Source organism: Carassius gibelio, chromosome B6, assembly GCF_023724105.1.
Source record: "Carassius gibelio isolate Cgi1373 ecotype wild population from Czech Republic chromosome B6, carGib1.2-hapl.c, whole genome shotgun sequence".
NCBI lineage: Eukaryota > Metazoa > Chordata > Actinopteri > Cypriniformes > Cyprinidae > Carassius > Carassius gibelio.
The window spans coordinates 17967748-18039836 of NC_068401.1; the positions used below are offsets into that span (position 1 = coordinate 17967748).

At 36.0% G+C, this 72089-nt stretch overlaps 4 protein-coding genes and 1 pseudogene across 8 annotated transcripts in view; 2 read left to right on the top strand and 3 right to left on the bottom strand.

Moving 5' to 3' along the window:
* Positions 1-5426: 5426 nt before the first annotated feature.
* LOC127959215 (transcription elongation factor, mitochondrial) lies at positions 5427-7668 on the top strand. Its single transcript, XM_052558248.1, has 4 exons — positions 5427-5597; positions 5894-6363; positions 6450-6599; positions 7108-7668. Exons 1-4 carry the CDS (start codon positions 5555-5557, stop codon positions 7531-7533), a joined length of 1089 nt encoding a protein of 362 aa, XP_052414208.1. The 5' UTR covers positions 5427-5554; the 3' UTR covers positions 7534-7668.
* Positions 7669-8702: 1034 nt separating this feature from the next.
* Positions 8703-18253, bottom strand: atad5b (ATPase family AAA domain containing 5b). 3 transcript variants are annotated; one of them, XM_052558241.1, is made up of 14 exons: positions 17109-18253; positions 16290-16440; positions 15496-15889; positions 14480-14568; positions 14198-14343; positions 13927-14080; positions 13569-13742; positions 13332-13471; positions 12386-12479; positions 12250-12314; positions 11875-12060; positions 9311-9969; positions 9058-9210; positions 8703-8938 (listed from the first exon to the last, which is right to left on the bottom strand). In XM_052558241.1, exons 1-14 carry the CDS (start codon positions 17871-17873, stop codon positions 8866-8868), a joined length of 3243 nt encoding a protein of 1080 aa, XP_052414201.1. In that variant the 5' UTR covers positions 17874-18253; the 3' UTR covers positions 8703-8865. The 3 variants fall into 3 exon arrangements, with proteins under 3 accessions (XP_052414201.1, XP_052414200.1, XP_052414199.1); XM_052558240.1 differs by having other exon boundaries at positions 9311-10101; positions 15496-15886; positions 17109-18251; XM_052558239.1 differs by having other exon boundaries at positions 9311-10101; positions 17109-18250.
* Positions 18254-21615: 3362 nt separating this feature from the next.
* On the bottom strand, positions 21616-33637 carry LOC127960042 (polycomb protein suz12-B). Its single transcript, XM_052559582.1, has 17 exons — positions 33485-33637; positions 32922-33054; positions 32522-32568; positions 32356-32420; positions 31867-31935; positions 31179-31228; positions 31011-31096; positions 30598-30829; positions 29879-29987; positions 29664-29769; positions 29376-29541; positions 27821-27909; positions 24839-24982; positions 24341-24498; positions 23303-23501; positions 23072-23151; positions 21616-22945 (listed from the first exon to the last, which is right to left on the bottom strand). The coding sequence occupies exons 1-17, from the start codon at positions 33548-33550 to the stop codon at positions 22645-22647; spliced, it is 2100 nt and encodes a 699-aa protein (XP_052415542.1). The 5' UTR covers positions 33551-33637; the 3' UTR covers positions 21616-22644.
* A 1306-nt stretch (positions 33638-34943) lies between these two features.
* LOC127959059 (U3 small nucleolar RNA-associated protein 6 homolog) lies at positions 34944-39866 on the top strand (annotated as a pseudogene).
* A 28174-nt stretch (positions 39867-68040) lies between these two features.
* Positions 68041-72089, bottom strand: part of LOC127959825 (rab11 family-interacting protein 4B) — a 19574-nt gene continuing 15525 nt past the window's right edge. For 2 of the 3 annotated variants that reach the window (XM_052559210.1, XM_052559209.1), the window contains exons 11-14: positions 71896-72054; positions 71439-71516; positions 70536-70679; positions 68041-69975 (exon numbers count right to left, since the gene is read on the bottom strand). In XM_052559210.1, the coding sequence (XP_052415170.1) occupies positions 69859-69975; positions 70536-70679; positions 71439-71516; positions 71896-72054 (498 nt within the window). In that variant the 3' untranslated portion in view covers positions 68041-69858. The remainder of the gene's footprint in view (positions 69976-70535; positions 70680-71438; positions 71517-71895; positions 72055-72089) is intronic. The other variant, XM_052559211.1, reaches the window with a different exon arrangement.

The following is a 72089-nucleotide window of genomic DNA, read 5'->3' on the forward strand; positions in this document are numbered from 1 at the left end:
GCCGCATAAAAACATTACCCTCAGCACTGTGTCTGTTGTGCTGCTGCGCGCACTGGGAGTGGGATGTGCATCCTCAAACAGATTCTAAATTCTCTGGAGCCTCATCTACAAACTCCTGCTGAGAAAGATTATGTTTTTAACAATCAACTTCTTCCCATGAGTAAATAGCATTGACTATATTTGTAAATACATTTCTCAGAATTCTTCAGAATTACTAACATTTTATCAAGATCCATGAATTAATAGTAAATACATATACTGATGGGGCGATTTGATGAAAACACTTTGGTTCCCAAACCTCTCATCTAGACATCTTGCCAGAACTTTATTGGGTCTCATTCACTTCCCATGTGTACACAATTATGCTTTGAAATAATGTGTATTGTATAAAGTGCTATATTAATAAAGGTGACTTGACATATAATTTATAATGAATCTTCAAAATGTTTGCAATAATGTTTAACAGTTCGGGGTTTATACGATAATAGAAAGTCTCCTGTGCTCAGCAAGGCCACATTTATCTGATGAAAAACACAGCAAAACAGTAATATTGTGAAATTATTATTACAATTCACAGTAAATGTTTTTATTATTATTATTATTATTATTAATATTATTGTTCATTAAATATTAAAACAATTCATTCATGTTATTTTTTAATCTTTTTTAATCATTACTCCAGTCCTCAGTGTCATGATCTTTCAAAAATCATTCTAACATGCTGATTTGGTGCTGAGTTATTTTTCAAAATTTTATCAATGATAAAAAACAATAGTGCTGTTTCATATTTTTTAACAGAAATTATTTTAAATCTTTTGACACATTAGGCGTCATTGCTGAATAGAAATAAGCTGCAGATATATTAGAAAGAAATGCATTCATATTTTCATAAATTGGATAAATTAGTGACCCTACAATAAGCATAAAAACCAATCATTTTTAATTGTTGCCCATATAAATGTCACATTCTTTGTTTAGCAGATCAAAGGACAATTGAGGTGCTTGCTGCATGTCAATCATTTAGCAATGTCACAATGCATAAGCCAGAATCAGAGAGTGCTTTAGACAGACTTTTACATTTTTAAAACTGTTTGGGAGGTCCAACAACAACAGTTAAAAAAGACTGCAAAAGAAGTGAGATATATGTAAACATCAGTAAAGCTTTCAATAGAGGAAGGTTAGAGCAGCAAAGTGCATTCGAACAGGTTCAGATCATACTTTGTCGGTTGTAGATATGGGATTTCCTATGTAATGTAGTGTTTTCTTACACAGGGAATTGTACTCATACATACAAACACAAATTTGTGTGGGTCTTGCTCAGAGTCAGAGGAAAGTGAAAGATCTTTAGGAAATGGATGGAAAGAAGTAAGGAGTAATCGGGGAGAAAAATGGAAGAAAAGGAGAGATGAAAAGAGTGGGGAAAGTATAAAGTGCATCATATGGTTTGGAGATCAGATCGGTGTAAGCAAAATTAATCCATTAAAACTGACAAAGATCATAAATAGAGATATAGGAAACATTGATTTTGCTAAAGTTCTCTATGATGGGAATCTGCTAATTGGATGTAATAAAGAAGAGCAAGCAAATAAAACTCTCAAAATTGTCAGTACAAACAGAGTAGGAGATAAAAGTAAAAGTAGTGGCCAAAAAGGGATCATTTTTGGTGTTCCTCTTAATATAGGTATGGACAAGTTTAAAGGTAACTTAAAGGGAGGGAAGATAATAAATGCGAAAAGAATTAAATCAGGTGCATATGGAAACAGAAGAGACACTGAAACAGTAGTAATAGAATTTCAAGAGGATGAAATTCCAAAAAGAGTAATGATGGGTGTGATGAGCTACATTGTAAGAGAATATATACCGGGACCAGTGAGATGTTTTAATTGCCAAAGATTTGTACATGTTGCTACAAGATGTAGAGAACAGTGTACATGTGCTCGGTGTGGAGAAAACCATGAATATGGCAAGTGTGAGGAAGGTGTACAACCAAAATTTTGCAACTGTGGAGAGGCACATAGTGCAGCATTCAGGGGATGTAAAGTATTGAAAATGGAAATGGAGATTCAGAAAAGATGGGTGGAGAAGAAGCTAACATATGCAGAGGCAGCAAAACAGGTTAAAGGGTGTGATGACTGGGTGAAGCTGGAAACAAGTGCGAGTAAAAACAAAGTTTTAATGAGAGACGATAACCAAACAAACTGGAACACAAACAACGCTGGGAAGAAGATACAGTCTGAGATGGTGGAAGGAGGCAATGAATCCAGATGGCAATGTTGAATTGGCAGCATGAGAGGGTGGCACAGGGTGGTACAGTACCCCCCCCCCCCCCCCCCCCCCCCCCCCAAGAAAACCTCCTGGAGGATCCAATATGTACCTAGCAGGTACCCAACTTCTCTCCTCCGGACCGTAACCCTCCCAGTCCACCAGGTACTGGAATCCTCGTCCCCTCCATCTCGAGTCCAGAATACGATTAACTGAATATGTCGGTTCCCCATCTACGAGACGCGGGGGAACCGGAGTAGGCAGATTAATACGTGCATAAAACAGGGGTTTAATCTTGGACACATGAAAGGCGGGATGTATCATCCTGTACGCTGGAGGTAGTTTGAGGCGGACCTTTCACCGGACTAATTATCTTGGTGATAGTAAACGGGCCAATAAATTTGGGAGCTAACTTGTTAGATACGGATCGCAGAGGAATGTTATTGGTAGAAAGCCACACATTCTGACCCACGACGTAAACGGGAGGCTTTGACCGGTGGCTATCGGCCTTGGCCCTCACCCGGAGCAGAGTCTCGCAGGCTCTGGTCCAGGTGCGGTGGCACCTCTGGACAAACGCGTGAGCGCAGGGGACCGCGACTTCAGATTCCAGACTAGGAAAAACTGGTGGCTGGTAACCTAAGCTGCACTGAAATGGAGAGAGGCCCGTGGCTAACCCTGGTAATGAATTTTGAGCGTACTCCACCATAGAGAGTTGTTGGCTCCAGGAAGAAGGATTCTTGGAGACCAAACATCGCAACGTCCTCTCTAAATCTTAGTTGGCTTGCTCAGATTGCCCGTCACTCTGGGGATGATAACCCAAAGACAGGCTAACCGACGCTCCTAGCAGCTTACAAAATTCTTTCCAAAATTTGTATATAAATTGAGATCCCCTTTCAGAAACCACGTCTACCGGGAGGCCATGAAGCCGAAAGATGTGATCTACAACAACTTTCTCAGGTAAAATACACTCGGGAGTCACCTGGCGGGCGGAGGGATCAAAAAGACGTGATAAAGAGTCAGGTTTGACATTTTTGGAACCCGGGCGGTACGATAAAAAAAATGCCCACCGAGCCTGCCTGGAATTGAGTCTTTTGGCAGTTCTAATGTACTCTAAATTCTTATGATCGGTCCAAACAATGAAATGTACCCCTGAGCCTTCCAACCAGTGACGCCACTCCTCTAAAGATAATTTGACGGCCAACAATTCTCTGTTACCAATGTCATAATTGCGGAGATACACGATGGGAGGAAAACACGAAAAACAATACGCAAATCCATCGTCAAACTGGGCCTTGTTTGTAAAACAAGCATCTTCGAAATGCAGGGAACAAACACAAACACTTGCACCACTCCGTTGATGCTCTGTAAAAATAAACTCTATCCACTGGTCCCTTAATGCTGTTTTTTTTTTTTTTTTGGTAATCTGCGCAGGCTTGTCTTGCCCTGCCAACCAAAAATACACTTCTTTTGTGACATTTCGCGACGCTCTCGCTCTGATCAGTGAATGCCTCTGCTCTCAGTGCTTTGCTATACGGGAGCGCGCGCTCTTCCGGCAGACGTGCCCTAGGACCCATATAAGGAAATTCCACTCCATCTTACGTCACAAAGAGCCATACTCGAAAAAAACTTTCTGAAACTTGTGACAAACCGGAAGGAGTATTTTTGGAACAGAAATACTCCTTCAAACGTACAACTTAATTTTTTAAACTTTGTCCATGTTTAGCATGGGAATCCAACTCTTTAACAGTGTAAAAAACTCACCCTTCACCCCCCCTTTAAGAAAAATGTTAGAATTATATAATAGAGTACGGGAGGAAGGAAGACTTCCGAACGTTTGGAAAGAAGCAGTTATAGTACCTATAAGAAAGCCAGGAAAAGATCCATCAATACCCTCTAATTATAGACCGATAGCTCTTACATCGGACTTCTGTACAAATAATGGAAAGGATGATAACGGAAATGTTCACATATTATTTGGGAAAAAAAAGTGGTTTTAGAAAAGGAATAGGAACAATGGATTCTATCGTATGTTTAAAAAATTTAATTAGGAAAGCGCAGATAAATAAAGAGTCCGTAATAGCAATAATTTTGGATTTCGAGAAGGCTTATGATATGATGTGGAGAGAGGGATTTTTGATCAAATTAAAAATGATGAATATAGGTGGAAGAATTTACAATTTGATGAAATATTTTTTGGGGAACAGAAGCATCCAGGTGCAAATAGGGAATGAAGTGCCAAATACATAAGTTCACTATTGTTTTCCATAATGATAAATTATGTATTTAATAAAGTAGAACCAGATATAGATAGATGGAAAGAGGGAAGGAATATTTTATATATATAAATAGGAGGGATATGAATGGGGATTTAAATTCTCAGTGGAGAAAAGTAAAACAGTAATTTTCTCTAGGAAGAGGGTTCTTCCAGAAGCAAGTTTGAAGATGTATGAGAAATCATTAGAAAGGGTGAAGAAGTATTAAAATATCTGCAGAGGAAATGCAAGTAAATAACATCAAGATGAGTCCAACAGTTGTTACTCAAGAATATGAACCATTGGTTTATGTAACACCTCAAGTAGATTTATATTTGTTGGAGGTTAAAAAAACTGAAAGAGAAGCTGAATTGTCATCCGCTTTTACAATATACACCAGAATTCAATACCCTCGGCATTAACAAGTGTATATACAGATGGATAAAAAGATCCAGAAAGTCAAATAACTGGGGCTGCTTTTTTAATTTAATAAACAAAGTAAGTCATAATATAAGATGTGTAGGTAAGTCAAGAAAAGAAGAGGTTATCTTTAACAGGATATTATTAGGGCATTCAAACTTAAATAGCAGTCTTAAAATAAAATGAAAATATGTAAATGCGTTATGTGAACAATGTCATGTTGAAGAAACAATACCTCATGTATTACTTGAATGTAGTAAGTATGAATGGGTAAGAGGAAAAATTATAGTAGAAACAAGGAAAAATGGAATTCAGGATATTAATTTTAAGGTTTTAATAAAATGGGCAAGTGAAATAAGTAGCAAAATATTCTTTGATCTTATAAGAGAGACGGGGTTGTTATACAATTTAGAACTCTGTTCCACAATCCGGAGCAGAAGGTGGCGGTAATGCACCTATTTTACGTTGGTGGCAGTCGCCGTTAAAAAACAAGAAGAAGAAGGAACCAAAGTCACACAAGCCTTGTTTCCACGCGAGCCAGCCCTTTACATCGGACTTCTGAGGGCAATGCATGGGGCACTGTCATATGCAAGGAAAACACAGAGCTGTGGCGATCAAACATGTGGATCGCAAAACGCCTCCTGACCTCCATCTTCCTCAAAGGTAATACAAAATATTAATTTGTTGTAAAGATTTAAGGTATGAAATTCAATTAGAACTAGCCCTTGCAGTGTCAATATTAAGAAATAATTTTTATTAAATCTGTGTATTTATTTATTTATTATGTTTTTGTTGAATAATGTTTCTTAGCTGGGACTTAAAAGTCTAATATCTAACTGAGCTGAATAATGACACTTGTATTCTGTGGAGCTGCCTTATAGCTGAAATTTGATTTTGGTTTGACTTATAATGTGCATGCATGTTTGTTTGATTATTTTCTAACTAAATCATCATTACAGGACATTACAGTCTGTTCTGTCGCCCCCCGAGTTCCTTGCCTAAATATGAGCTCAGATTTTTGCACTGCACCTGCTGCAGAAGGAACAGAACCATGATCTGTGGACTTGACTCCTTGAATGCACCTGTTTCCTCTGAATTATGCCAAGAAAAGGACAAACCCTTGGACTCGTGTTATACCGCAGAGCAGCGTGCTGTCATCCTCCAGCGCCTCAATACAGCCACAGAGTCAGAACTGGAACAGGTCAAATTGCTACGAGGACGGAAAGCTGTTAACATTGTCAAACACAGAACCGCACATGGACCATTCAACAGTCTAGAGAGTGTCATGAATGTACCCTTACTGAAACACAAGAGTGCTGTCATAGTCTTTAACTCTATCCTTAACCCAGCAGACAAGAAAGAGAGGAAAAAGGGAAAAGTCCATCTGGCTAAATTTATAAGACCTGAAGTTGACCGAGCTCTGTTGGAGGTGAGGCAAATCTGTTTAAACCACTACATTTAATAGCTTTGAGTTTTTGTTCTGTGCTTTGTTTTATTTTTGATTTTTTTTTGCAGGATGCAAGCTCCATAGTGTCCATTGTTTGTGGTACTAATAAAATTGCATGGACACACATGGATCGTGCAAGGACTGTCTTAGACTGGCAGCAAGCAGAGTGCAAAAGTTTTATGAAAGGAATGTACATGGCATCCGATTATTTGGAAGATGTGAGTTAATCAATTAAGCATTTTATATTCACAATACCATATTTGCAATTTCTTTTAAGAAAGCAAACCAGCAACCCTTGTAGTTTGAAGAAAGATCCTTTACTTTATTACTGTGACAGATCTGAGTCAAAGTTATTATTGAAAATAAAAAGCTGTAGGGGCAGTTCTGTGCATTGGTTGTTGAATGGATTGAGGCAGATCTGAATGCAAGCTTGCAGTCGATAGCAATAAGGGGCAAATCAAATCATAAAATGATTTAGGCAAGTTTCATTGAATATCCAATTATGACATTTTGATTAAAAATGATTAGGTCAAAACTATAAAAATGAAACCCATAGATAGATGAATTGTTCACAATAAGATCTGTATATATTTCTTTATTCAGCTGAACACAATATAAGATATTTTGAAAACCTTCTGTATAGACTAGAGCATCTTATTTGATAGTGAATTTGCACTGGAATAACAAGTGATCATACTTAAGATGTATATTCTTTGTCAACCCTAGATCTCCACGGTGATTTCAAGCTTTCCTCCTGCTGACTTTTTTTTGGTGGAGAAGCCAGGCATCTCTCCCCAGAATACGTCCCTTTATCCAGTCTTGGTCCATCTCCGAACAGTAGAGGCCATGCTATTTGCTTTACTCACTCCAGTGAGGGAACCAGGAAGCCCCCCAAAAGTCCTTAACATGATGCGCACAGCTGTTGGCCGCCATTTCAACTTAATTGTGGGAGATTGTCGGACAAGTGGAGCGGAGACAGTGAGGAAGATGATGACGGAGTCTGTGATAAAACAAGATCCACGTGTTCTTTTTCCTCATGATTTGGTGTTAAAGCACAGAAACTCCTTTCAGATGAGTAGTAGGAACAGAGGGGAAGAGCTATGTGATGCTCTCCTGCAAGCTGTTGCGTTTTTTGAACTCCTGCGGGAGTGAATCATTACTGATTGGCTTTTTCTCATTTGTTGGGCATTGGAGCTCGTTCTCCCTTTCACTGAGTAAAGTTTTGTTCAATGCTTTCTCTGAAACAAAGACTATATATATTAAAATTAATTTGTTGCTTGTACCTGACACAGGATTTGATTTTTCTATTTCTCGGTGTTAAACTAGAACCTAGTCAGTGTTGAGGAGAAACTTTAAAAATGCATGCTAAATAAATTCTACAGTAACACTATATTATAGCAATGTTAAAGAGGGATAGTTGACCCCAAAATGAAAATTCTGTCGTCATTTACTCACCCTCAAATTGTTTCTGTATGAGCTCCGTTCTTTGTTAAATATTATCTTGAAGAAACCCTTAATGACTTAAGGGTGAGAAAATGAAGACAACTTTCTTTTGGGGGAACTATCCTGCCACTCTAAATTTTATTTCATGAGTTTGCCTCCCCATCCAGACCTGATGGTTAGTGGTAAACAAACTTGGCTTGTTGTCCTCATTGGAAGCTTGGCTTGAGCTCCAAGCTCAAATCCCAACATTGCAGTACTACCTAGAGAGAGAATAACAAAAATAGAGGAGGAGATGGGGAGGTGGAGGGATGCCGGAAGAATACGCTGGGAAGGCAAAGTGAGTGCTGCTAATATAGGCTAGTAATGATGATTGCCGTCCGGGACTGAATTATTATGCTCCTCCTGAACCTACTTTTGTAACTTCATGCAATATTTAACTCTTGGTCCTTGCTGCACTTCTCTACCAACCAATTACAGTGGATCCCCCCCAACTCTGCACATTTGTATATCTCCCTAATAAAACACTCTTGATTCAATGCATTAGCTTGTTAGTAGGAACTTCAAGACCTGAAATGGTTGTGCCATATGCAGGAAACATCCAAAATATGTACTGTTAGGGGTACGTCGGGACAAAATAATGTGAACATCTATTATCATAGGGGTAAATATTATTTGTGTAGGTTACAGTGAAACATTTTTATATTCTCCAAGTTCTACATAAGCATAGTTTATGTTCTGTACAAGCATCACATAAGTGAACTATCCTGTTAAGGAGAACTGACAGTTGGTTAAAAATAATTGAATATGTGGAATTGAAAGTGAATTTAATTTGCTTAATGAGAATGTCATTTAAGTGCATTTCGGGTACTTTCCACTGCTAATGAGAAAAATATATCTCTTTATTTTCCAAAAATAAATGATCTAGCATACAAATATTTCTGTGACTCTACAATCTATAAACACAAGTCACACTCATGTCACAATACAGTAAACAGTTTAGAAGTTATGGAGGATTTTCTAAAGCAGTATGTCAATCACAAATCAGGGGAAATCCAAGGCCATGAATTCCAGCAAGCTTCTGGGCAGATGAAGGCTTGAGAGGTAGTGTGAATGTCTGAATGTGAGAGACAAATAAAAATATTTTTTAAATCACATAAATTGAACAAATATCAAATTAAAGAATTACTGTATATACATTTTATATTAAGCACTAGAACTTTCCTTTCAAAATACCTTAAAGAGCACTGTTCTTTAGCTTTCTCAGCTCTGCAGATTGAACGCATAGTGGGCAGGTAGTCCATGGAAAGAACATGTTTATTACTATGACAATAGAACTTTTTGCTGGAGATCAGATTGGATACTATCTCATTGCGCTTCTGGACACCACTGTAAAAAGTCGGAATCAGACACAACAAAAAATGAGTATACATAATATACACAATGATGAAGTTAAAGCTTCGTTAATATTTTAATTTAAAATACACACCTAGGTTCACAGAATTTGCATTGACACAATCTGAGTTTTTTGTTGTCAGATGGCAGAGACGGGGCATAAATCATTTGTTCCCATTTCTCTGAAGACAACTCCTTCCTTAGTTTAGCAGCTTCCATCCAGATCCCAGAGAGTTCAGTCCGACACTGATGGAAACCCAGACCTTCCACAATGCCCAATATCTGTGATGAATTCTCATAACTTTGTCCGATCTGCTCCTCTCTTGGTAAGTCCAATAAGCCATCCTTCAATGAGGCGCCCATCCAACTATGAGGTTCCGACTTACAAAGTCCAGTTCCTCTGACAGATGGTCTTTGTAAATAAGCATCCAAAAAAGACATGTTTTCAAAAAACTTTGCAATGCACACCATGTGCTGAAAAACCAGAACAAATGATTCATCTTGTCCATGGACATCTGATTTGGAAGCCAAATGTTTTGTTTGTTTTGAAGGGGCTGAGGACTTATCAGATGCATCCGAAGAGAAAAGTTTGAGATGTGGGTTAGAAAAAGTTTTTGGTTCACAAGATGACAAATGTTTTTTTCTTCTGCATTTAGAGAGCCTGTCTGGTCTAACCTCACGTACATTTGTGGAGGTCTTTAACAAGTCTTTGATTGCCTTTTCTTCTTTCGTCTTGTGATTTATTGACTGTTTCTGATAAGAAGATTGAAAATAGAAGTGTGGAGAAAAGAGACTTTCGATGTTAGAGTACAATAGACCTGCTCCCATTTTCTCTTCCAGGATCTCCAGATACCTGCTGTTTTCCAACTCAGTCCAGGATTCACACTGGGTAATTTAAAACAGATAGCATGCATCGATTTCAGCTTATGAATCAGTGCAAGTGGTTTACTAGCTTTGTGACACTATCAGCAAAGTGTTGTCCACCTTTATGCTTATTAATGTAAAGATCCACCCACTTAAAGGGGTATAGTTCACCCAAAAAATTACTCACCCTCATATCGTCCCACATATGAATTTCTTTCATCAAATAAACAGAAAAATAATACAATAAATATTGATGCTTCAAAACTTCTGAAGCAAAGCAGTAGGTGTGTGTAAATATATATATTTTTTAACTATAAACCATGGCTTCCAGCCAATTGGTCTATATGCTTTATTTAGAGGGTAAAGTCCGCTTGATGTAAACGTAACAGTGTCGTGAAGCTCATGTGAGATGTAACACTACAGTGTGACATTATAGAGATGGATTATATTTCAAAAGAAATTTGTGAAAGAAAATCACAGATCTGAGATAGATGACATGTGAAGTGACCAACGACAGTTAAATTTGTGGGTAAATATTTTAAACTGATAATGCCATAATAATACACCAAGACTTTGGCCCAATCCCAATTCTACCCCTACCCCTTCGCTCTTCCCCTTTCCAAAAACTTTCCGAATTTTTTTTTTTTTGAAGGGCTATCTGGCCCTTCTCCTTATCCCTACCCCTCCAACCAAAAGATAATCAAGACACCCCTACCCCGTGAACGTGTGAAGATTATCTTTTGGTTGGAGGGGTAGGGGTAAGGAGAAGGGCCAGATAGCCCTTCAAAAAAAAAAGTTTCGGGACCACACTTCAAACGAAGGGGTATGAATTATCTCGGCAACATGGCTGCTATGGTGAACAAAAAGACACATAATGTAAGCTTTTTTTGGCATAAATAAAGATTTTAAAGAAAAGTAATCATTTGTTTTATGTTCCATTCAATTGTGAGTTCATATTAACGTCCATGTTACTCAAAGAAATGTTTGCAAAAAAAATCGCTAATATTTGCTTACGTCATATCATTACAGACTGCATGATAGTGCCACAGCGTATGTCTGATCAGGGCGATAAATGCCGTAGACATTGATGGGGGCTAATCCACCCAATAATTAGAAATCGCTTAACCATTTTCTCAAATATTGCTTATTCGAGAGAGAAAGACAGAGAAATGGAAGTTGCGATTGTATCCTCTTGTCGCTGGAAAATATAAGGTAGCGATTCAGTATTTAAACTGTATTTAATAAAAGTCGTGGCACAGCGTTGGTCGACAAGTTTATTTTCTCCTGGATGTGTGAGCTACACGATTTCTGATATGTATGTGTGTCAGTAAACAGCTCATTAATACAGAACAATAATTAAAGGCTCTAATGCACACCAGCATATGTGTTTATTGTAAGAGCTAAATGACGAATGACGTGTGATGGCATAGTAGTGGTGTCCCAATCCTTAGGGGAATATTTTCTTCCCCACCCCTTGACACTCTGTTTCAAGGGACAAGGGGTATAAAAGAGAATTGGGACTGGGCCTTTCAGGTGTATCATAAACTTGTCAGTTGGATACACTTCCACAGTGCAGTGTTACTATACTAGCAAATAAAAAAAAAACATATGGGCAAGATGTTGTAATCTAATATTCTATATTGCTATTAAGATTTAAGAGAGCAGCAACACGCAACATTGATCTAACACATGATCATGCAAAACAAAAACTTCTGGAGACTGACAACTGTTTGCATCTCTATAATTTCATGTGAAGAAAATTTAAAGTAGTAAATAAATATTAGTCTGACTCACTTTGAGAATGTTCTTGAGAATTTGCAGTTCTGTGCTCCCTCCACCGCTACAGGCCCAGAGCTGAAGCTGGAGAATACTCTGTCTGATATCCCCTTTATTCTGACACAGCAAAAAGGCCACGTCCTCTGGATCGGTCCTCGTGTTCTCCACCACACACAAACACTGCAGATAGCTCCTGATGGTCTCCTAAGTTTAAAATGATACATAATATTATAACTTCAAATAAATATGCAATTATTTGAAATAACAACAATGCTGTCAGATTACAGCTAATTTTAACAAATGCACACCAACTGTGGCATTAAAAGGTGAACAGTAGTTTTCGATGTATTTGGCGTACAATAATATCTGCTTTCAAATATTGGTTTTTCTCACCAGTGAAGGAGTTTGGAAATGGATTTCATCAAAATGCCCCTTAAGTCTTCCGCTAAATGATGGGTCTACGAACAAGAAACATTTTAACAAACAAATAAATGCTTGAGTGCATTTTATGCAGTAAAGCATTGCTCACCATTGGTTGTCAGGATTATTGGTCTTTTGGTTGTGCTCATGAAAGTCTTAATAGCTGCAAGAAATCCAACATCTTCAGGGAAAATGACATCAACCTGGGGGACACATTTAAAGGGTTAGTTGCCCAAAAATGAAAATTCTGTCATTAATTACTTACCCTCATGTCGTTCTAAACCTGTAAGACCTTCGTTCATCTTCGGGACACAAATTAAGATATTTTGATGCATCCTGAGAGCCCTCTGACCCTCTCATAGACAGCACCCTCCCATGGATACTACATTACCGATGTCCTTGCTATGTTTCTGGACCTTGATCATCAAGGTCCAGAAACATAGCAAGGACATCGTTAATGTAATCCATGTGACATCAGGTGTTCAACTATAATTTTACGAATCTATAAGAATACTTTTTGTGTGCACATCTTCAGGGGATAGTCAGCAAAATGGGGCTAGGGTGACGTGGAGATGAATTTTTCAATAAAGTTGTTTTGTTTCTTTTTCTTTTGCGCAGAAACGGTGTTCTCATAGCTTCGTAAAATTGCGGTTGTCACATGGATTACTTTACTTATGTCCTTGCTATGTTTCTGGACCTTGATCATGGTGGTATCCTTGTTGTCTATGGGACAACCCATAAGCCCCCAGATTCCATCAAAAATATCTTAATCTGTGTTCCAAAGATGAACGGAGGTGTTTCGGGGTTTCGAACGACATGAGTTTGAATAATTAATGACAATTTTCCTTTTTGGGTAAACCTTCCTTTTAACACTGGCAGCACATTAAAAACTTGTGTCAACAAGTAAAAAGGAGTTTAAATCAGCAAAACCAGTTATTTATACTAATAGACTATTTATTCATTAAGTCTGATGCTTTATAATCATTTAACACAGCAAATATACAAATCATGAAGTGTTATGTAATCCATTTCAGCTTCCCCATTATCATTCTTACCTCCTCAAATAGTATAAGTGACATGGGGACTGTTCGGCTCTGTCCAAGTGAAGTAGGACATGTTGATTCTTGATCACCTTGTCTTTTGTCCTTAAAACCAGACATTGATTTCTGAAGTCCATCTGGTTTCAGTTTGCCAGCTGTTGTAATTACATTTGTGATGAATAAATCAAAATAATAAATCACAATTGTTTATTTATACTATCCACTATATGCTCCACTATATAGTACACTTACCATGTATATAACGTTCAGGACCATCAGAGGTTTTACCTACAGACTTTTTGCTACTCAACTTGAAAAAGCGAGTTAGTTTTACTGGCTGTGGTTTAGTGCCTAGACGGCAAATGCTAGGAGAACGAGAACTAGAACTAGTTTTCCTTAGATGATGATTCATATTGCCTTTCTTGCCTGTGGAAAAAAGAAGATATAGTAAATGTTTTCAAAATTATTTAGATTCAATACACAAAATAAATGATATTTTTACTGATGTTTAATGTATATGAGAATCTATGAGACTCCATTTATACATTTTGTGCAAAAAAAGTGTTAACTAATTAAACAAGAATATATATAATCTAAGAAGTTCACTCACAAGGTGGATCAGATTTAATTTTGCTTAGATTAATGATTTCAGATTTGAGGGTTTTCATTTTCTGAATGTCCACCTGATGAGACTGAGTTGCTTCTGTCAGCTGGGAGAGTATGAGACGCCCACAGCGCAGAACTGAGCTATTCACCTCAAACACCTAGGAGACCAAAAAATAGAGGAAAATAAAATTAAGGCTGGTTTAACAGACAGTCAGAACTTTACTTGGTGTAATATTTGTAATAGCATCGATATAAAGAGAACATTGGACTGAGACCTTGAATCCCAACTCTTGTGCACAGGCATACACAGCAGCCGTTTTGCCCACTCCTGATGGACCAATCATGAGCACTGTGTTACACAGCTCCTGTTCATGGCCTATGGATACAGTATCACCTTCAAAATCACCACAGTCCCATGACTCTACAGGTAAAGAGATTTGTACACATTTATTAGTTTTAGAAATTAAAGAAGAAAAAAATTTATTGACATATTGCATGTAATATCATATACTGTTATTTCAATAACTGCATGTGTTCAATATGGACAATTTCATTACCATGACTATTTTCTATCTTCATCCTCCTTTCTTCTTGTCTTCTTCTCCTCTCCTCTTTGTCTGCTCTTATTTTCCATTCTTTCAACCAGCTGCCATTGGAGAAATTAACAAAATGAAAGACACTTCTCTATGCCAATATTGTCTAGTATATTAATAATTGGCCATTGTTATCATTATTTGTAAAATGCTTAACATTATTATTTTTATTTTAAGTGACAATTTTAGAAAGTTTTTCTAGAACAGTGGTTCTCAAGCTTTGACTTTAAGGCCCTTATTGTCTACAAACATTATTTTTGTGTGTGTGTGTGTGTGTGTGTGTGTTCGTATTAAATGAGTAACTAGTCATTTTTATTTATATAGCGATTTAATATAATTTTGTATATTCTATAAAAAAAAATCCAGAATTTCTGAGGCCAATAGTGGGTTTAAAAGGTCTAGAACAGCAGTTCTTAATCCTGGTCCTCGTGAACCCCCACTCTGCACTTTATCTATGTTTCTCTTACCGCTTCAGGGGTTTGTTTCATTCAACTGTAAGTGCCCTGCGAAGTGGACATCACAGGATATTCTTCCATGATTCCAGTTCAAAAGAATTGTATATGTTCCATTCAAAGTGTATACAATGTGCAGGATGTGACTTCTATGCAAATATCATGATTACGGTTAAATAACCCTTCATACTTCTGGAATAAGTTTTGTCTGTGTGGAGACGCTGCAAACCATGGTGTAGTGCAAATCTGTTTTTAAGTGAAGTAAACTTCAGCCGAATTCCTGTGTGCAGAAAGTAGAGAACAGTGAACACTACGTAGGGAACATGTCAACTGGAACACAGTTCATTCATGGAGCTCTCTTCTAAATCAGGTGTGTTAAACAAAAGAGACATTCAAAATATGCAGAGGTCGCGAGGACCAGGATTAAGAACTTGCAGGTCTAGAATAAACACGTTTATGGGTTCATTATTCCATCAATTATCAGGCTATACAACAACCATCGGGCATTAAAGCAGCGACACCTTTCACCTGTGTAGTTGCCCTACTGATGCGGAGTTGCCAATGACTTCACTAGACTGTTGAGGCTGATATTTGTCTGTCCAGAGAAGATCCTCTCTTCGTAGTTGACTAGGCCATGGGTCCTGAGGAGCAGATTCATTCTGCACTGGTTCAGTGACTACAGCACAGAATCTAGGTGGTTGTTGCCTCCGTTTTGTTCGGCTCAGTCTGTTTCTGTACTTTGCATGAGAGGGGACCAAACCATCTGAAAATTGTTCAAAGTGCAACTTATCGGCAGAAACTGAGTCTTTATTTGTCCTGTGACGTTTGTATGTCCTGCCACAGGTCTGTTCCTCCAACTCTTGTTTTCTCTTTTTCTGGTCAGAAGCTGAAGGATGCTTGGAATCATCAGTTTCATCTGCTTCTGAAAATAAATGGCAGACTAAGAAGTCCAACATGGGGGGAAAAATATACTTTCACAAAATATATTAAGTATATTATAGTAAAATCATGTCAGATCTTTTTATACCATTAGTGTAATATTGTACCAGTATGCACACCCTTTTGTATGTACTCCAAATCTTACTAAGAAAAATTTTAATCCTCTGGTCATTATTTAAGTAATTCTGATTAACCCTCAATAACAATCAGCTATTTCAATAAGATTTTTTTTGCATCGTTTGGTCACATTTTATTGGCTTGGATTTTTCATACCCAGGGTAAGTACAATATAAAGACCTACGTCTGTTACCTCCTCTTTTAAATATTTAGAGGTTAAGCTGAGAACAGTTGTTTGTTCTTAAAATATATTTTTATTTTCCTACCAAAAGCAGAAATATCCTCCTTAGGTGCAGTTCTCTTCCTCAGGAGAAGAGTGAAGAACCTGTGGACAGGAAACTGCAAATTGAGTATCTGAATCTCTTCCAGCAACTCACTGCTCATTTCATTGCCAAATTCATTTCTCCATCCAGATTTCTGAGGGGAAAAAAAGACAAAAACTTGAGCAATCAAATTATTCTACTGCACGCCATAAAATAATGATATAAATGTATCATATGTATGTTTTACATACACTGTTTAATTATTTTGATACAAATGCCAAGAAAGTGAGCCTTGCCACCTAACCCAGTGGTCCTCGACAATTTTGACCCAAAGTTGCAGTTGTCCAACACAATACTGAAATGTAATATATTAAATGAATTAACCACAATTAATCTCGGTATTTAATAAGTTGTTCCTCAACAAAACAATGGGTATTAAGGGAAAAACAAAGAAATATGATTTGATTTCCTTTTACATTTCATTAAGAGTTATTTTTTTAGCATATTCATACATGAATAATTTAAATGTAAGATTTAAATGTAAAGTAATCCTGCAGCCCATTGGAAGTTCGAAGCCCTGTTTGAGAACTGCTGACCAAACACAAAATAATGTCATCTGTCTGATTAATATGGGTAACTGACATTTACTGAAAGTCATTTAAGTCACGTTAAACTTTCGTTTTAAAACTATTTCCAAATGTAAAACTTTTTCTGACAATAATAAAAACTACATTGCTAAAACAGCTACATTGAAAATGATGAACATATACAGTAGTTGATTCTTGTCTCTTATATTAGCAAAGCAGATTTAAGCAAACCCACCATTTCTCTGAGGGGGCTGCCACAGATGCGCTCAGTAGCCGGATGAGGGATGAGAGTCAGGGCTTGACCAGTACCATGTTTAGTGCTCTGTATTTGTCCAATGTTAATTTTCACCTCTGGCAGATCCAGTAGGTCCTTGTCACTGGTGTTTATTCGTAAACAGCTGGGCAACCCCTCTTTATCAGCTCTAAAACAATCAATGTCTTTTAAGCTTTTGTCACTTGAGCCATGTTCTCTCCCTGCAGGAATGGGGACGAACTGCAAACTCATATTGCTGCTCATCATCTTTAATGTCAGTTTACTGCATTTCATATATCCCTCGTTTTGCATTTGAGAAACTTTTTGCAGCGTTTGAGAATGGTGTCCTTCTTTTCTTACGCTTTCTGTGAGAAGATCTAATGATGCAGGAGGAAGAGCTGAATTGTCTTCATTGCCAGCAACGTTAGGAGCATCTGTAAATAATTTTCCTTTACGGTTATTTAGAACATCATCACAAATTGACCAGGACTCGGTGGCCTTAGTTACATGAGTGGGAGTGTTTCCGTAGCCAGTGAAATCCTCCGGTCTTGTTTGTGTTTTCGCTCGTTTTAGCCTGTTGTGTTTTGGATGTACCTGCGTTTTGATTCTGCTGTCCGTCTCTAACGTTAGTAGGTTCTCCGAATAAAAGGTCCTTCTGTCGGAGACACTTCCGGAAGAGTTCTTGATTCTAGTGTGCTCAGATAGAAAGAATCGTGTCTCCATTTTGCCATCGATATAATGATCCATTTCTAAAATAAGCACTGCAGCAAATAGCAGTCAGCAGTGCTATCTTGAAATATCGTTGTTCCCGGTTGCATTTTCTGGCTTTTGACAAAGTCATAACTCTATATTACCTAAGAATAGAGAACACGTTTTGTGCCTTATAGCACTTTTTAATTCACTGGACCTAAATATTTGTAGTAGTATAACTGTTTAAAATCTCGCGCCTAGCACAAGGGCGCTTGCTCGCGAGTTGCATCAATCAGATTCATTCTCACGTATGACGTCCTTCTTCTTCTTCTTCTGTTGAGTTTTATGGCAGTTTACAAACAAAGTGTATTACCGCCATCTGCTGGACTGAGGTGCAGTTCATTTTGGGTTTTTAAAGAAACTGAATAAAGCAAAAAATAAAATAAAAAAATTCTAAATCCTACATGCTAACTGTGTATCTTTGATGAATGCTACTATAGAGCTATTTATGCTTCCTGACCTGGGCTCTGCCAATAATGTTTCCAAGGAGAATGCTTTCTTAGCTGTATTAACTGCCCTTTTCAGTATTTCTCTTTCCCTATTAAACCTTCTACATCTTAAAAGGACATGCTCCACATCTTCTCTCTCTCCACAAACCTCACAATTCCCAGATGGATGTTTCTTTATGATAAATAAATTGCTATTTAAACCAGTGTGTCCTATTCGTAATCTGTTAAACCAAACCTCCTCCTGTCTATTTGTGTAACTGGTCCTTTTCCTTGATATTTCTTGTTGTAATTTATATAAATGTCTACCCCTCCTCTCCCACTCAGACTGCCCCATTGCATTCATTTTTTGTTTGATTATTACCTTTATCTCTGACTTACTAAGTGGAACATTTATTTGAATTTCCTCTTCTTTTGTTGCCTCTTTTGCAAGTTTGTCAGCTTGTTCATTCCCTTCTAAACCTTTTTGTGTGGGGACCCATACAAACTGCACTATTGTTTCCTGTTGATTAATTGTAAACATGATTTGATTGATTTCATTCAGGAGGTCCTGTCTACACCCTGATTCACCATTCTGAATAGATGTTAATGATGACATAGAATCAGAGCAGATAACAGCTTTAAGGAGCCTAGCCTCTTCTAGCCATTGCAATGCAATGATAATGGCTACCATCTCCGCAGTATAGATAGATAAATGATCAGTAGTTCGCTTTTTGATATATATCTCTGATTCAGGAATATGCACCCCAATTCCAGTCTTACCCTCAGAATCCTTTGATGCGTCTGTATATATTTTTGCAGTATTGTAACACATATTCTCAATATACTGCCCTACCATATCTTTTGTTTCTATGATTACCCTGGGAGAACAAAACAACCAAGGTGGGGTTATTGCCAGAGGCAAGGTCTTGCTACAATGTATATCCTCTATCTTTAACTGATTTGCTAATCTGTTGGCATCCCACCCAAAGCTACATATCTGCGATCTCCCATATTCCCAACACTCACTTAGGACTTCCTTAGTAGGGTGTGATGCATTATGTCCTTTTAAATTGATCCAATAAGCCATACACAATTTCAGGCGCTGGAGGTTTAATGGCATTTCTTCTGTCTCTACTTGTAGCGCTGGTACAGGAGATGTTCTAAACGCCCCACTACATACTCTTAGACTTTTAGCCTGCATTCTGTCCAGTTCTTTGATTTGTGTCTTTGATGCAGATTGGTACACAATACATCCATAATCAAATACTGATCTAATCAAAGCAATATAAATTCTTTTAAGGGATGTTCCTGAAGCTCCCCATTTGTACCCTGTTAAACATTTCAATACATTATTTCCCTTTTTGCATTTTTCCAACATATTTTGGATATGTTCCTTAAATGTTAATTTTACATCAAGCCACACTCCAAGGTACCTAATAGTATTAACTTGCTTTAATTGTTGTCCATATAGCTTTAGTTCTACAGTAGGGTGATTTCTTTTCTTTGAAAAACAGATAACTTGTGTCTTCTCCACTGATAAATGAAAACCCCATTCAAATGCCCATTTTTCAACCTTGTTAATAGCTAGTTGCATCTTAGCTGTAATGTTTTCTATATTACGCCCTCTTACCCACAAAGCTCCATCATCAGCATATAATGCTCTGTTTATTCTCATATCTTCTATTGACTCAAATATGTCATTAATCATTAGGTTGAAAAACACTGGACTGCGCACACTGCCCTGAGGTGTCCCATTTTCTATAGAATATGTCTTGGAAACATTAACCCCAACTCTGACTTCAATTGTTCTGTCTTTTAAAAAAGTCCCTAATCCAATTGAACATCTTCCCACCTATGTTCATCCTATTCATCTTGATCAATAATCCCTCCTTCCATAGCATATCATATGCTTTTTCTATATCAAACAAAGTAGCCAGAACTACTTCTTTATTATTTTGTGCTTTCCTTATCAGATTCTCCAAACAAACTACAGGGTCCATTGTTGTTCGACCACTGCGGAACCTGCTCTGATGTTTAGAGAGATCTTTCTTTTCAACCTCATACATTAACCTCCTAACCACCATTCTTTCCATTAGTTTACATAAATTCGACGTCAATGAAATTGGTCTATAGCTTTTAACTTCAGTTCTGTTCTTTCCCAGTTTCCCAATAGGAACCACTACAGAGTGTTTCCAACACAAAGGTAATTTACCTTGCTCCCAGATCTTGTTATAAAGTTTTAGAATTACACATTTGGCTACATCATCTATCTCCTTAATCATTTTGTAGCATATACCATCCTTCCCTGGTGAAGTATTCTTGACCCCATTTAATGCTCTCTTAAGCTCAAATAAAGTAAACTCCTTATCAAGTACGATCTCACTATCTACCTTTTTCCCTAGTAATCCTTTATTTTCCTCCATTACTTTAACCTTCCATGATACTTCTCCATCTGTTAAGTTTTTTGAGCTATGAACCTTGACAAACCCTTTAGCAAGCATCTCAGCTTTCTCCTGATTAGTCACTGCCTCAACCTCATTATTTTTAATCACAGGTATAGAGAATTCCCTTCTCATTCCTCCCATTTTCTTAATCATGCTCCAAACATCCCCCACTTTAACTTCTGCCTCAATCGTACCACAAAATTCACGCCAATATTTCCTTTTTGCCTCTCTTACAACTTGTTTAACCTTTGCCTGTGCTCTTTTAAATTCTATTAAATTTGTATATGAATGGTTTGACTTTAAATTTCTGAAGGCTTTATTTCTGAATTTTACTGCTTCCTTGCATTCATCTGACCACCAAGGTACCATTTTCCTTTTCCTCATTCCAGAAGATTTACCAATAACCTCCTCCGCTGCCTCACACAATACATTTGTTATTTTTGAGTTTAATTCATCAACATCACAACTCCTTTCTGATATTATCTCCATCATCTTACCATTCACTTTATAACTATACAACCCCCAATTTGCCTCTCTCATTTTCCATCTTGAAAACCAGTTCTTTTAGACACAATTTTGTATGACGTCCACTCCGCTTATTGGATATGATTGTTGCGAGGGCGTGGCTTTTCTCGTTACGCCCATAAACCACTGATCCATTATATTATAAAGAAACCCATTTCAAGTTTAATGCACAGATAAAGAAAGAAAAAAAGTATTTACTATTAAATAAATCATTTCTCTAGCATTGTAAACACTTATTTCCTAAAAAAAAATTTTTAATTCATGTGAAATCACAATGACTCATGAAACGTAACTTCGAAAATGTAACCCCATAGCATTTTGGGCACAATTAATTAAAATCCATTTAAACCAAGCATTTACACATCTTTAATTTGTAAATAGGTTTCTTGTGTACACCAAAATTGTGCATTTTGCAGAGGAAACAAATCGAAGGAGAAAGGAAGCTATATCTGATATACTTTGGCATATACAACATTTGAACCTTGTAATAGCAACAAACTATTATATAACCACATACCCAGTATTAACAAAAGTTTGACATCACCTACATTGGATTTTAAACATTTCTGGATCCCCACTTTAACTGGCATAATTAGGTGAGTTAAACCACGACTCAAACATTGGCAGTTCTCCTTTCATGAGTGTGCATATCTATTGCTAATTAACAAGAGAACTGGTATAAAAAATATACACAGAGGAGATGCCATTCTAAGATGGAAGGATGTAAAACAAGGATCTGACAGACTTCAACATATATACTGACTGGTCCAATCTAAAACTGGTAAAAAATAGTATCAGTATGTAGTAATAATAATAATAATAATAATTTGCTTAGCTTTCAAATCTGACTTGAGAAACCTCATTATCAACTTGGTGTCCATGTCAACAATTCTGAGTCTACAGCCACTGCATAAGTAGAAACACAAGTGCTACCATGTGCTAAATAATCACTGAAAGCACAGTGGTTAAACAAAATCATCAAACTTACACAGAAAATGTCAACTAACCATACTCCCAATTCTACAGTAACTCACTTCATCGCATAATGGATTTTCAGAAAAACAAAAACAAAAAAAACCTAAAGATTATACTAAACATGACTGCTGGAATGATACTGGTTCTTAAGTATAACAAACTACACTGAAAACTTTGGAAAAATTGCATCAATTCAGTCAATAGCACTTGCATCAGTCTGCATTACCAGCAGCTAACTCACTCAAGTCTCAAATGGGCTCCTTGTTAATAAATGGGTATATTGGCAGATCTGAAATTGAACAATTGCTCTAAGCCACAGATACTGTTGATTGAGAACTTGAGTTCAAAAGATCTTGTTCATTATGTTCATAATTTATCTTGTAAAACCAACTGTTGTCAGTCTGACACTCCACTTTTGGTGCGTTTGCCATGTAGTGAAACACTCGAGGACACAGTGTGACCATTGCAATTGGCATCTGATGAGTCCTGCCCCTCCTCTAGTTCAGGAAGTGACTCCTCTATCTCCTTCATACGGGCCATGGCCCGGTCAATGGTTGCTGTTGTGACCAGATTGAAGTCATGCAGATTGACCAGGTGAAGCAGGAAGTTCCGACACAGTCTCCTGCGGATAATGTATGGCCCGCAGTTCTCCACAAACAGCATGCTCGCCTGACTCATCTGATTATCAGAAATGAATCTGGAGAAAGAACAGTTAGCAAGATAAGAACAGCACCAATGCTGGATGTTTTTGTAAGTCTATGATCAAGGTTCTAAAAATACAGTTAACATAAGGAAAAGAAAGATTATATGAATGCATTTTTACCCATTCTTCATAACATGAAGATTCCACAACTTCATTACTTCCTTTTCTCCTTCATTCACATCTGTGAATTCTTCAATTTGCTTCAAGCAAAATGAAACATACTAATCATGAAGCAGGAACTGAATAGTTTCAGTAAGACTCATAATACATAAAAGAGCGAAAACTGTTCAATTAAAATACAAATATCAATTATCAACTTGAAAACGTTACTTGTTTGACCAGTCAACTAACCGTGGTGGTCTTTTCTCTGAGCCACTCTGGATCCCGCTCATCCTCACTGTCCACCTCCATCTCCTGTGGACGGAGGGGCATGCAGCTGTCACTGTGGAAATACAGACGATTATGTCCGCTCACATAAGTCCGCTGCTGCTCTGGCTCTCCGTCCTCTGACTCTAAAAACTCAGACAGACTTGGCTTGATTCGCTTTGGCCTGAATGAAAGTGAAGGATTAAGAAACATCAATTAACATTTCTTGCATCTCAACCATATATAAACAGGAGAATTCTGCATTTATCATACAGCACGTATGATTTTGTCAGTAAAAAGAACACTGAGTGACTGATGCAAAATCGTACATTGATTATGCTTAATATGCCAACAATAAGTAAAGTCATGTAAATTCCTAAGCAGTGTTTTTTTTTTTTTTTTAATCAAGTAAAATTCATACCCCAGGTTTCACAGACAAGGCTTAAGCCTAGTTCCAGACTAAAATGTAAGTATGGGCTGTTGCAACCTAAAGAAGCTCACACTGACTGATCTTAATATATATCAGCGCCTTTGTTTTGTCTCAACATGCACATCAGTAATGTTTTTTCGAAGGAACATTTCTAAAAATTACTTAAGTGTCCATTTTGAACTATTGCATAATCCTGTATTAGTCTAAACCCAGTCTGTGAAACCATGCCGTAATGGTTTAAGCAAAACCCAATTTGCAGACTTCGGCACATAACCCTGCTAATTTCTACATCTTATTCAATTTGCGTATCCCTGTATATATTTTGATATCAAAAATGGGGAAAGCTCAATTTAAAAAAACGTTGAGCTGATTTTAAATAGTTGTTAGTGACGACATCACACTATTGTCTGTAAAAGGTTTAAACTCAAGACAAATTTTTTGTATGGATATATCATTTATAATAAAAATGGCAAAATGAATAATTGGAAAGTTATATTTAATGCTGAGTTCAAACATAAAACTTAAAACTAAAATTACCCTGTAGTCAACAATAATAGCATTTTTTCCAAAACACACTGAGACCTGTTTCATACCGACAAACAAGTATGTGGGTGACAGCTGTCCTCTTAACAGGGCCGTTGCGGCTAAAGGCAAAGCCAGGCTGGCTATGGATGTCTTGCGGATTGCCAACATATGAGCCATCATAGCACTCATTTATGGACACGTCTATCCGAGCACCTTTAGGATGAGGCTGGAAAACAGCATTCAAGAACAATAAGTTATAGGATAACATACTTTTTCTTAACTGTTCACAGCTTACTGCACTTCTTACACTTTATTCTCTCATTCATGCATCTTGCTCCACTCTAATGCATCAATAACTTATAATACTGCATATGGATATACTTACATACCAAGATACATAAAAATCTCTATCTATAAACACTTTATATCATTGCCATGATACATATCATCATACCACCCAGCCCTATGTATAACTATATAAGGAATTTTTATTCTAATAAACTCATTCTATTCAACTTCTGAAATTAAACAGGCAGAGATTTATGAATGTGTTCTACTGTGCTCACCACATAGTTAAAGATGAATCTACTGTGGGAGAGTTTGAGGTGTTTCAGCAGGCTGTAGAGTTTACGGCAGTTGAGCGTGCACCAGGGACAGTGCAAGTCGTCTCTGGCCTCTGTCTGCTGACGAGTATTATTGTTGTACAGAAACTGGACAAACAAAAATACCAGCATGTTGCATAAAGTTCTTACATTTTTTTACATTGCAGATGGTTAGCCAGTAAACCTACGGAGTAAATTGTGTTTTCGATGAAGTAATATTCAAGGCATTTTGAGCTAGGGATGTGCAAAAGTGATCGAGTACTCGGCTGTGACAGTGATGATCGATCATGAAATAACAGATGATTGTGGGATTTTTTTTTTCATCTGATTATTATAAAGCAGCATTTTTGGGTTGCACCCTTCACGCAGTCCAAAGTAATACTGTGTTTGATACAACACTGGTCCTGTATCAATATTGTACCGTGTGTGCAGCAGTGGACCGCGCTTAAAGGGTTAGTTCACCCAAAAATTTAAATTAGCCCATAAATTACTCACCCTCAAGTCGATGTGTAGTTGTAAGAATTTCCATATTTAAAATGTAATAATCAATGTATTCTAGTTTGCACTCACTGTTATACATAGAAGCAGTTCAACACAAGAGCTGTCAGGCACTTTTTTTTTTTCTTTTTTTTTATGGATGGGTGCCTTTTATTTCACTTCTTTTGGATCGATGCACTGCAACATCCGCTGAGTGGCATTAAACAGCATGAAAGATCAACTGGACATCCAGTGGTAACCTGGGGGTTCCACTGGATACAGTACCTGGTACTTTTTTTTACCATTACCAAATCATGATGTGTAAACTCTGCTGATGACGGATTGGCCGGACATAATTGTCATTACCTGCGTCACTGAATTTGCAACACAACAGAACCACTAGATTTAAATCAGTGCAGCCAGCGAAGGATCGAACGCAACCGTTTTGAATGAGCACACCTTTTTAACAACCAAAATGTTTCATTTGTCCACTGCGGAAGTATAGACGTTCCTCTCTTTAATAGCAGTGGAGTGGAACCAGCAAGAGCTTTATGGGGCGATGCAACTATAACTACATGTGAATAATCCCATCCATTCTAAAGTGATACTAAACTGTAGTGGAAACACAAACAGTGTCGAACCAAGTCATACCACACAGTGGAAAAGTGCCATTAGTGAGCAACTTATCTTTGTCAACCTAGCAACCACGGCTCTCTCCACTGTGGATAAACGTTCTTGCTTTCTGAAAACACCGGTAAACTTGCAGTTTAGCGATCTCCACTTCGATATTCAATTCTCCGAAAAGTGTAATTCATCAAGTGTTCATTTATGAGAGAGAGAGAGAGAGGCTGTGCATGTATGAATTACCACTGTTTTGCTGCGTTTCTCTGTTAACAGTGAAGCTGTGGCCTTAATTCCTTTTAGATACAATTATGTTACTAGCTCCTTGTTGAGAAGGATAATGTAGCTCTTGAGCGATTAAGCTATTTTATTGATAATATTCCAGGGCAGCGCTAAAAAGTTTGTGCTGCTGAATGTGTGTACGTGCGCAACGTGATCTGTTTGAGTTACTGATATGTGTGCGTGAGATTCAGGGAAGACAGCGCATTAGTTTAGAGCTCTGCTAATTTTTTTTTTTTTTTTTAAATGTAGAGAGTGTGTTTAATTTGTGGAACGATAACCTACCAGCATTGATGATTTTTATATATAACATTACAATATAAATTTATTAGAAAATGTACATTGTTCCTGTAGCTCAGTGGTAGAGCACTGCTTTAGCAGTGCAAAAGGTTGTGGGTTCAATTCCCATGGAACACATAATACTTATAAAAAAAAAAAAATGTATAGCCTGAACGCTTTGGATAAAAGTGTCTGCAAAATGCATAAATGTACATTTAAATTATTTATGGGCTTAAAAACAAGATGCAAAACAATCAGAATATTATACCTGGTGAGGAGTATCCAATGTAACATTAAATATATGCCATTAACTACGTTACGGAGGCCCTTTATAATACAGAGGTCAACTGCCTGTTCTACCTTTAGCTAGCAATGGCCCTATAGTATGCAGTTTTACCAAATTCTGCTGATGTGAAATTCAGTGCAGTTCTGTATCATGATGTGTATCGTATTGTGGCCTCTGTATCGGGATATGCATTGTATCATGGCTTTGCTGGTGATACACAACCAGCTAAGTTGGGATGGAAAGATTCACCGATTCACTTGGTGCATGGGTATAAATAGTTAATGCAATGCATCGGTTTAAAAGTGTGCATCGGATACAAGTTTGCATTTGTATCATGATGCATCGCTTCTAACATATTTACATCAGTAAAAACCTACTTAATTATATATCATTACTAGTGGATGCGCTACACTTTTATCATTTAGAAAGTGACCAATAATCTGTGACCAATATTTTATATGTATGCAAATGCAATGCCAAATAATAACAATGATATTTGAGATGGTCAGTCACTTTTAGATTTTCTTTTTTTTTTTCATACTGATGTTATATTAATGCAGCAGTGCATATTTGTTCTATATTTTCATTTACATTATCAACCCATATGAAATCCTATGAAAACAATTACATTAAAGTATTGTTGAAGAAAGGAATTTTAGTTGGTAGTTAGGAATTTTATTGGCATAAAGTCACTTCAGTTTCACCCCAGGCAGCTATTCCTTTTTAGATGCTTCTTTTAATAACACTGGAGCATCATAATCATAATCTAACAGAAGTGTTCTAATCAGGTGTTCATGTTTTTATAGTTTTTAACATAAAGAAAATATCTGAAGATTGTTATAAAAAATGTATCTCCATAACAGCCATTCCCCGCACCTTACTCGAATTACTCGTTTTTGAAACCAATCGATGATCGAAATGAGAACCTAACAAAAATGCCCATCCCTACTTTGAACGGTGCAATATGCATAAATTTACTATAATAAAGAGTTCATAATTCCTACCTGATAAAAGATGCGTAGTTTTTGTCTGGGTTCACAGGGTGACTGCTCTCTCCTGGTCTGCATGCTGGTGCTTACTGAATCCTTCGCCACTTAGAGAATAAAATGTTAAACACCTACAGGTGCTGGTCATATAATTACAATATTATCAAAAAGTTGATTTCACTAATTCCATTCAAAAAGTGAAACTTGTATATTATATTCATTCATTACACACAGACTGATTATTTAAGACCAATACAAAGAAAAATCTTTTAGAAATCTTGGCCAACTGAAAAGTACGAACATGAAAAGAATGAGCACGTACAGCATTCAATACTTGGTTGGGGCTCCTTTTGTCTGAATAACTGCTTCAATGTGGCGTGGCATGGAGTTGATCAGTCTGTGGCACTGCTCAGGTGTTATGAGAGCCCTCTGATAGTGGCCTTTAGCTCTTCTGCATTGTTGGATCTGGCATGTCGCATCTTCCTCTTCACGATACCCCATAGATTTTCTAAGGAGTTAAGGTCAGGCAAATTTGCTGGCAAATTAAGAACAGGGATACCATGGTCTTTAAACCAGGTACTGGTAGCTTTGGCACGGTGTGCAGGTGCCAAGTGCTGTTGGAAAATTAAATCTGCATCTCCATAGAGTTGGTCAACAGCAGGAAGCATGAAGTGCTCTAAAACTTCCTGGTATATGGCTGTGATGACCTTGGACCTCAGAAAACAAAGTGGACCAACACCAGCAGATGACATGGCACCCCAAACCATCACTGACTTTACACGGGATCTCAAGCAACGTGGATAGTGGTTCTTGAAGCACTGCAGCTGCAGTCCACTCTTTGTGAATCTCCCCCACATTTTTAAATGGGTTTTGTTTCACAATCCTCTTCAGGGTGCGGTTATCCCTATTGCATGTAAACTTTTTTCTGCCCCATCTTTTCCTTCCCTTTGCCTCTCTATTAATGTGCTTGGATACAGAGCTCTGTAAACAGTCAGCCTCTTTTGCAATGAACTTTTGTGCCTTGCCCTTCTTGTGCAAGGTGTCAATGGTTGTCTTTTGGACAACTGTCAAGTCAGCAGTCTTCCCCATGATTGTGTAGCCTCCAGCTGCAGTCCACAGAACTAGACTGAGAGACCATTTAAAGGTCTTTGCAGGTGTTTTGAGTTAATTAGCTGATTAGAGTGTGGCACCAGGTGTCTTCAATGTTGAACCTTTTCACAATATTCAAATTTTGTGAGATACTGAATTTGGGATTTTCCTAATTTGTCAGTTATAATCATCAAAACTAAAAGAAATAAACGTTTAAAATATATCAGTCTGTGTGTAATGAATGAATATAATATACAAGTTTCACTTTTTGAATGGAATTTGTGAAATAAATGTGAAAAAAAAAACTTTTTCATGATATTGTAATTATATGACCAGCACCTGTATATTCACCTTTAAAGGTCCATCACAAAAAATGCTTTGATTAGATAATGGAACAAGAAACCTCACAAAAAATTAAACCGACAAAGCAGCCCATTACTGATAACAAACTTAAACAAGATTAGATGCTAGTTTGCTTCCTTACCAACATGTGCAGTTCTGAGAGTGCTGGGTCTGCTCTCTGTGGTGCTGGTGTCAGAACTGCGGGTGGAGAGAGGTTTGGACATGGAAGGGTCACTCGGGTCACCTGTCCATCGAAGGGTGAACTGCAAAGTGGGTCCCTGAGAGAAGGTCTCAAATGGAGGCAACCTCTTCAAAATACAGGAATTAACAGTTTTTCATAAGATAATAGATTTGACTGCCAAGCAACACCGCACTGGTTTTGTTTAGAAATTTAAAAGCTAGTAGCTTAATTCCTCCAGACATAACCAACCTTTCCATCCAGTATGGTCTCCCATGTGGCCCTCTTCTTGCTGACTGGACAGTCTTCAATCTGTTGCATGGAAACCTCATACTCTCCATCCAGCAGCTGCAGCCGCCTGAAGGACAATCATTATACAACTTAACTGGGCAGTTTTTCATCACGTAAGGAATTTTCTGTCAGTTCTAAGTAAAATGAAGCCATTTGAAAACACTGCTAGTACTAACCTGTTTTTATCAAAAACAGTCATCTGAGCAACAAACGTTTCTGGGATCTCCCCATCACCTCTGTGGGATGAGTTTCTCTTCCTTCTGGATGGGAGTTCCTCTTTTACATCTACAAATAAAAGCACCAGGACTGTTTTGTTCCATCTAGCATTTGTGAGGCTGAGGCTACAATAACTACAGAAGGCAGTGCTCAATTAACTGTATTGACTATATTTGAAAATGTAGGGTGCTGACTTCAATTGCTCTTCACATCATCATGGACAGACGACAGAAAAGGTTCGATTTCAGTCAGTCACTGACCATCAGAATTTCTGAAAAAACATGATACTGTCATCCATCTCCTTGATATATATTAAAGGGCTTAGTTCACCCAAAAATTAAAATGCTGTCTTCGTTTTATCACCCACGTTGTTCCAACCTGCATGATGTTCTTTATTCTCTGGAACACAATAATGTAAAGAACCATTTTTTTGCTCATAAACCAAAGTCAGTGGAACCCCACTGACTTTCATTGTATGGACCAAAATATCCTTTTTTTTGTTCCACAGAAGAAAGTCACACAGGTTTGGAAAAACACCATTTTCATTTCTGAGTGAACTCTCTTTAACCTAACACACTAAAGCCTTGAAACAAATGAGGATGAAGTCTGCAGAGCCTTTAAACAGCATTCAACACTTTTCTGCAGATGTCACACACTGTGCACACACACTGCCACTCACCAATATTCTCAACGGTCTCGCAGTTGATGAAACCGTTGGGGTCTCTTTTGCCTGTATGAGACACCCTGAAGAGAAGAGAATAGGATTTGACCATGTGACTGTTACTTGGCTCAAACTCATTGCTGGACACCAGCAGGGAAGGGAAGGCACCAGACTTGGTTTGGCTGAGATCCGGGTTTAAAGGCACCTGCTTTTTCCCTGTAGGCACTTGCTTTATAGGGCAGCTGACATCCTAAGGGAGCAAAATGAGCATCATAACAAAAATAATGAGATCTTTAAAACAGCATATTTTATTTTATTCACTTATGTGTTTTATGGGATAGCTCACCCAAACATGAACATTTACTTACCCACAAGTCTCTCCAAACCCACAATAACACATTCATATAAAATAACACGAAAGAGAAGCTCACCTTACGCTTTTTGTGACAGACTTTGACAAGTAGCACCTCAAGTGAAACTGAGTTTTGATCATTTTCTGAGTTTTGACATGGCTTATCTGGTTAAAAAACAAAATTATATCAGAACACTAAAATGACGATTGAGACAAATTGGTACAATTTAGGCAAATTTAGACTTACCATTTTTGTGAAAAAATCCAGTGAATGTCAGTTGCAGATGTGAAGTCAAACTGAAATAACAAATGAAACATAACTAAAAATCACCATTTGGAACAAAACGATCCTTTCACATTTTCCTGTAACACCGATGAAAACTATTCAGCCACTCTGAAACATAGTCGGACCAATACCATCTCTATCTAGATGTTCAATAGACTACATAACTTTTGGTCAGATTTCCCCCCCCTTTTGCTGACTGGACGAGTTGACACTGGTTGTCAAAAATCAGAACCACTCTGCAAATTTTGCGCAGTTGGGAGTTGATAGATTGCAAAGAAAGGTGCATAATATATAACGAGCACAGACTTTTTAAGCTTCAGAATATGACTTGAATCAGTCAGAGGATCTCAAACATGTTAATATTTTGAGCCGATTTTATGACAGTATTGCTTTTTATTTGTTGTGTCTCTCCTAGCAACGAGGCGCATATTTCTGAATCAGTTTGTTGTTTCGGGACTCAGAAACAACTTGAAAGTCTGTTAGTTTATGATCCTCAGTATGTTTAGTGTATAAAGCCCAGTTTTTACTAAGTCTGCAAGCCTATGATGACTATTGTTAAGATTTTAAAAGTTGTGTAGTGTATTCCAACCTTTAGGCTTATATCTGTGTAAGAACACAGTATGAAAAACATCTGTAGAAAGACCAGTACCTTTGAGACTCGGGCTCCCCTTTTATTCTCTCCACATTGGACAGCAAATCATCCACTTTAAATGTTTTCCTGAAGGAGAAGGCCAATTTATTTAATAAAAATGCTGTAAGCGAAGCAAAGCAAAGCAGTAGGGCTGCAAAACGATTAATCATTCAAAATTAAATTTTATGTTTACATTCTATATGTGTGTGTACTGTGTATATTTATTATGTATGTATGAATACACATATGTATACATTTTTTTTAAATTATGTATAAATTTTTATACTTGTATTTACATTATCTAAATATTTTATATATTAATACATCATATTTATCCTTAATATATACAAGCATATGTATTTATATATACATAAAAAATATACACAGTACACACACATATAGTATGTAAACAAACTTTTTATTTTGAATGGGATTAATTGTGATTAATTATTTTACAGCCATACAAAGCAGATTTTCAGATAATTGTTAGAACATAGAGAGACCTACCTTTTGGCATTTGTTCGTGAGTTTCTATGAGACATAAAGGTGAGGGTCCTATGAAGTAATATTGGCTGTGAAAGAGCAAGAAAAAATAAAAACAAGTACAAACAGACCTGACGTTAATATAACCTAAGTGTTAAGCCTTATGATTAATCTATAAGGGTATACATACAGCTATTATGTTCCTTGTTCTTAGGAATCTGTATATTTGAGTAGGCTCTGAAGAGAAAATGCAGAAGTATTAACAAAACATACAACTGTAAAGTTTCAAAGTGAAAACAGCTTATGTTACTTTTTAACCCCTACCTGTACAATAAACTAGAGGGTTTTAAGTAACTGTCTGCAAAATTAGTGATAGTGATGAAAAACAGCATCATGTTAAAAAAAAAAAAAACAGCTACAAGACATTACAAAGCTAAATCCAAGGACTCTACATAACTGTAGTAATAGCAGACCACAAAACTTTGTCATGACAAAGAATGGTGACAGATGTGTCTTACTATATTTTCCCAAATGCCAAAAGATACATTTAATAGTTTAATATAAAAGATACATTTAATAATCTTACTCACTTTCAAATGCCTGCAGGAAGAGCTCATGGTCGGCCTGCAGCTGCTCCATCTTGGGCTTCTTTATGGAGCTCACTCCAGAGGATGGGTATACAGCACCATTGACTTTACAGTTCATCACCTGAGCCGAGTATTTCTGAGGAGCCATCATAAACTAATAACTAATGTTACCCAAAACAACACCAGGCGAAATAAATATCTGCACATTAATGACAGACAGCTGCCCTCGCTCCTTTAACCAACCCTCTACCATCACCTAAACATCAGATATTGGTGGTCACCAGTCTCTGTGACTAATACATGTTTTAATATGACTCATGAATAAATAAGACGAGCTATGAATGAGTTCTTGATGTGTGTCCTCAGTCTGGTCACTGATTCTCAACAGATGAAAATTAGCACGTTAGTTTGCGGTCCTTCACAGCGACGAAAACACATTTAAACAGCACCGGGTTATCCATCCATACAGGAAGCCTTTGACGTACCGGGTTAAATAAACGTCTTGGTTTAATAATTATATGTTATTTGTTACGAAATTGCGTTTACTTTAAATGGGAAAATCCTACCAATTGATGGATATCGGTACTGTATCGCCCGAGCCCTTGAGGAAAGTGCCGTGAGAACCCGCCCATGACAATGTGTCAGCCAATCGGAGACGTCATCTGGTGACGTCTAGATTTTCTATTGGCTTAACTCACTTTGACAGACGCGAGATTAAGATTGGTAGAGGAGACAAATTGCCGCCAAGAATGTTTTGGTTCTGGGAAGAGAGAGAACGCGGGGAAAATAGCACATATTGCATGCTCTGTTTAGCCACTTATCTATTGTAAGTCATCATTTCAAATAAAAATACTAATGAAAATATGTATGCGAAATAATATTTGTGTGGTCTACATTTCAAACTAATGATAGAGTGAAAACTGTTGGAAACCGTTGGCCCTAACCATTCCACAAAGTTTCGCAATTCAGGAAAGCTTCTCTAATTATTAATGCTCTAAATTGTGATGTTTCGCTAAAACAACAAGGTTTAGACTAAAACAATAAATATCAAGGATCCATCAATCGAGTTTAGAATTGCCGTCGGAGATATTTTCTGATGAGCAACCGGATGTAGAGGACATGACAACTTCCAGTCCCCACCAGGTTATGTTATTGTACTGAAACTCTTGAGTATCTTACATATTTATGTGAAGATTTACCTCACAGCTCTTAATAATGGTTACCATGGTGCAATAACGATTAGAGGACAGAATACCAGCGCCTGAACAGTTGGAAAGAGTCGGTTTGTCCACCAATAAAGAAGTAAAGTGAGTGTCACAGTGCGCACAAAAACACAACAAACAGAAACAAGTGGTTCTACTCCGAAACAAACAGATTCCTCATTTAAGACTCTTGTTTCAGGTCTATGTTGAAAAGATCTACTGCTCTTGAAAAAAAGCTGCACCAAACAGATCAGAGTAAAGACGATTTCATTACATACATACAGGTCTGTATTGACACAAAACTGTTTGATATATTTTTGTCTTGCACAAAAATCGTCAGTACACATGTTGGTTACCTGGAACATGATAGGTTGGGTTTCGTAAATGATCTTTCTAATCAGCTGCAAGGTCCAACTTGATATGTGACATTTGTTTCTGATTTCTATCAGTATGAAATAAACGTCCTAGAGCTTATCAAGAAGAGTAGAGCTTTGGTCTATTTATTTGTAAAATATATTGGGAAATAGTGGCATTGTGTTATGGTAAAAGTAAATAGGCTATATGCACCCTATACTGTTGTGTGTACAGAGAATTGGTTACCATTTTAAGCGGGAGGCAATTGAGTATCCCATCATTCATCACATAAACCATGATTTTAGAAGGGCTTTGACAAAATTGCAGGTTGGTCAACATGAACAAAAACAATAATAACAACCTTACTTTAGATGTATTTTGATGTTCAGTTTTTAACTTGATTCAAATCAATGCTTTTTATGTGGGAAGACGTACAGCTCTGGCTTTCTCAAGTTGCCTTTAATAAGAAATGGGTATGTGATTTTGTTATTAAACATCAATTAAAACCTATAATATATGAGTCGAAAACATTAGGTACGTTATACTTTCAGTGAACCAAGCAGACGATCTCTGCGTCAGCGCGGAAAGTGAGGAACAAACTGATGCTTCATTACAGTTTGCACATATTTTTTCGTCCCAAACGTTGATCTTCCTTCAAAACAGCCGGTAAAAGAGTCACTCGATAACGCACGTCATCACTTCGACATGGCATTAGATCTGGATTTTGTTCACACAGCGCTCTTCCCGGGTTGAACCCGGCAATGTTACTAGGTCCCCGACCCGGGTTCAATGCGGGAATCAATCCCGGGACGTGGTTGCTTTCACACAGAAGGCGACCCGGCAATGTTCCGGCAATATGCCGGGTCCGACGTGCAGTGTGAAAGGAGCTTATGAGGAGGCACCAATGAGCCTTTATACAGGTATCATGATTTAACATGTTTAGTATTTGCATCTAAGAATATGAAGCTTCTCATTTGCCTACTGATTTGTAATTTATTTTTGTAGAGGCCATGTGGACATGTTATGTCACATTCTGTCTTGAGAGATAAAAGAGGAAAACAAACGTCACTGAATTCAAGGAAAAGGTGATCAATTAAAAAAAAAATGTGGGGGGGGGGTGTTGGGTGTTGCAGTGTTTGTGAATCTTTATCAGAATAGCAAAATACAGATATTACAGACAATTATATTACTATACAGAATGTTACTGTATATTTCTATACAGACTTAAGTTTGAGTTCTTATATTAAACCATATTTACATATTTATGTAACCATATTTACATATTTAAGTGCATCATCTGGGTATTTAAATTGCAATTTTTATTTTGGAATTTTCAGTGTTAATGCACTACTTGCACTATTTATACAACAAAAACAAAAAACATTAGTGCATACTGTAAGTACACGATTTGGGACGCACCTATATTCCCCTACAAATATGGATCATTAGTTGTTTTTAACAACTGGTTACATCATCAGCCTAAACAATAGCCAAGGCTTAAAGATCTCACCCACTTCCATTGAAATCTGTGTGTCAACTTAAGTTACCGTAGTATTATTTTGTATAGTTTTATTTTATTGTTCAAATGACAGGCTATCAATAAATTTTTTTTTTTTTTCTGTAGTTTTATTATTTGTCTGCTGATTCTAATAATATCCTTTTTGCTTTCTAATACAAACGTGTTTTTGGTATTTTTTTTATTTATTGGTTTCTGGGTGATTTTAATCTAAGTCAGATTGACACATATTGTTTGACTGTCCACTTTTTTAGAGAAAGGAGCGATTACTATGAGTCTTACAGAGTGCTCATGATGCCAGGCTTTTGCAAGAGACATTCTACAAGAACTGGGTAATGTTCACTGTTAACATTGGAATCTCATTGCATTACACCTTATGCAGCACTTGATTTAAATGGTGCTTCTCTAGTAATATAGGCCACTTTCTATCACCTCAAATAACAGCTACAGCTCCTGTTGTCGTCAGGGATACAGTATCTGCTACACAGATTGCGGTCACAGCCACCCAGCGCTTCAGCCAATCAGTGGAGATGTGGAGCTTCAGCCTCCAGACATTGGTCCATCTGGAGAGCACAGAGGCGGGACATCTATTCCAGGAAGCCCTGAAACATGTGAATCCCCAGGTAGCAGTTGTGCTACAGCTGCCTCTGAAGTGGGACATCTTCTAACAGCAGATTTGCCCTAATTTGTCCACTTGAACAAATGAACTTCTTCTGAATGCTTTTCTTTAAAAAAATATTTGACATGCATTGCTTTTAAGACATAAAGTTTTATCAGTTAATGCATTCCCTGGGAATTGATCTCCTGACCTTGGTGTTGCTAGCACCATGCTCTAATGCTTGAGCCACAAGAATTCCTACATATAACTGTCATTAAGCTTCTTCTCGATTCTGTCCTCAGCGCTCTTTGTTAACCAGCTAGTGAGAAAAGCCATGCGTGCAGGATTATGAAGTCTGTAGTTATATAACCGGGCAAAGAGGCCGTTATCCAACCACATGGGAACATGATGCTATATATCCGACATTCACATGCATAATTCTCCTGGTTCATTTATCTGTCCTTCATACCTTTGTGTTTGTTTTGTTCAAACAATATGGTTCTGTAAGTTTCTTTTGGAATTAGATATTAAGGGAGAAAAGAGAAAGAACTGATTACTCTAATGAAATGTAAAATAATGATAAGGTCCAACTCCTTTTAGCAGTAGTGCAAATACTCTTATTTTCATGAATCAGCATGACAATTGTACATGAATTTTAGAATTTTTTTTGACAGTGTAAAGCATAAATGTTCAAATGTTGTTCAAAAGCTGAAGATCCAATATGAGAATGTTCCAAAGAACATCTTTTGTACTTCACTGAAAGGAAGGAAATTGACTTGAATTGTACAAATGAATTTCAAGAGTCAAATGTCACAAATTATATACATATATAAATATATAAATGTATTAATTATATATTAGTTTTTTTCAAAAACAGATAACCCAGTTTTTTTTTCTTCAAAAATCATGCTTTTGTGTTTAGCTATTTTTTTTTACCCAAACAAATTAACCCAAATGCAGTTAAATTGTGCTAAATAACTCTTCATATATATAGAAATATGAAGAAAATGAGAAATTACAGAACATTAGAAGAACATTAGAAAATTTCACTTTTCATTGAAACCTTAATATATTCTCACTGTGGTATAGGGAGTTTAAACCCAAATATATATTTCATAATTAGGTCATTATGGCAGCTCCAGGCAAATATACCAGAAGACACAGAGACCTATTTTTCAGGTGAGACATGACTTATGAAAAAAAAGATTGCACTTAAGACCAATTGATTGTTGATATAAAGGCAATCAGTCCTGATTACATAATGTTTCATTTGAATTCTAATGTAGTTCATGTATAAAATGTATTTAAATTGCTCCTGGTCCTGTACTTGCAGAAAGGGTTTCTGTCTCCAGTACCTACAGTGTCATCTGCCATGAAGGAAAAATACCTTGAATGGTCATATAAAACTGGTGGTTACAAAAGGGCTAGAAAAACATTCACAAGGTACACATTTATTTACACAAATAAAGATGTGCTCTATTGTGGGGTCTGAAAAGCTGTTCTTATTTTTTTTATTGTTTTACAAATACTGAAATATTTTTTTACTTTTTGAGCACCACTGTATATCTACGAATAAGGCACAAGCAATTTAAAAACCTCTTCTCTTGGGTTTCAGCTTACATGAATACAGACCCTTCGCGAAGACATTCTTAAGATGATTGAGATTAAAAAAGAGCAGGTAAAAGTGATGTAGCACCAGGTATCTAAAATATCTAGTAAGCAGCAGACGTATATTTATACATACAATGTGTTACTGATTTGTATTATTCTCTCAGGAGACACCAAAGATGAGTAACCTGAGAGACTACTTTGAGCAAGCACTTTCTGAATTTGGTTTCCTCAGATGAAGGTGAGTGTGATTCAGTTCTTTTAGCCTTTAAAGAGGCAACTCTCTTTCATACTTTGAGTAGTATATTTTGTCAATAATTTGGTGTCTTAGATCTCTGGATTGAGTACATCAAGGGAGAGCTGGTAAGGCACAGAAACCCAGAGAACTACGGGAAGCTCCACCGGGGGCTGTTAAGACCCTGGAGGGTGAAAGTGTTGAGTGATTTACCACGAAGTACACACTTCTGCAGACTGGGCACATCTAAAACCAGCATGAATCTTCAATGTATTTTCTGTATTGTTCATACTTGGACCACAAACTGGCTTCAGGGATTTTGCCTTGAAAAGTTACATTTCCCAATCCTTGTGAAAATTTTCAAACCTGCTGGTGCGTAGACATTTGCATTTTCTGTTGTTCCAGTAATAAACATTTTATTATGGCATTGTCTTTGTTAAAAAAAAATGCTTTACATTGTATTTTAAGAGATCCTCACTTAAGACGAGCACACCAAACGTTCAAGTCAAACATGGTACAATAGAGAAATGCCTTAGTAGCTAGCATCATTTCAAAGTCAAAATACTGACTTTTGCATTATTAAAGCTAGACATTCATTTTGCTATGACAGAACAGGTGACATTTTTAATAGCAGTTTTTTTTTTGGCCTATAAGAAAACGTTTCTAAAGGAAACATGGTAAAAGTATGATAACCTATGAAACACAATGGTGCATTAACTGATGAACTTTAACATGAAATCAAAGTAAAAACCCAACTTAAAGTTTGACACTTACATATAGTAGTAGTTAATACACTGATAACATTAAGTTGACTATATCAGATAGTGATTAAGGACACTTTAAGTTGTCTGTCAAGTTGTAAAATCAAGAATTTAATCAAGTCATTGATGCCTCTCATTAACCATAATTTTAAGAAATAAGATGAGATGTAATTGGTTAAGATAATAAATAAATTCCTTTATGCTTCATCATTGGCAAGTTGAATGTTTTGTTAGAAGTAACCAAGACAAACAAGCTGAGTCCACTGACGATAGCAGCAAACAGGTTGAAAAGCCTGCTGATCCAGTAGTTGTTTTTTGTTTGTTCAGCTTTTCCCAAGCTTTGTGTAAAGAACTGTGGATAAGTAGCATCTCTGAATCTTTCCTCTGTGGTAGCCATCAATGACCTTAAAAGTCCATTTTAAGACATGGAAGACTACTTTTTATTTAGAGATACGCTTATTTTGGTTTACCAGATTACTCTGAATCTCATCAACCCAGACAATACAGTAGTGAAATTTTTACAGAATTAGATGCCAATGAAGTTTAGTAAATCAGTTAGGTAAAAGTCAGATATGTTAAAATCCCTTTAAAATGAACTGAACAAAGCTTGGCATTAAAATTGTTCCAGAATTCCCTCTGATGTCACATATGTAGTCTTGCTTACAAAAAAGGCTAACATCCTGTGTCAGTGCCTCCTTAGCAGAATGTAGGTGAAGAGGGCCACAAATCCAGCAGAGAGCAGGCCAATGACACACTGGTGGATGGTTATAGCACTCTCCAATGAGTGAATGCGCTCTTCCATGGCACTGGTGTGGATGTAGTCATATATTGAGGCGCCGATGCTCCACACTGCCCAGACTGCATCCACCAGCGCCTTCATTGTGGGAGACACCATTCAGTGTGGGGCTGCCCCTAAGTGTGGGATCCTCACAGCAGCCCTCACTCACCCCACCCCCACTATGGGACAGAGAATAGAGAGAAGAATTATATTCTAAACAAATCATACAGGTGTGGAACATTGACAAATTTGCATAGTTACGCAATATGTAGTTTCTATTTTGGAACACACAACATGCAGAACAAGTGTGCAGGCATCTTCACTATCCCTTGGTGTCTATTGTAATACCTTTATTATTCAAAATTGAAAATAATCAAAACAATGCATGCGGTTTTATGAAGAATTGCTTACAGTAAGCTTTGGGGCTTTCAAACAAACTAACAGAGATTCTCTTTTTTATTTTAACGTATTTAGTTACGTTTTTTTTACTGCATTTACCAGTCAAGTCTGCCCACTTGACTGGACGAGCCCTCATGTTTACATGTGTAATATAAGCATGGCATGACACAACAACAACAACAGTGCGACATTAGAGCACAATTCAAAAGCTTGTACCACTTCCGACTCAATCATCAATGTTAAAGGCCATGAGGATCTGTTCAATAACTTTGCACTGATTTACAGGACATTAATGCTCAGTTAACTAGGCCCATAATATAGCTCCCTATGGCTAAAAGCATTGTCTATGGTGATTAAAATGCATGTGTGAGTTAGTACCAGACAGTTTCCGAAAGAAGATAACAGCATTTAGAGAATGATGAGAGAGAAGCGTCAGAGAGAGGAAAACAATCATCAGCTGACATCCCTGCGTGATGAACAATAGTGGATACTCACCAAAGGATCGCCGATGTCAGCTGTATAACGAATGCAACGTGGAAGGTCATTCGTACAGTTGAATGTTTTGTGTAAATATACCGGGCCGTATGAAATCTTCTACTCTCCGCCGCGAGCCCAAAGCGGCTGCCGGTGATGACGATGATGACGACATTGTAAAGGGCGTGTCTTCCATTGAGAAGCACTTTCAATTAATAAAACTTACTCTTGTAAACAAAACTACAAATCTCTTTAAATATAATCTGGGGGAAAAAAAAACATAAACAAGACAGAATATGAAAATAAAATATTTACAAACAAAATATTGGTATTTAAATTTGCTTTTAAAATGTTTTTGTATAAATTATTTTTATGTTCTTTTTGTTTTACTTGATCGTAATATTTACCTTTACAACTACAATCGTGGAAAAAGTAGAATAATACAAGTGTTTACGAATGTTAGGCTACCGGTATATATTAATGTGTAACCACAGGGGGCCGCTCCACACTGCAATGAGTGCCTTTAAAATAGGAATCCCAAATAATTGAGAACAAAATCATACATTTACAGTCTGTTGCCTAATGATAGAATGATTTCAGTTTTCAAAAGAGGGCTATAAAACCCAGAAATAAATGTAACACAGACATTAAATTTAAACACTTAAAAGACTTAAGAGGCGACATAAATGTAATAATAATTGATTTTTCTAATTATATATTACGTAAATGCACACAAAAGTGTTATTAATATATATTTAATATATTTCTTTATTTTTATAAAATGCCACTAAATCAGTAAGTGTTTTGATAAGTGTTTCACATAAAGGACTTGATTTATTATGACAGATCCAGTGAATTTATCATCGGTTTTACAGATAATCTTGAAATCGCCAGGCTATGCAGTCTCATCAACGATCCAATTTTGGGGCGTGGATACACACATCCTACTACGGTGAAGTCTTGGCTTATGAATATTAATTAGTTTTTGTGACGTAGGTGCAGTGGGTCAAACAAGCAACCGGTTTAACTAAACATTAATCAAAGATTAAAAATTGATTAGGGTAGCCTACGTGAATTGACATTCCTGGAGTGTTACTAAGCAACGTCAGTCTGTCTTAATTAATATTCATAAACTAAGCCTTCGCCATAGTATGATTTTCTGACTCTGGTCCCAGACATAATTTATTCCGCATGTGGTCAAAGGAACCAGTCGGTGGCGCTTTAGCGCAACATGTACAAATATGTTATGTCTACAGCAGCCAGATGGATAATTCATTAATAACGAGCACATGGGGTCGCTCTGGCTAAAACAGCATACATGGAGAATTTCAAAAGGCTTGCGCATTAACGAGGCTCAATGTTCCACCGCGTATTATTGACTTTTTCCTTCGTCCACTTTTGCGCAAAGGGAAAATGTTGTAAGCGGTCCCTGTGGATATACCGTGTCTTCATGAGGAGTTGAGCGCAAATAAGGGGGCGGGTGATGATAATGTGTGAAGAGTGGCAGCAACTTCTCACTACACGGCAACATTTTCCGTTCTTCTTCAGGCGACATGCCCATTCTTTCTAAAGAAGCTCCAAGGAGGAAGGCTGGTGGTGGACATGGTGAAAATGACAGGTAAAAAAGTGTGACCCTGGTGTCTGGATGGGCTCACGCGCTCTTCACTGGACGCGTTGTGTCTTTATTTCTCATGTCATTGGCGCTTGGATGATCGCGTTTCCGAGATATGCCGATGGTCTTTTGCAAATGTTTTAGATTAACGCAGACTAACACACTTTTAACACACGATCACACAACCTGAGGCAAAATTCAGCAACAATTGAGAGTGTGTCAGAGGCTGGGTCTTTGCGGGCAAGGTGAGTTTTCCTTTTATTCAACTGGCCTACAAAGTCCCAGTTTTCGGCCCATGTGACCATCTCTGTCAATTGACCGTGCTGAATATATGTAGCCTATGTGCGTGTGTGTGTGTGTATAGTGGAGTTTATCTGTAGTATTGATAATAATAAAGTACTGAACACAATAGAATAGAATAGTTAAAGATTCTGTTATATTATTTGATAATGGGATCACTGATAACATAAAAATGTTTTAATTTCCGTTCTTCACACTTTATTAAACGTTTCGTTTTTATATATGATTTAAATGCAGAGTTATTTATGTAGCCTATTTTAAATATTTGATAAATATAAAAATGTGATGTAAGATATGTATTCTTAAGAACTTTCCTACATAATACTACATATAATCTAATTAAAATAATAGCTATAATTAAATAAATATAGGGTGAAAAATCTGAAATTAACTTTAGACATCATAAGTATTTTACAGTATCTGTTAACTTTAACAAAAAGTTAATTAGTTGAAAGAAAAAAGAAAGAAAGAAAGAAAGAAAGCAAAGGAAAGAAAGAACGAAAAAAGAAAAATTATTGATACAAAAGATTATTTGATACAAAAGATTAGGTTTAGGCTTGTATCAGCCAATTATTTTGTGAACTTACGTTATGTATTATGAATAACATATATGATACACTTTTGTTAAGAATTTAGTCATTTTATTAATTATAAAACGTAGGTGTCTTATTATTTAATATTTTTACTTTTGTTATTTTTATTTAGCGTTTTTTAAGTAGAACTATTTGTGAATATTAAAGTGGTATGTCTGATATACACTACAGTCAAAACATACAACATATAAAAATACAAACAAAATGGAATTTAGGAATTTTGACTTTTTGTTTACTAAAAATAACTTACAAGAACAGTACCATTTTGTAACACAAAGACTTATTTTTATAGACCCGAACACAAAATAAAAGTCTGTTTTTGAGTGCCTGAAAGTAAGATTCTGAGTTTAAAAGAAAACAACAAATCAAAAAGATGTCAAGAAGCAAAAATATAAATATTAGTTTCTGTGAAATTAAAAGTATGTCGGTTCTCATTAAAGATTTTACTGTATAAGGAGTGGCAGAGGCAGGTTACAGACAGCTTTGTTAGTGTGTGTATAAATTCTGGGATAGTTACCAAACATGTCTGATACAGTTTGTCATATTAAGCAGTTCTCAAAGCTGCCTGCCAATAGTTTCCCAAAGGATTTGTATATTGTTCTGGATGTCAGTCACATCTTGACAGTTGCAAAAGCCTGTAATCATTGTAAACTAACCTCTTCCAATGCAGCACATGCAAATCATAGAATTATAATGAACTGTATATGTAAAAGTTATTTCATTAGATGTTACAAGATTAGTTCCTATTCAGTTACCAAAAAATATCTAATTTGCTATATTTTTACCTTAGCACCTAATAAAGGATTTAAAAGATTGTATTTAAAAATACCCATAATGTACGGCTTAAAACATACATTGGTTTTACCAGTTAACTCACAAATACTTAATCTTTTAATTTCATATCTACTTATTTTCACATTTACAAACGATTAGCAAGTCGTTTTATCATTTTACCAGACCGTTTCTCAGGAATTTGCATTAAGCACCTGCTTTGACTTCTATTAATATTATAGCCTAATTAATATTTTATGTGCATAATTTGATTGAAACAAGCAGGGCACACAACATTATGTACTGTGAAAAATCTGCCTGAATGATCAAGAGGTGTTGTAATTTGTAAATGACAGTTGCTGTAAACCACTGAAAACAGCTTAGTGTTCAGTAAAAAAAAAAAAAAACACAGTTTGTCATTTGTAATAGTTTAGTCATTTAATGCATTCTAATAATAAGGGTCTGACATTATGGTTGGCCCTTGTTCAGGGAGAGGAGGGATATTATAGTCCAGACTGACCTTTACTTTGAGCTTTAGTTTGAGTCTTTAGAGCAATGGTATAAACCTTAAACATTTCTTCAACAGAAGGCAGATGCCAGACAAAGAAACTGAAAAAGTCAGCAAGAAAAGTGAGGGACTTTTAGGGGCAGCTGTGTTATACTGACCCAGTCATAATGCCCCTAAAAATCCTTATTGCTCTTGCAGTGCTCGGCTATTAACAGCTGTTAAATCAGTCCTAACATAACCGCTCCCACAGGATCTGTTATATAGTGATTAGCCCCAAAATGGGCTTTCCTTATGGACATCATCCTTTAGAGAAGAGTGTTTATCTGAGCTTTGTTACTACATTTGGTTACATTTCAGGTACTAAAAATGTTCTTATGCAGTAAAATCCAGATCCCTGTGTGCTTGAGATCTGTTGCACATTCAAATCAGTGAGTTTTAGGTCAAATATATCTGCTTCGCCCATTCACAGCGCATTTTGACATATTAGCGGAGGGCCATCCTTTGTCTCCCAGGAAAGCAGAGAGGGGAATTTTTGATGTGAATGGGGGAATACCAATGCCGTTGCTTCATTTCTATCCGATTGTTCTCCTGCTATGTATTTCACACAGGCAGAGAGAGAATGTGAATGACAGGTAGAAAGTGGTGGCAATGTAACTGAAACAGAAATAGTGAAAGAAGTAAAGGTTGGGTAAGAAAGAAAAGGGACAAGGCAGCATGGTTGGAGCAAGAGAAAGAAAGCTAGCTGATGACTCAGGCTCATACGCTTCATATGTAGAGAGGGAGGAAGGGAGGGAGGGAGAAATGACTCATCAGAGCATGTGGAATCTCATATGGCTATCACAGGATCGAGGTTCTCTCTTCCTCCTCTCTGCTGCCTGCCTGTTCATGACTGTCTGAGGTAAGAGAAGACTGCCCACTCTGTCTGTCTCCAGCAACAACCTGCGTCCACAGGGACAGCAAACTGCAATGCACAATGATCCTCGAGAGCTGCTGGAAAAAAACTTCTTCGGATAAGACCATATTGGATGAGCTTATGTAGAACTGCATATGTTTTTATATACTCTCTGTGAACTCCGGAGTAAGGCCCCCTAAACACATGTACAGTGGTCCCAACAATTATTTGGCCATTAGTGAATGTATGACAAAATTACTTGACCTATCCTCTGAACCATTTTCACTGTTTTTGCAATGACTATTAAGCAACTGGTGTCAGAGTTATTATTGGCTGCATCCAAAATCTTGACTTGTTGCCTCTCTGCACTATCAGGCAATGTCTTTGTAGGCCCTGTTTGTGAGCGAAGGTGGTCCAATGATCTACAACAAAACAGAGAGGGCTTGGCGAGAAGTAAGCCTTGATCACCACGATCAATACTTGATCACCACAATACTAATATTTTGCTACAAATTAAATCAAAAGTTGAAAAAGTTAGAAACATACATTTGCAAATACTGCAACTTTCAGATGCCATTTTATTTATTTATTTATTTTAGCCCAACTGTCACAAATATGTCCAGGATAGTGGGATATTAGTGAAGGATGTGACACAATCATTGGATTTGGACAACCCTTGTTTCTTCCATATGCTGCATGCAGAAAAGTATGGTCGATCTGTATTTTGTAATTACACTTGGTTTGATTGTGATGATAAAATGCAAAGACTTCTTGTACATGTTTAGGGGCTACTGTGTGTGTGTGTTTATATATATATATATATATATATATATATATATATATATATATATATATATATATATATATATATATATATATATATATATATATATATACAGTACAGACCAAAAGTTTGGAAACATTACTATTTTTTATGTTTTTGAAAGAAGTTTCTTCTGCTCATCAAGCCTGCATTTATTTGATCAAAAATACAGAAAAAAAAGTAATATTGTGATATTCTAAAACTGTAAAAAATATAACTACAATTTAAAAAGAAATGTTTTGTATTTAAACATTTTATTTATATGATGTAAACGCTGAATTCTCAGAAACCATTTCTCCGGTATTCAGAATCACATGGTCCTTCAGAAACATATTACATACAATAGTATATAATAATATTTGATCACATAAATGCAGTCTTGTTGAGCAAAACATTTTTAAAACTTAGTGATTACTGGTAGTGTATGTTGAAAATATGCAGTCACCTGCCAAGCAAAAATGTAAGTAGCTCTGATTAAAAATAACGTGTTTCTGTTCTCACATTTGTAAAGGTAAAAGCACACATTCAGTATACAGGTGAATCTCAGGGAGACTGATGAGTCACCACTGGAACAGGACACACCCTATGAACAAGTGTCAACTCCAAACATCTCCTTGGGTTCCACAGTCATGTGGGTGTGGGATCCAAAAAAAGCTGGTCCACATGCAACAACCGAGAGGCAATGTGCACACAAAATGTAGAAAGGCAGCAGCAACCACCACCTCCCCCAACACTCCTTGGTCCCCTCGGGCTAAACTTACCCGACCTGATTTCTGCAGCCACCTTCCAATATAAAAGTTGGAAACCGCATAGTTGAACAAGCTCCAGAGCAAATAAGAGGTCAGGGCTAGTTGTATCCTTGGAGAGGGTGGGAAAGTATTGTAAATATAAATAATATGTGCATTCTCTTTCATTTTAAACATGATTTAAAACTCTAAACTCTATTTAAACAGCAAGAAACAATTTAGGACATTAAGAACTAATATGAATGTGTGCTACCAACAGGTCTCAGTATGACTGAATGGAAGGGAGGAGGAAAGGTTAAATAAACAACTCACTGAAATCCCAGTCTCGGCTCTTGGCAAATACAACTTTCTGAATTGGCATGATTATGATTCATTCAGCATGAGGGTTATTGTATAGAGTATATGCATAACAAAAACTCAAAATGAAAGCCCTTTTTATTTTTAGATTGCTCTTATCTATTAAATTTTGTTAAAGGCTTTATATACCCAACAAAGTCAGGTTCTGTTTTCTTCCCTCTTGAGTGTTTGATGGTACTGAAAATCTGGTAGTAGGTTTTTGGCTGTTTATGCACAGTGATTTGTGGTTAATTGCCACGGCTTTCTGCATTATGAAATCAGGCTTAACCTGTATCCTGAAAAGCTTATTCCACAGGAGAGCAATTCACTTATGTTTAATATCGCGGATATGTGGAGGACTTACTTGATGGAGTTTCAACAGGAAGCTTGCAGTGGTACCCTGGAGAGGCTGCTAGAATGAATGTTACTAATGGATAGCTGGATCCAGACGATTCATACATTATTTTTCTTTTTTTTTTTAATGAATTTTAAAGTATCATGTAATATTATTTATAATGTTATTGTATAATGTTAAAATGTTATTGTATAACAATGTGATTTTTCTTTTCTGATTTTCTCTCTTTATTCAGAGAAAAGGTGCCTCAAAAGCTTAAAGGCTACCAGGCTACCCATAGAGGAAATATACACACTGAAGCATTCCTTAAATTGCACTATTAAATATACTTATTCTACTTTTGGATTTTGTGATGTTAAGTACTGTAGTTCTTTAATAGTTGTCTAACATTGTTGATTGAAAACTGACTGTTGCCACATGGCATCTCTGTAAGACAATAACAGCAGTAATTTATTACCTCACTGATTTTTTTTTTTTTTTTTGCGATCAATTATATTATAGCACGTATTTCATTATTTATGGAAATGGAAATGTTTGTACTAATTATACATGATAATTCTATCTTTGCATAAGCTTTGTGTTCTGTAAGGGAAAGAGGCAACATTGAGTCAGCAGTGAGGATTGAAGGCTTTTAGAAAAATATTGAAAGATTATTAAACATTACTTTTTTAAAACTGTTTGAATGAATTACTTATAATTCTTAAAATACAATTAATTCAATTAAAGGGAGACATTTATACTTAAAACAGTAGTCTATTTAAGAAACCCTATTCCACTGTAGAACCTAATCCCCAAACATTTACCAAAAAAGGCTCTAAAATTCCTGATATCTCTGATATTAAAAAATAATAATAATCCATTATTAGACATATTGCGTACCAAAGAATCTTGCCGATCTGCATACAGTAGGTTTTATATAAAAACCTTAATATCTTATCACATAAGCACAGTTTAAATTTCATATGAAATGAGAGCACTCATGGAAGAACTAATTCAATTTCTGGAGGGTCCTGTCTGACATTGTATTGTATCTGTGTTCTGTAACCGTTATATTTTGATATGCTGTCAGTGTACAGAACAGATGGGAGCCCCATCTAAGGTGCGAGTGTTCTGTGCCAGAATCACCAACTTGAGAAGCAAAGAGTGAGTTTACCATGGCAATCCCATGCAGTGAACCTACACAAAGTCAACAGAACTGAATTGTGGCCACCGTCGTGAACCTTCACGAAACTGTATTGCGATTTCTCTGGGAAACTGATGTAAATGAACCAGTCAAACAAGACCATTTGCAATACAAACATTTATTCAAACCTGCAGACATGACTTTTTATGCAAAGTTAAAGAATTTTGCTATTTTAATATGCAGGTCTTTAGTAGGCCTTTTTTTCTTCTTTTATTCATAATCAAGACCATAAAGGTTTCTTGAGATCAGCGTGGGTGAGGATTTATTGTTCCTGGTGGGTTAGTGGAAGTTTTCCTGAAAGCTAAGAATTCTTGACCCATAACCCCTTCTCCCACTTATTTAGACCAGTCAACATATTCACACACAGGCAGGCATTAATTTAAAGGAATTTTATAAAAAAAAATAATAATAATACATGTAATGCCTCTCCCACTCTCCTCCAGCACACCCATATGTGTTCCAAAGACAACTACACCCAAAGGAGTAATTTCGGGGGGACAAAACAGTAATGAACAAACTAAGGCCTAGTTTGAAGAGCAGTCTATGAACTTGAGCATTAAACCAGAGGTTACAATAAATTCTTTGTGTACTGTGACGTGGGTTGATCAAAGCAAGCTATTCTCACATCTTTACATATTCTTGTGTGATGGTGGCTGCATATGAATTCGAATTTGTTTACTCAGTTGTTAGCATTGCTTTCAATGGAGCTGGCAATCTCACTGCTTTTAACTGTCATTTTGCATTATTTACACACTGTTTTCCTAATGAATGTTGTTCAATTGCTTTGACGCAATGTATTTTGTTTAAAGTGCTATATAAATGAAGGTGACTTGACTTGACTTTATATAATATTAAAATGTAAATTATGTAAATAAAGATAAAAAGTTAATAAAAGTAAAGTTAAAACAGTATCAATGTCAGATCTATTTATGATGAATAACAGTTCTGTGACTTAATTCTGTGAAACCATGTAAAACTGAATTGAAGATGTCATGATGTCACCTGATATCACAAGATCATTAAATTGTCAGAAATTGCCTCAGGTACTTGACAATCTGGCAAACTAAGACATTTAAAATTAAACCTTACTGTTGAGAATGCAGAGATAAATTAAAATATTGTTTATTGCCTCTTGTACAGTTTAAAATACTTGGGCATACTTCTTTGATGGATAACTATATCCATATATTCTTTATATATATATATATATATATATATATATATATATATATATATATATATATATATATATATATATAAATAATATATTTAAGTACATTTCAGTAAATTTCCCTGGGCTAATGCTCTCAAAATGTAGTTTTATTAATTACAAATATGCCATGTGAAAATGCATTGCACCAAATTTGATGTCAGTGATTCTCAATGCCACAGGTTGTTTTATTTCATGATTGATCGAGTCTCAACATGTTTGAATATTCCAAAGTGTGAATGAGATTTCAAAGCTATGTGAAAAATTCAATTTTTCAATGTTTAATGTTATTTACTTCTTTACTTCCAGATAACAAGGAACATTTTCTAGAATGTAGAAAGATATTTTGACTTGGAATGTAATGAGTAAAGGTAGAAGATTCCCATCCTCATCCCTCACCTAGTTTCTATCCTCATATTTGATCTATAATTACACACAACAATATTGCTGAGCAGGAACTTGATGCATTTAAATGTTAATTCAACCACAAAAGAAGTTACGACATGGGACATACAAATTCATCTTTACAGCTCTTGTGTTTAATCACACAGTGCAGACTGTACTTGATCAGTGGAGACAGTGCTGAGTTCTCAGAGATTAACAATTTAGTTCTTTCCCCCTGCAGAAGATGATGATGAATTCTAATGACTGTGAAAACACCATAGTTCTGTCTGTGTATGTGTGTTCAGGGCTCTCAGATTAATCTGTAAAGAATGAAGTTAATACATGGAGGGCTACCCGAACTCAGTCTGCTTTAGTAACAGAGAAGTGTATAAAAGACTGCCTGATTGTCTCTATCAAGGCTGGCAGAGGCAGACTCACATGATTAAGTGTATGTGTGCTTCACTGAGTACAGTGAGACAATACAGACCGCACTAACTGTGCTTACTGTTTATTTGAAAGAACAGATAGAAACATAGTACGCAAAAACATACATATTAAATGTTATTTTAATTTTCTAAAAATAGAGTTGTCAGTCAATAAAAAAAAACTAATAGAAATAATAACATCATAGCCCACTTAATTATTAATACAATTCATTATTTGCTAAGACTAGCCCTGAGTGAAGAGTAAGTATCTGAAAGGATATTTAAAAATCAACTGACTTTAGACATCGCTGGTAAATTAGGAGTTGTTTCTGTGATAGGAAAATATTTTTAATATTTAAATAATTTTTTTTAAATGTGTTTTTTTTCATGTATATTTTCTTGTACTAAATTAAAGAGTTAAACTGAGCTCTAATGCAACTACATGTAGTAATACAATTTGTACATTAAAGGCACAATCTGTCCAACAGTGGTTTGTTGTTCTGCTATGGCAAATTAGTTTCTTCTTATTTGACATTCATAAAAACATATTTCAGAAATGCACACACACACACACACACACACACACACAATCTGAAGCATTCTGAGAGTTATCTCTGGGTTAAAGCAAGAATGAATCACAACACTTCACTGATATTTTGTCTGTGGATCAGATTGTGATGATTCATATTGGATCAGGTTGTTTTTAGTTGTGTAATGGTATACTGAAGCTTTTTTTTCACAAGGAAATTAAATGATAAATGGTTTACGTTATAAAAAGAATGATAATATTTACTTTAATAAAATAGAAGGGAGGGAGCTTGTCAAACAACTGCAGCAGGCTACATTTTAGTACACCCACTCATGACCCTCTTCAGGTTAATGTCTGTGGGTTTCGCTTAGATACTATATAACATTTCACACCCATCAGAGGTGCATTCTCAGCGCTTCTGTGTGGAGGAGGGATTCCCTGCTGTTTTCTTAATCAAGAAAATGAATAAAGATCATTCAAATTCCTCATAGTTCAAACATGCAACCAAATCCATCCATCTTCAATGTTTCAAACAAAAAGCCATATTGCAGTCTAAATTTCCCAAACAAGGTACATTAAACATAATTAATACTGGTTTAACAGAATTCACCAATTCTCGTCTGGAAAATGTGGTGCGAGTTTATTGTTATGGTCAAAGGGATAATGTCTAATGTACTCTTTATATCATAATGGTTTAATTTTTTTATATTATTATTATTTACACTAAAGAGTAAAGCAAAGAAACCTTAGATTAAAAAATATGTAGTCATCAAGTCCTTCACATGACATTTTTCAAATAACCTTGCCTTTGCTATCACATTATCTAAAGAGACTTCTTGACTTTGACACACACAGGGTCTACATAATCATTTCCTGTTTTATGTTGGTCAGACAATATTTGTTTTGTCTAACAAAAGATTTTCATTTTTTTTTTCTTCATGACATTTTATTTTCATTTAGAAATGAAAAACAATCATATCATAGAAGAGGTGTGTGCAAGTCATCATATGCATAATTTGTATTTTTATGCATTTTGTAATAAATTAATTTACCAAGGTCAAAAGAAAATGTGCATCATATCATTAAATTTTATATGATCAATTTCCCCACGACTGACATGGACACACAGTCAGAATGTTATGTGAAAATTATGTTCTGGCTTTAATAAGCTTTTTATGAAACAAGTTAGTACAAGCACAGAATCAAGGCTGTGGGTGTTTGAAGAAGCATTTCCATGAATGGTGCAAAGAAGCATTAGATCTACCAAGAATCTCATATGAGATTCCCTTTCATCAAATGACTAGACTCTGGAAAAACACACAAAGAGCATGTCATGAACTACTTTGCAAAACAATTCTTACAAAAATCTGTTTCATAAGAGCATGAAATTGGCACTATTGCTGTGCTGTTCAGCAACGATCCTCCCTGAAGACTCTAGTCTGGGTCTTGAAGATCATTCAGCTCCTCTCTACCAGTTAGATACACACTTTTTCCGCTGACTGGAAGCAGGGAGCAGCCGTTTTTGCCAGTCTCTAATAATAGCTAGACAGTGCACAACAGTCAGATGGTTTTGAAATACATGACAAATGCCTGGGGTCCAGAGAAGGACTGGGACAAAAATTGGCCCTGGCATTTTTTGGTCCAGGCAGCCCACTACAACACACACACACACACACACACACACACACACACATACATATATATATATATATATATATATATATAAATTGTGATTTTTTTTTTAAACACAGTGGTTATCTTTAATATTGAAAATTAAGTATTTGAATATATTGCAAGCTTACATAATAAAAAAAATATGTGAATATCCAATATCATTGTTTAGATAAGAATAAAATGTCAGGTAATTTTTAAATGTAGATTCATTCGTTGGCCCACGGCATCCTCTGTGAACACCCTTGACTTGGCCAAAAAAAGAGCAAGGAATGAATTTTTGTTTTATTAAAACGTTTTTACGTATTATAAAACGGATAGTCCCAGCCCCTGATTCTGATTGGATGTGCCACATTCAAGGCTGTTGTAAATTACACTACAAACATACACCTTTGTGTACTTCTGAGTGTTGCTCAGCAACCACTTTGTTGGAACCACAACTGTTTCTGAGGATTTACATTGTTTGGTTGAAGAATACTGTTTTTATTTATATCATTACAATTTATTTGCTATGTTTTATTCTGTGAAACCTTACTATGTATATTAACCATTTTATAAAAGCAATATGCCCCATGGCGCTTTAGGTCATGCCTAAGAACGCCCCTTAGCTGTTATAAATTCACTGTAAACCACAGCTTCTTGGGGCTTATTGCTTTATTTTCTACGCTCATGGCGCACACACGCATTAGGACAAGCTAGATTCCTCCGTTTCCCCTTCATGCGAGCCCTGTTATCAAGCTCCTTACTGATTAAACTCCTCTCCTCCTCCAGCCTGTCCCTTTGGCCCTCATCACTCACAGCAGAGCAAGCCTGTTTTTGATAACACTGTGGTGTACATTTCAGAACTGCCGACGACGAGGCACATTTTGCAGCCTCCACCTCCAAATTTTGAGCTTTTCAGTACCACCGTTTCGCCTTGGTCTGTCTATTTTGAGAGAATAAGAGGAAGGTGGAAGAGAGGTGAAGCGATATTTACATTGGCAGAGCAAGATCCTTTATCACTCCTTCTATATAATGCTTTGTGATGGGACGGTCCTTGGAGGAAAAAATAAATTAATTGTATCGGCCCAAAAGTGCCTCGACCCACCCGGAAAATGCCCAGTCCAGCACTGCTGGGGGCCAACACATTAACACTCATCAGACAATCAACATTCTGGAGAGAAGGTTGAGGAAGATTACTACTTGGAGAGAGAGACAGAGAGAGAACGAGGCAGCCAAAGAAGAAAGAAGAGGGCAGGGGTAGTATGTGCAGTCATGTATTCTTAGTGAAAGGGAAATGCTTGACAGAAAAGTGCTTGATTATTTAAACATCGGAAAACACCTGTGCTTTACACTTAGATGAGACAAAGAGCTCTTAAGAACTAATAATATAACAAGCTCTGATGAGGAGTCACATTTGGATAAGAGAAGTTACAGACTAACATAGCCTGCTTAGCCTGCTGACTCTACAAATGACTAAGTCAAATATTTCCTCCATGTTGAATGCATAGTACTTTGGTAAACCAAAATAACTGGGGCAGGTTTAACAGTGTGCAGATTCCTAATGATTTAACCACATCAGCCCCCCCATGAATCATCAAAGAACAAAAGAGCTTATTTAAAAAAAAAATACTGATCTAGGATCAGTTCTTTTAACAGTGACACAAAGCAGATCAATTTAACTCTCACGAGAAACGAATAATGCTTACCAGCACTGAACCAAATCTGAGTCAAAGCTGGGGTCTCTTGCCATCTTGGCTGGGGTTTGAAAACCACACAAAAAAAAAACAGAAGGCTGCCTATTAAGGCCAGACTTCAACCACATCACAGAGCCGTCAGTGGGTCAACGAATCACAGGCTTGTCAGGAAAACATACCAAAACTATTACAGATCAAGAGTTGGTCGATTGGATTCTCTTCCCCACGCATGCCTCCCACATCTAGAACTCCCGGTGGTGTTACAGTAAGCCAACTGTCCACCTATAACAACAAACACATCATACTAACATCTCACTGCATTCCAGAATCCAAATCATTCACAAATGTACCAGACTGTTACAGATTTAAAGAATTGTTTCCATTTTAGCACATTTCTTTGTGTAATCTATGCTGATAATTAGCTTTTACCAGTTTATAAAGTGATTTCCAGGAAAAAAAACGTTTCTAGAAATACGATTGTATAATATGTGTGTAGAAAATTTTTTAACTGATTGGAGGCAATTGAATGAGATAATCTGTCAATTTGCACAATGTAGATGCAGATCCAAACTATAACATATGTAACATAACCTTTCAGTTTTGTTAGTTGATATTTATTTATGTATTTATTTATTGTGTTGTATCCCATTTTTAACACTATACATTATTTTAAAGTAACTTTACATAACATAACATCTGTCTTAATATATTTGTCAGTAATTGCAGGGTACAGGTATTTGCATTAAATTATATGGGACTATGTGAACAGGTAACTACATATTCTATGAATCACAACAATCGGAAGTGTACATGCTCTATGCCTGACAAAGATCGTGGGGAAAAAATATTTTTAGCTGAATTTGAAGTTTTTACTGAATTGAGGGGTATGTTTTACTTTAAGGTGTCCTTGTTACAATGTAATGATACATTTAAGTATTAACTACATTTTGGATAAAAGACTTACATTTGGATAAAAGCATCTGCTAAATGACTAAATATTAATAATAACTACATGTACCATGGTTAGAGTTAGGATGTTAGGATTTGGCTTAGGTTTAATTGCATGTTATCATGCATAATGTATTGTTATTATAATATTAAGCACATGTAACCTTGAAATAAAGCATTTCCAAATTGAGAAAAAGTTATCCACAATAGTTGTTTAACATTCAACAAATGATAAAAATACACTAATGCACGCTCCGATTCAAGCAGTAATATAAACCCGAGAAGAGGAGTCTGCATGCAAATAGAGATGAGCAAAGACAAGTTTGATGACTCATCATCTTCCAACAAGACTCCAACATCAAACGCAGGTGGCGGTTCAAACTTGTCATAGTGGCGGGATCCTGCAGGCAAGGATGGGATCTACCTCAACACACCTATAAACTTGGCAATGATATGGAGAGGCATCCAATATTCTAGTAGTTTTCTAAAAAGACCTCATTTACTAGTCTAGATTTTAAGACCTGACTAAACTTATGGATGAAACTGAGACTGAAGAACTGTCTGGAATTGACAAACACATTATCTATTCATTATTCAGTGGTGGCCAGAACTTTGAAATACACTCTTAACTTTGGCAGAATTATTGGAAAAATTGTGGCAGTGGTTGGCAGAGGTATACTATGGTTTCCATGCTATATTCTGTTGCCAGTCTCTTGTTTTCCAGTGCTTAGGATACTCTATTCCAAACAGTTAAACACACATTGACCTGTTAATATTAATTATTTAAATTTTAATCCAAATAATACACTTTCGCTAAAGGGGAAACTTTTACAAATAAACATTTGTAAAAACCATTCTTGAAACCATCTCCCTTGCATCAACATGTCCAAATCCTTAACCATTAAACTAAAAGCACCCATGAGAGAGAGAGGCTATGTATTGCAGATGTAGTTACAACTTAAAAACCTTAATCATTTTAACATATCACTCTGTATTTGTTAAATGTTGTTATGACTTTATACAATACTGCCATCAGCAGTACAAACACTGAGAAAATCATCAGTTCTGTTTGTTTAAACTTTTAATAATGTTCTGTTTGTGACACACTGCATTCAAGTTAATACATTGCTCTCAGCTGATTTTCTGTACAACTGTAGTTTCAACTCTTCAGCATCATTCTGAGTTTCTCAAATAATCATCAAATTTAATTTAATCATCAAACCTTTATTTACAGATTTTTCCCAAATTGCTTGTGGAGTTTCTCGTTTCTTCACTTTGGATAAAAAATATTTATTTATATATTTATATATTTATATATTTTGTCTGAAAGGCACTTCAAACAACACAGTAACAACTGTACATCGATACAGTACATCAGTTTTCAGAAAGTGGAGAAATAAATAGCTACCAGTCATTTTTAATTCAGTCCATAACAAGCATGAATAAAGTGCTGAGTGCCATTAACAACATTTATTTTAAACATAACAGCCATAATATAGTCTTAAGTGTGTCAAATAATATATTTTATATATATTATACTAAATTTTAGTAATTAAATACATAAAAAATATTTGCATTAGATATAAATTCATAATGATAGCTATATAAAAATATAGTAATTGATATTAGATTCATAGTTGTTTACAGAATTATATTATATCATTATAATTGAAACTTCTAATCTGTATGAGACGATTATTGTCTGCATTTGATAGTGCTGCAGGGCATCCAAATAAAAAAAAATTGTCAAGCGAAGTGAACTTTAGGGAGCTCATGACTTTGGAAGCAGCGACCCTGTGAATTTAAAATGCTACTTAAATATCTTCATGTTGAAGTCCTGTTTAGGACCTATCAGGGATTATTTTGCAAAAATATCCTCCTAACTGCAAATTATCCCTTGCTTATTTTATGTATTATGGGAGTAGAAATTATAGTAAATGTAAATTTGGTAAGGTAAGTACATATTCTCACTATTAACTATTAGCATGCATATAACTTGTATATTGGCTCTTTATTAGTACATATAAAGCACATATTAATGCCTTATTCAACTTAACCATATTTTAGATCCCTTTATACTACCCAATACCTTAAACTCAACAACTACCTCACTTATTATTAATAAGCAGCGAATTAGGAGTTTACTGAGGCAAAAGTTGTAGTTAGTTAGTAAATATCACCAAATTACAATACAATACACATTTAATTCATATCAAGGTCATTTTAACTTCTCATTTCAAAATCCTAAAATCATCCAACGTGTGTCTATTATTGAATCTGCTACCCATCTCAGCTGGTTTCAACCAAGCAAAGGTTCATTTGACTGTGTCATTTCCAGCACAATGCAACAATCTTGTAAATGGTGTCTAAGAAATGTAGGTGAAAGAGGAAGTGCATCTGTCATTCCCCACTCAAGTCTCAAGTGACCAAAATACTTTAAAGCCCTGTCAAAACTTTCTTGCCCAAGACCCTTTTAGTTTAACCAGGAGACAAACTGGTGAAATCTTCAGGGGTCAGGAGAAATTAGGAGACGTCTGTTTACCCATAATCCTTCTTAAGCAAACTCTTGGTATGACTGGACTTTTAACAATGTTTCACATTAACAAATGATTCCTTCTTTAGCAATATGTTTGTTACTCAGCCATCAAAATGGGCAGGGTAGAATGAGACGTTACTAAGTACAACTGACTATGCAATTAGGCATCTCTTAGTACACATCACATGTCTTGAATCTAGTTTTGTGCAATAGTTATGGAAAATGAGTTTGTATAGATGTTAGGTCTTTCAGTCCTCTCTTTCCTCTTGTCTGTTGCTGCCTCTCTGTCTCTCTGTATCTGTCCTTCGCTCCCCCTCTCTCATGGCTCTGAGCCAGAGGTGACAGATTTAGAGGAGGCACAGGTTCTATTTTCTCCACCTGGACAAATGATACAGAAACTCAAGCCTGGACCACTCTGCTGCTTCAGACTCATGACTTGGCCTAGTGTTCGCTTACAGCCAGGAACCTGAAACTGACTAGTGGGTTAAACCAAACAGAGTTTCTCAGGCAGTTTGTGTATTCTTGTAAAGGAATGTTCATAGACATTTAGATTTAATGGACCCCCAAATGATTTCTCTAGGGCAAAAAACACCTGTCATCAAAAGTAAGCGTGTATAGTAAGTGGGTTAGGTCATCTCTACCAAATGGGTAACACGCTCATGTTGCATGTTTGCTCATTTGGATATATAGAGGGGTAGTGATGCGAACTGAGAGCGTTCTTTGTATTTGCGTTAATTTTAGTTTGAAAAAAAAAAAATCTAAGTTTACACTTTGACATTAGTATGCTGTACATGTCAAGTGGTGTAAAAATTAATAACTTAATATATTACTATACTTTACTAAAAAAAAAAATCCTTACACCTTTTTAATCATTATCATAAACAATTTAAAATTATTATAATTATATTTTCAAAGCAAAAAAAAAAATATATATATATATATATTAATGTTTTTGTTGTTTTTTACATTTTACCATCTCAACTAACCTAAAAAGTCACTAAAAAGCCTGATATTTCTCATGTGTTATGGGTTATTCATCCCTACACATTGGTTGAAACACATGCCACATAATTTACTTTTCAAGAATAACATTTTTCTCTTTAAAGGGTTACTTCACCCCAAAATGAAAATTACGTCATTATTTACTTACCCTCATGTCGTTCCAAAGCTGTAAGACCTTCTTAATCTTCAGAAAACAAATACTTTGCAAAAAAAAAACGTATGAATTTGTGTTCAGAAGATGAACGAAGGCCTTGCAGGTTTGGAACAATTAAGAAAGGAAAAAGTAAGCAAAGGTTTCTAATACATAATGAAATGACAGGAATAAATTGAGGGAAAAAAGTTTTTAAATGTATTTTTTAAGACTGGTGTATGATGATGAAACACAGTACTGTGATAATTATTGTAAAAAAGTTTACAGTATTTTTAAAGTTACTGCAATTAAGTTTACAGTAAGCATACTGTGAAATGAACTACAGCAACTTACTTGCTAATTGCTGCCAGCAAGTTACTTTAAATTTCACAGTATTCTTTTTACAGTGTAGTAAGCTGAAAGGGTGATTTAATATTGTCTATATTTCTTTCTCAGAGGTGTTCACACCCACCTCCCCATGCACTTTTCTTCTTCTTTTCTTTTTTTATACATTTCATTCTAATACATGTACACACCCAAAGATCTCTTTTGTCTTTTATGAATGTAGGAGGTTGCCCACACCTTTCAGCTCTGCATCGGAAGGAGTGACATTGCGATGGGTTGTCCTGGATTCTGTTCGAATCCTGTTGTTAAGTCTGCTGTGCCAGAAAGTGTGCCAGAGACAGACAATTTATTCTCGAAATCAGGGAGACAGAATGCAGAGGGCAGACAATGCCACGCGATTACAGAACGGAACCCTGCTTGGAATCATAACAAGACTTCTGATGTCAGTAAAAGGGAACTAGAACCTGACTACCAGCTAGCACCCTGTCACTAAGGTTATATTCCCAGAGGAATTCAATGACATAGTCACTAAAAAAAAAAAAGAAAAAAAAAAAAAAAAAAAAAAATTATATATATATATATATATATATATATATATATATATATATATATATATATTATAAATATATATATATTCTTCCCATTCCAGATGTAGATCATCAGAACAATTTGGAGACATTTAGCATATCAATATAGCATTACATTATTATAAGAAACAAATTCATCAAGGCATGCATTTTAAACTTTAAACCGTTACTTCTGGTAATATAATAGCCCATAAAAGCGGTTCCTTCAGTAAAAATAAATAAATAAATAAAAATCCATTGTTGCCTTTCACATCAATATCCACATATAATATTTAGACTTTTTTCACACTGACTTGTGCATACTTAATTCAGCTGAGACATTTATTTATTTAATTTTAACTAGAGAAAGGACTTTTAGCCTGAAGCTACTGTTTAAAGTTAAAAAATGTCTTAATGATAGAATTTTTTTTTACAAGAACAGTCTTCACAAGAGTTTAATTGATGGTCTGAGGTATATCAATTACTTGTGGAGATTCTTGTCAACTGTTTGAACTCTCATTCTGATGGCACCCATTCACTGCACAGGTAATGGAATGTTAAATTTCTCCAGATCTGTTCCAATGATGAAACAAACTCATCTCGAATGGCCTGAGGAATTCATTTTTGTGTGAACTATTCCTTAAAGCGTCTGTGGGAGGAAATGCCCTTATCAGAGGTCTAAGTGATCCTGGAAATGAGGATGTGGGTTTATGCCTGGTGATTAAAGCCAGCCTTCTCCTGGTCTTCCAGATCATTAGATACTGAGAACATCCTACATTAAGTGCCCTGGACAGCAGTCATGGATATACTGGAAGACTTTACTTAAAAAGCTCTATTTTCATGCACTAATTCTGTACTAACAAATATTTTTTAGTACTTAAAATAATCTTAAGAACATCTAAGTGTACTCAACTAAATTTTGGCACACCATGAATATGAACTGAAATGTGCTTTTAACATACTTTCTCTGTATAAAAACAAAAAAAGGAATAATTAGTTAGCACTTGAAGCACAGTTGAAACCATCGTGCATGCACTTTTAAAAATACTCATCATACATAGAAATACACATATTATTTTTTTAAATATAATATTAATATATAATGTATATATATAAAAATGTATTTCTAATGTATTACCCACATATTTTTATAAATTAAATGTATTTAAAATATATTGTAGTTATGTTAACATTCCCTTTATATGATATACTTAACTACATGTTTATGGTGTCTGTAAATAGTAAATTTCAAGTACACTATTACTATGTCATTAGTAGCATTTTTTACATTAAAAATATAGCACTTCAAGTACTTTATGCTAAAAGTATACTTAATGGTTAATTGTGAATAATGGTACACATTTAAACATATATGAATAATCCAATTTTGTGCTATTAGAGCATTTAGCCTAAGTAAAGTAACCTATGGTTTTACTTAATACATTTCAACTGTATTTTTCATTAAAAAAAATCCAAATAAAACTTAGTAATAGTATATATAAAAATACAAATTTTATGTAAAGCGATCATGGCACACTTTTAAGCAATGCAATTATAAAACACATTTGGAACTTCTCCTGACTACACCTAAAAGGAATTTGTAATTTACTTATAACTATTACACATTACTAACATGTTTTAAATAAAATAAACTTAATTTAAACTTAGGATAACCATATAAAGGTGTATTAACTGATGGTGTATTAACCCCCAACTGAGCCTGGTTTCTCCCAAGGTTTTTTTCTCCATTCTGTCACCGATGGAGTTTCGGTTCCTTGCCGCTGTCGCCTCTAGCTTGCTTAGTTGGGGTCACTTCATCTACAGCGATATCATTGACTTGATTGCAAATAAATGCACAGACACTATTTAAACTGAACAGAGATGACATAACTGAATTCAATGATGAACTGCCTTTAACTATCATTTTGCATTATTGAGACACTGTTTTCCAAATAAATGTTGTTCAGTGCTTTGACGCAATGTATTTTGTTTAAAGCACTATATAAATAAAGGTGATTGATTGATTGATTGATATTAACATTTAATACATTTTTAAATCATTCAAAGCACATTTTTAAGAAATACACTAATAAAGTTTTTGCATTATACTTTATTTCAATGCACTAAAAATCTATTTAAATATCAGTGGTATTTAGTATACTTTTGCAATTGCACTGAAGTACTACTGAAGCAGAAATATACTTTTAATTAGTGTATTAATAATGTATCACTTCCACAATTTTATTTCCAAAAAAAATAAAAATAAATAAATAAATAAATAATAAGAATATACTAGATGTGCTAGTATAAAAGTATTTTTTATACACCTTATTTTTAACCAGGAGGAGGGGAATTTAATGTTTTTAATTATAGATGAAGAGAGCACATAAATATTGAAACAACATTTTTTTGCCAACACTTTGTCACACTCTATACAGTCCCAAGTGTCAGTATAGCTTGACCCAGACAGCTGCCTGGTGCTGGGTCTAGACAGTGATGGAGACAAGCGTCACAGGCCTGCAGACAAACTCTGCATCTCAACATCTCAGGGCCACAGACCTGTAGAACACCACCCTCTGTTGGGTCTGCATGTGAACTACAGATAACCTGCCACAACTCCGATTCTGATACAAGGGTGTTAAATAAGGTATCTAAGTCACACAAGACTCTTGCAAAGGGCCTTAAGTAGAAGCACTTCAAACAACCTATTTATAATAGATTGAAACTGCATTTACTCTGAAACACGCACCATCATGACTATGCAAAAAGGCAGACCTACTTGGAAGGCCTGCACTGTTCACAAAACAACAGCATTGCACCATTTATGGTCCATTTGAGTTATGAAATAAACTACCAATAAACTTGCCAGGTATTTCTAAACATCACACCCTTATGTTTTAGACATTAAGTCTTTGTTGCACTTTTGCCCAAAAAGCCAGCTGCACTAAACCCTGGTAAGATATGATTGCAAGATAAAAACATTGTAAAAAAAAGAAAAAGAAAAAAAAAAACACACACATAATGTATAAATGACTGTGTGGAACACAATTTCAGCTCAGAATAATGTAGTATTAATAAAACTGGTTTAGATTACAAATAATTGTAGAGTTTGTAGAGTTTCTGACTAACTTGTTATACTGTCTGGTCTTCACCGTTATAATGGATCAAAAAATGAGGTAATAGTTGTCTCAGATGATGGTTAAATGTCAGAAAGGTTTGCTGTCTTCGGGCAGGCTGAGTGTCAATAAATTATATATAATTCACAAAACACTGAAGACTACCATATTAATATTCCTTTCAGATGTCTCTTGTAAGGTTCATTTAGTCAATGGTGTTCAAAATCCATTCATAAAAATACATTGAACAATGTTTACAAGTCTTTGTATTTTTCTAGTATATTGTTTGATTTGAAAGAAGCAGTTTTGCTGCTGAATATTTTCGTGGAAACTATGCCACATTTTTTCAGTATTCTTTGAGTAGAAATTTCAATAGAACATATGATGTATGAATTAGAAACATTTTGTAATAAAATGTTGTTACTGTCACTTTCGATCAGTTTAAAAATTAAGAAACATTATTTGTCCTTTTTAGGAAATCTTAAAATAAAAACAAAATAAATTAAACTGACCTCAAATTTCTGAACAGTAGTGTATACAGTATAATAATCAGTATTACAATTTGAGTGAGTTGTACAAAAATAATTTAAGATTTCCTTCTTTCTTTCATTTTTTGACAGCAGCACTGGAAATACTTGTATTAAAGATGATGATTCATGTTATCCCAGAATGATTTTTAGATATAGAAATTGAGATCTGTATGTAAAAGCACAACAGAGCTGTTTGAGTCTATCTAAAGATCAGTACCAATGGTCGTCAAAGACAAAGCTTTCTTGAAGACTAGGCCTATACTGCCACCTAGTGAAAACACTTGTGAAAGGACACACGTTGCACAAATTAATGCACATCAGTTAAATTCCAGAAATGTGCCTCAAGTCTACAAAAAAACAACATTCCTTCCTGTCACTTTGCTTTAATTCAGATTAACATTGTAATGCACTATTTAATAGATAAACAGTAATCAAATTGTGCTTACAGGTTAAAACAAATTGGCTTCAACTGGCAAAACTGAATGAGATAAACTTGCAAATATGAATGCTAAGCAATGATTTGATCAACATAACTATAAATTAACATTAAATACTGAGAGGTCACTAAAAACAACAAAAGTGTATAAAAAATTAGACTGAGCTCAGTAGATTATAAACAAGTTTTTTATATATTTTTTTTTTTCTGAAAGAAAACATATATAACTAATAAACAACAGCCTTCTTAATCTTCAGCATCAGCAAACTGGTCATCCACTACAGCATAAATAAAGCGGACCCATTTCACAGGTTTAATGTGGTGAATTGCTGGGCTGTAGTGTTCCTGGCTTGAGCTTGGGCCATTCTGGACGTTACAATGAAATCCCTCCCCTACGCCAGTACTCAAATCATCTCCAGGATCTGTGTCAAAAATACAGCTGTTAATGTCGAGCCACATAAACTGTTGATTACAAAGTTATTTTTATGAAAAACAGATTTTAAATAACTTTATTTGGAAATGAAATTACCTAAAGGAGGCTGTTTCTGCTTTTCAGTGCGTTGTGAAATCTCCTCTAACTCCTTTTCCCAGTCCTCTTCCTGACTGGGGGGCTGTGGCTTGATGTTGTTGTTACCCATCTGAGGGAATCTTCTATATACTTTTTTTGGTCTCCGCTTGTATGGGCGCATTTCTTCTTTTTGACCCCTTTAAAGTTAAGGTCTTCAGAGGAAACTGAGATATGTTCTTCCTCCAGATGCTGTTCCTGTGTTAAATATGTAACATTAACATTCTATTCTGTTAGTGTTTGATACAATGGGGAAAATATTTATTTGATCCCCTGCTTAGTTTGTTTGCTGAAGTTTGCCCACTTACAAAAAAAAAAAACGAAAGGTCTATAATTTTTATGGTAGGCTTATTTTAACATACTGTATAGAGACAGAATACCAAACATAAAAAAATTAGAACAACACATTATATAAAGGTTAGAAATTGTTTTGCATTTCATTAAGTGAAATAAATATTTGATCCCCAAGCATAACATGACTTTAGTACTTGGTGCAGAAACCATTGTTGGCAAGCACAGAGGTAAGATGTTTTTTGTAGTTGGTCACCAGGTTTGTACACATCTCAGGAAGGATTTTGATCCACTCCTCTTTACAGATCCTCTCTAAATCCTTAAAGTTTCTTGGCTGTCGTTTGGCAACTCAAAGTTTCTGCTCCCTCCACAGATTTTCTATAGGACTGAGGACTGGAGACTGACTAGGCCCCTCCATGACCTAAATGTGCTTCTTCTTGAGCCAAGTCAGGTCAAGTCACCTTTATTTATATAGCGCTTTAAACAAAATACATTGCATCAAAGCAACTGAACAACATTCATTAGGAAAACAGTGTGTCAACAATGCAAAAGGACAGTTAAAGGCAGTTCATCATTGAATGCAGTGATGTCATCTCAGTTCAGCCACTTCTTTGTTGCCTTCGTGGTATGTTTTTCGTGTAACTGTCATCGCAAAAAATCCATCCATGACCCATCTTCCGTGTTCTGGCTGAGAGAGGGAGGTTCTCTACCAAGATTTTACAGTACATGGCCCTGTCCATTTGCCCCTCAATGCGGTGAAGTTTTGCTGTACCTTTAGCAGAAAAACAGCCTCATGTTTCCACCTGTGCTTGACTGTAGGGATGGTGTTCTTGGGGTCATAGACAGAATTTCTCTTCCTTCAAACACAGCAAGTTGAGTTAATGCCAAATAGCTCAATTTTGGTCTCATCTGAGTTTTGTATTTAATGCAATCCCGAATAATTACATCAATAGTTGTCTTGTCTCCTTCTCCTACAATCTTGTCTCTGACAACCTTTGACAGCTCTTTGGTCTTGCCCATGGTGGTGAGAGAGGTTGGAATGGAAGATAACAGGTGTCTTATGAAAGTCGTGACATTTGCTAAGTATGGTAAACCATACTCGGAATTGGTGCGCTGCATTTAACCCATCCAAGTGCACACACACAGCAGTGAGAAGTGAACACATCATGAACACACACCCAGAGCAGTGGGCAGCTATAGATCCAGCGCCTGGGGAGCAACTGGGGGTTCAGTGCCTTGCTCAAGGGCACTTCAGCCATGGGTATTGAGGGTGAAAGAGAGCTGTTAATACACTCTCTCCCACCTACAACTCCTGCCAGCACCGAAACTTGAACCCGGCAACCTTTGGGTAACTAGTCCAAGTCTCTAACCATTAGGCCACAGCTTCTTATACACATGACGAGCTGACATTAGGAGTAACTTCTTAAAGTCGCAGGACTAATCTGTTTTCCACATGGACACATACTGTAACCAAGCTGTGGGAGCCAGAACTCTTGCTGGTTGGCAGACGATCAAATACTTATTTCACTCAATGAAATGCAAATCAATCTCTAACCGTAATATAATGTTTTTTTCTGGATTTTTTTTGTCAGTATTTTGTCTTTCTGTTAAAATAAACCTACCATAACAGTGGGCAAACTTAATAAATCAACAGGGGGTCAAATATATATTTTCCCCACTCTAAATTACACTGTAAAATGCTTTTCACAAATGTAATCCTGTTTTTTTTTTTGTTTTTTTTGGTTAAAACATTAAATACAAATTTCACTGACCACTTTCCCAAATGCACTTGAGCGAGGCCTAAAATGTATTTATTTTATTTTGTATTTTTTTTGAGGGGGGGGGGGGGGTGACGTTTTCTGTATCAATCAATTCCTTAGATGGTTAATTGTCATCACCTCACCGTGTTTATATCGTTTAACGTCTTGTTAAAAATGACTTAATTTGGATAAAAAGGTAAATAGCCTATTTCCTTTTTGTGATCCAAACCAAAAATGATCCCTGTGCCAAACCACCTGGTCTCCCTTGTACTGATATTGTCTTATTCTGTTATTGTCTAATTTACGTTTGGTCATCATTAACAAACTTGTAAGATGAACAGATTTTTTAACTCACGGCGGCGCCCTCGTTCCCGTCAGAACTATTAATCAGTGATATGATGACGAATGATGATGCTGCTCTTGCCACGGCTGTTCACTCTGTACAATTTTCGCTTTAGTAAAACTTCCGCTAGTACCGAGTGAAACAATTAAGCTTACATCAGTTGAAACTGCTAAAGCAAAGCAGCGCCCTCGAATGGCCAAAGCAAACAGCACGCCATAAGGCCGAAATATGTAGGTTTTAAACGCTTTTCTTGCCATTATTTTACTTTGCGAGCCGTTGTAAAGGCTCTCGGAGAACATGAAGGCCTTGAAGCCTATGTACTCTGAACGCAGACATTTTTAAGGTTCTTTGATGAGTAGCATGACGTGTAGCATTATAGCATTTAACCAGAGCTAATATTCAAGAAGATTGAGAGACGCCAACGGAAGTAACGTGACTTGCGGATGGTTAACAGATATAAATGCAACTTATATATATATATATATAATGTTGGGTTATGTCAACCGTTATACTACGACTGTAACAATTTGTTTACAGGATCGTCTTTTTTTCGTCAGTATTGAATACAGGGTCATGTAGGCTACTGTATATACACCAAACCCTTTAAGCCATATATGGAATTTTGTATTTTTTTATTTTAAAAGATCAGTTTGATCATTTCTCATGTTCAAGTTCAGTAAATTCAGTAACACCTGACATGCAAATGTAAATGCCTATATGCACATCTTGATCAAATTTAGATGTGAAACAGAAATAAGTCCACAGTCTTAAGTATTGCTAAGGCATTTGACATTAATTTTATGCAGAAAATGAAATGCAATTTGTATACATTTTGTGCAAGTGTACGGATACCCTTTTTGGATTAAAGTGTGTGACCATTCAGCATGTTGTGCCATCATGAGCCACTGGGTTAGTCTGCTCTCTCAAAAACAAGCGAAACTAATACTGCCACATTCTCAGTGCCTCCTTCATGAATATAAAGAGAATAAGAAATAATCATATAAAATTATTACTTAAAATAAACTGAGAAACTATGAAAAAGCAATGAGTGGCACAAGTAAAAAGGTAATTTCTTTACATTATTTACAAGTTTTTATAAATGTATAAAGTGTAATAGCTCAGCAGTTATTTGTGAAAAAAGGGTTTACTTAAGTTAACTAATGAGTGAAAAGCTCAAATACTACTAAGGAAATAGGAGGCATTGATGTGAGAAAATATGAAATTTACAGAATCACATATACTGAATGTAGGCCTAGATCAGCACAGAATAAATCAAATGCTTTATATTGTCATCACATACATTCAATCTATTGACTGAGTAAGAGAAATGTGTAACTGTGGGTGACACTTTTAGGATGCTCTTTAAAAAAAAAATGACAATTTTAAAAATGTCTGACATAAAAAAAAAAAAAAAAAAAAACTTTCTTGCAATAGGAACACAAATGTCATAGTTCTTTTTAGTTTTAGACCTGCATTGTCTGATGTATGTTTATTTGTATTTAAATCACATTATAGAAAATTGTGAGATCGTGCATTTGAAATTATAACAATATTATTTTTAGTTTGGAAGAACAAGTGCAAGTCCCTTTAAGGCTACTAAGAACATAATTCAGGTGATGAACAGACAGGTCTTAAACTATTATGCTAAAGCCCATAAATATCCTGAAATACTACTTGTTTGGTACATTCACAATGACATTTTACATTCAGCTTCTTGAATTTTCACTTCCCTTTTGAAGCACACATACTGCATGTAATGTCAGAATAAGCATCTCACAATTACATTGCAAACACAGACTAGAGCATTGCCCTGCTCTAAAATGCATTTCTTTTACAACAGGCAGTTATCAAGTTCCAGATCGAGTTTCAATTACCTCTCCTCTATTCTTCTACTTTGTATCCTCTTACATTGTTCCCTCACTTGCCATTTATAATAGGAAGACAGTCAAAAACTCTCTCACCAAAATCATTACAAGTATACCAACAAAAGTCTGATCATACTCACCAACTTTGAATGGTACAGGCTTCAATGTCCATCAAATAGGTAAATATTCCTCTTTTTTTATCATTCAGCCTTCCTCATCACATCCCCAGTGCAAACTCAGCAAACATACAATATCCATATGACCCAAATACACTCAAAAGAACATCCAGTGTCATATATTCACATATTAGTTGGTGCAGTTCAGTAATCATAATGACATTCCAGTGAAAAACTCCCTTGTGTTGTACAGAGCAGCAAAATGCCCTATAAAAGTGCATGAAATATTTCACCAGTATATTTTACATTTTTGTAGCAAGAGAAAGGTGCACAAAACACCAGCACATTGTAGTTATTGTGCATTCAGAGGCACAAGTCATTTGAGGTTCAGCGCTACCTCAGGGGGAGCTCTAGAGCCACTGTTAAGATTCTAAACAGCTTATGACAGGCTTTTAGATTTTGATTTCCAGAATAGACGGGTTGTGGTCCAGAATAGATAAAATGATCTTGTCCATGTATTGCCTGAGTCGGATGTTTATCTCTTCTTGTTCCTTGAGGGCTTCCATCAACTGTGGGAATCAAAACAAGTTTAGAATGGTATAGGACTGCTTAATTGGACAGGTCTCCAAAATCTGTCAGTGCATTGTAAGCTTTAAAAAAAATTAAATTTCAGATGAGGTCAGGATTAATACCAACATAACTTTAATTTCGGACTGTTCCTTACACAATGGTATTGGTGGTTTCAGAAAACATTTGTCCCATTATGCTAATGAACATTTCAGAACACATTCTATTTTATTTCTCCTTTTTTGTTCCTCAGAACATTAGTAGGGTTAGGTTTTTGAAAAAAAAAAAATGGGTGAACTATTCCTTTATGCACCTCACAAAATTAATTAATTTTGTTAATATATATGGAACCAGAGGCCCTTTTCAGAGAATGTTTCAGAAAAAAAAACATGCTTCATACTATTCCATTGCATACTAGTACACATTAAAAGGTGTTTTTATTTGCCGACTTCCACTAGTATTATCCAGTTTTATCAGTAAATCATAGTCATGCACTCTTGCACTCATGCACTCACACACACTTTGTTTAAAATATCAGAACAAAGTCCTCTACTTCTCTTACCTGGTCACGAGAGGCATGATCAATCTCCATGGCCAGAGACTGCGCTTTTGTTTGTGTGGCAAACAGGTTTTTGGCCTCATGGAGGCTCAGACTGAGAAGCTGACCGTTTAGATCTTCATTCTGTTCCCTCAGTTTCTGGTTCTCCTGTGATAGGAAAGAGGGAACAGTTACAATTTACCCCCAAAAGATGATCCAGTAGTTATCCTGATTTTTCTTTTCCTTATTGTGGCCTTGTTAACTGAAACAAGAGAGTTGGTTAGCCAGCCACTGCTGGCAAAAGGAAGCAGTAAATGATTTGGTTTGAGATGATTATGCAATGCCATTAGATTAGAAAAAAAAAATATTAGATCTTCTTATAACAGGTATACATACAAGATGAAACACTACTAAATGTTTACTGCATTAGCTATAATACTTCATACCAAAAATAGTTCCAGCCCTCTAATTTGTTTGTTCAAGCCGTGCCGGTATCCGAGTGCACTCATATTTAGTATAATATACACAGAGTGATTTCACTATTTGTATCACTCCAAACTATGCCAATGGATTTTTTGCATGGGTGAGGAGTGATTTTTTTTAAGGCTGAAGCATCAGTGGAGTGCAGGAAATGGAAAATTAGAGTGGTATGACAACAGAAAGCTTTGAGAAACATTACTCTAATGCCGCTGTGGGCAAGAGGTGATATTGATGATAACCTGTACTTCATATAATAGCTCTTCTGTAGTATTGTGCAGTTATCCCCTTCTTTTGACAGGAACATGGAACTAAAGAAGTGTGGCTATATTAGATGTTAAGTGAGAAGGCATGTCAGCCTGGCAGATCATCTGAAAACAGACTCCTCGTGAACGAACACATTAGTGGTTAATTAAATGATATCAAGTCTGCGCGGGAATTACAGTTTACCATCAGACTCGGACAGAGTCGTGCCTGAGCAGACACAAGCTGCTGGAGATCAAAGGGCATGTCCTTGGAAACACTCCTCTGCATATACACAGAGTAAACAAGGTTAAATAAGAAATAGATGATTAACAAAAGCGTTTATTTTGGTATCACTGTTTTCTGATGCTTTCTTTGCTTTTTTAAACAAACAGTGGAGACTATGTCTGAATTATGTTTACAATTAAGTTTACACTGTTCCAGTTATATCACATCCAATTCCAAGAGAATAAAAGGTAATAACATTCATAAAGATAGAAAAAAAAAATGTAGAAATAAACTTACATCTATATAGGCATAGTTTTGAGTGTAAATTGAAAATAATTAGCACTCATTCGGATCTGACTACACAGAACTACGTAGCCTTCACCATAGGAAATACACCTGCTAAAAGATCAAGTTACCAGCTTTCCATCTCTCTCACCTGTTTTAGTCTCTTGACCTCCTGTTCCAACTCACTCTCACGTGTTCGAGTGCTGTATTCTGATAGGCTTATGGAGGATCTGCGGCCACTCCCCATTCTTTCTGCCTCCAGCTTGTATATTTGGAGGTGCTCAAGTTCTCGCCGAAGGTCCTCAATTACCTAAACATAAATGAAACCGAAAAATCTCTAAGCTA

Coding starts and splice junctions, on each gene's coding strand:
- LOC127959215 (XM_052558248.1), top strand. CDS start 5,555: ATGTGGATCGCAAAACGCCTCCTGACCTCCATCTTCCTCAAAG. Junction 5,598..5,893: donor GACCTCCATCTTCCTCAAAG/GTAATACAAAAT, acceptor TCATCATTACAG/GACATTACAGTCTGTTCTGT. Junction 6,364..6,449: donor TTGACCGAGCTCTGTTGGAG/GTGAGGCAAATC, acceptor TTTTTTTTGCAG/GATGCAAGCTCCATAGTGTC.
- atad5b (XM_052558239.1), bottom strand. CDS start 17,873: ATGGATCATTATATCGATGGCAAAATGGAGACACGATTCTTTCTATCT. Junction 14,344..14,479: donor GAAGATAGAAAATAGTCATG/GTAATGAAATTG, acceptor CTTTACCTGTAG/AGTCATGGGACTGTGGTGAT. Junction 14,081..14,197: donor CACAAGAGTTGGGATTCAAG/GTCTCAGTCCAA, acceptor TTGGTCTCCTAG/GTGTTTGAGGTGAATAGCTC.
- LOC127960042 (XM_052559582.1), bottom strand. CDS start 33,550: ATGGGCGGGTTCTCACGGCACTTTCCTCAAGGGCTCGGGCGATACAGT. Junction 24,499..24,838: donor GATTCATCTTTAACTATGTG/GTGAGCACAGTA, acceptor GCTGTTTTCCAG/CCTCATCCTAAAGGTGCTCG. Junction 23,152..23,302: donor TCAGAGAAAAGACCACCACG/GTTAGTTGACTG, acceptor TTTTGCTTGAAG/CAAATTGAAGAATTCACAGA.